This window comes from Gossypium raimondii, chromosome 10 (assembly GCF_025698545.1).
Source record: "Gossypium raimondii isolate GPD5lz chromosome 10, ASM2569854v1, whole genome shotgun sequence".
Lineage (NCBI taxonomy): Eukaryota > Viridiplantae > Streptophyta > Magnoliopsida > Malvales > Malvaceae > Gossypium > Gossypium raimondii.
The window spans coordinates 30,242,123-30,314,211 of record NC_068574.1 but is presented as its reverse complement, the minus strand read 5'-3'; the positions used below and the strand labels follow the sequence as shown (position 1 = coordinate 30,314,211).

General features: G+C 32.0%; 2 protein-coding genes and 1 long non-coding RNA gene across 4 annotated transcripts; 2 read left to right on the top strand and 1 right to left on the bottom strand.

Annotated features, from left to right (window-relative positions):
* Positions 1–13,730: 13,730 nt before the first annotated feature.
* LOC105778505 (purple acid phosphatase 23) lies at positions 13,731–16,878 on the bottom strand. 2 transcript variants are annotated; one of them, XM_012602223.2, is made up of 8 exons: positions 16,522–16,878; positions 16,242–16,433; positions 15,381–15,717; positions 15,072–15,289; positions 14,787–14,977; positions 14,399–14,680; positions 14,180–14,308; positions 13,731–14,095 (listed from the first exon to the last, which is right to left on the bottom strand). In XM_012602223.2, the coding sequence occupies exons 1-8, from the start codon at positions 16,772–16,774 to the stop codon at positions 14,057–14,059; spliced, it is 1,641 nt and encodes a 546-aa protein (XP_012457677.1). In that variant the 5' UTR covers positions 16,775–16,878; the 3' UTR covers positions 13,731–14,056. The 2 variants fall into 2 exon arrangements, with proteins under 2 accessions (XP_012457677.1, XP_012457675.1); XM_012602221.2 differs by having other exon boundaries at positions 13,731–14,067.
* Positions 16,879–61,305: 44,427 nt separating this feature from the next.
* Positions 61,306–62,098, top strand: LOC105776794 (uncharacterized). The gene is made up of 3 exons (XR_001128075.2): positions 61,306–61,387; positions 61,466–61,601; positions 61,716–62,098. It is a non-coding gene; the product is annotated as an uncharacterized LOC105776794 (long non-coding RNA).
* A 6,184-nt stretch (positions 62,099–68,282) lies between these two features.
* On the top strand, positions 68,283–71,856 carry LOC105776793 (3-ketoacyl-CoA thiolase 2, peroxisomal). Its single transcript, XM_012599706.2, has 14 exons — positions 68,283–68,478; positions 68,749–68,825; positions 68,946–69,030; positions 69,128–69,254; positions 69,347–69,445; positions 69,518–69,585; positions 69,692–69,799; positions 69,880–69,957; positions 70,070–70,202; positions 70,292–70,388; positions 70,590–70,713; positions 70,802–70,910; positions 71,179–71,262; positions 71,347–71,856. Exons 1-14 carry the CDS (start codon positions 68,383–68,385, stop codon positions 71,454–71,456), a joined length of 1,395 nt encoding a protein of 464 aa, XP_012455160.1. The 5' UTR covers positions 68,283–68,382; the 3' UTR covers positions 71,457–71,856.
* The last annotated feature ends 233 nt before the right edge of the window (positions 71,857–72,089 follow it).

Sequence of the window (72,089 nt, the reverse complement as noted above, 5' to 3'; positions counted from 1 at the left end):
TTGTATGATGCATTGAAATCTCCACACAATTACTTCATTGCCATCTATTTAGCTATCCATGCTTTCCGATATGATACTAGAATCGTGCTTGCATTTCAACAATCAGTACTGAAACTTTAATGGTCTACATATCCTTCACCATTGGCGTGATACATATACAAATAGTTTTGGAATCAAGTTTTCAATGATCTTTTGACATACAAGTTGAAATGCATCTGTAAGGCCCAAAAAATTTTTGTATCTCCCATATCTGTGACTTCTAGATAAATGCAGCTCTTACCCACCAATTGCAGCCTTCCGTCGACTGCCAACACTCCTCAATATATAATTTTAGTTTAGACATGGAGACTTTGTAGCCCACTGACACATTCATGATATACTGCTTAATGGAAAATACGCACTCTTCTTTACTTTCAAATTTTCTGGCCTACGAACAACTCCTAAGGATTGGAATCTACAGCCAACCTGTGAGCAGGTAGTATATCAGGATACTTCGAGAACTCGACTGCATGCATTGGGGTCTATGAGTGACAAGTGTGCCCCAAGATTATTGTGTATCACAATACGTCAAATCTGGTTCCCAACTAAAGACACGTTAACGTTTCCATCATCATTCACGTCTTCGTCGTCAATATCATTTGGGACCTTGTCCACATCAGAATCACTATCACTATCGACCTTGTGATCAGAATGATCACTACAATCATATCCATCATCACCAACCGCATCAGTCTCGGGTGCAGCATTAAAATCGATGTCGATCCTGTGTACAGTCGATTGACTATCAACGTACAATATCGAAACCATCATACATGGCTCTTAAGCCTCATGTTCTTCACCTAGTGGAGTGGGATCTTCAGTTGGGTTCACACTAGCTAACTCAGTAAATAACTAAATCGGTGCATTTTGGTCATTCCAATTCCCACAATAAAGAGCGACCATTGTCTCTATGTCTTCATCGTCGATAAGTTCCATCTCGGTGAATTTGATGTGATTTGTTGAAACTAAAACTTTTAGAAAAGTTTCGAGATCATTCTCCCACAACGTCTAATAATTTTTGCACTAATCATTTCCTTCATATCATCAAACAAGATATTTCAATTAAATCTCATTGCTATTTGTTGGCGACATTCAAATATACATCCAACTATTGTTGTCAAAATTACTCTGTTGAAATAAACGCATACGAAAAACTGATTATCCATCTTCAGTACTAAATCTATTAAAAAAGAAATAAAAATTCTTAATACAATTTCGAACAGCAAAAAAACATAATTCAATAAAAAATTTACTGAAAAAAGAACAACATTATATCAATATGCAAAACTTTTCATTCATAAGCTCAGACTTTTACAATTCTCATTTCGTACATGTACAACCATATTTACTCTCTCTTTTTCACATTCTCTAGTCTCTAACTTTTACTTTATCTTTGCATTTAACCACTTAAATTCATTTCTATGTTTTCTTCCATCTCTGATTCTGTATCTTCCTCCGGGAAATTCTCTATATTAAATTTTAAATTCTCTTGAAATTCATCTTCTACAATCCAATTTGGAAATTCCTCAAGATCTTCTTCCTCTTCAATCTTTATAACGGGCATTGAATTTATAAATTCTCTTGGTAATTTCCTAACAACTAATTTATCCATCCATGGCATGTCAAAAACATTTTGCTTCTAAGTCAACTTTCGCAAACCTACACTTCCTCTCTTTATTTTCCTTGCTCCATAAGAGATTAAAAACTTCACGAAGTATATATCTATATTCCAATAGGTTTGTGGTACGAATGTCTTCCAAAGTTGATCTAAAATCATTTGATGCTCCCGTTCTATTAATGTCCCTCTAAGGGTCAAGTATTGCAATTTATTCTTTCTAATTAGTTCATGATCATTCTATAACACTTCTTGTATTTTTTTGATTCACGGTAATAAGGTGTTGAACGATGTCTTCTTCTGGTTTCATTCTATAATCTTACAATTTTCTTATCATCTTATCAACTTTCTCCCTTTGTGCTGAAGTTGTTATCTCATCAGGAAATATCAAATTTATTGTCATTTCTACCAATATCTATGACAAAATTTTTTTTTCGAATTTCAGTATTTATCTATTTTTCTCTGTTGTCATCACTAACTAACAATTAATTTATAATAGTTACTAACAAAATAACTTTATAATAAATTAAAAATTATATTCATAACAAATCACAATAAACAAACTAAACAAATTACTAACAAAATAATTTATAATAATTCCTAATTCCTTCTATTTAAAAAAAAACACATACCTTATGCTTCATCTTCAAAAAGAAAACAAATTTCTCTTCTTCGTTCTTTTCTCTTTTTTCTTCTCTTTTCTTTCTTTCTTTCTTTCTTCTCCCTCTTTTTTTTCTATATTGTCGGTTTCCTCTTCTTTTCTTTTACCGTTTCTCTTCTTCTTCTCTACAAGGGGGACCATGGTTATAAGGTCCCTCAAATCTACTCACTCTAGTGCCGCCTTTCAGGGAGGGGTCACCAGTGCCCGCCTGTCAAGGAGGCATCATTGGTGCCACCTACCTATCTGGCAACACTCTTCGTATTTTATGTCGTATTTTAGTATTTTAAAACAGAGTTCATACCAAACCCATCAATTACGGTGTTGTCAATCAGTATGGCACAACCTATTAAAATATTGATTTTTTTTTAGAATAAAAACATTTTATTATCAGAAAAAAATAGGGTGGTGCCGCCTATGCACCACCTTCCACTCCACAAATGACCCATTTTCGTATATAATTGAGCATAAATACCATTTTCGATTTTAATTATTTATCTTATAAAATTGGTGTAAAAAAACCTTAACAAAAATATATATAATAAAGCGAATTGGTATAAATACTACTATTCTAGTAATAATATTATATCAATAATTGTTTATACAATATTAAATTTGAATTTTTTATAAAACTTGGGAAAATGATTGTATGAAACAGGTGATGTCACGTTATCAGATCCTTTTTCAATAGTTTAATGCCACATCAGCATTTTCATCTTGAAAAAATTAAATCCAAATTAAAATGCTAAAATTCAAGATGAAATTGCTAATATTACATTAAACTATTGAAAATGGATATAGATGATGTGGCATCACTATTTCATACAAGCATTTCTCATCCACGATATGCCACATCAAGAAAGAGAATAGATGTTAACTTTTCCATCCATTTCAAGATGATTTGATAAACATCACAAGATTAAAGACTAAAAGAAAAAAATTAAATAAAGGATAAATTTACTTTTTTGTCAAATTAGAAAATTAAATAAGTCATTATACCTTTCTAATATTACAAGGAATAAATTGCTTTGTTTATTTAATGAAAAATTAAATTGCTTTTGACTTATAGTACAACAATCTCATGGATATTTATTAAAAAATAATATTAATTGATAACTTATGAATTTCTTATTAAGTGGATGTTCATCATGATAAAGATAAAGTTGTGATGCACTTTAAATTCTAATAGTTATTAGAATTAGATCTCTACTTTTTTATATTTCTTATGCCTATAAATAGATACTCTAATGAAGCATTGTAATCATCCATTTGTATCAATAAAGTGCATTCTCTATTGCTTTCATATTTTCTTTGTTATTTATTCTCTCCATCTCTCTTTATTTTATAACATGTTATCAGCACCATTCTCAATTTTTTTTCTAAACCCACCTCGTTCTTATTTTTCATTTGATACCCCCAAAATTTTTTGAAACCTATACCTCAATTGCTTTCTATCATTTTCTAATCCCCGTTGAATTACTTTCATTATTTTTCTAACCTAGCATTCAAATTGGTTGCTTGACTACCCAAAATTAACGAAAAAAGAGGGGTTCAAACTTGTGCAGCAGTTTGCTTAAAGTTCTTGGGAGGAATTGAATTTAATTTCTCTATCGGCATTAGGTAATCCTAAATTTTATATCACAAATTATATTATGTTATTTCCTTTTTTTTCTTAAATACATTATTATAATTACATTTGACAAATAATATGATTACTATTATTTTACTAATATTTTTTTTTAGTTTTTTTTAGTGATTATAATGTCAAATCTTGCCAAACTTGAATTTCCCGCCCTAGACATCTCAAGCAAAAATTATTTGTCATGGGTGTTAAATGTTGAAATTCACCTAAATGCTAAAGGTCTAGGGAATACTATAGTAGCAAATAAAGAAGCATCTAATCAAGACAAGGCAAAAGCAATGACTTTCATCCATCATCTACATGAAGGATTAAAAGTGGAATATCTCATTATGAAAGACCCTCTTGAGTTGTGGAAAAAATTGAAAGAAAGATTTGACCATCACAAAACGGTGATCCTCCCTAAAGCTCGTTATGATTGGATGCACTTATGGTTGCAAGATTTTAAGACTGTAAGTGAATACAATTTAGAACTTTTCAAAATTAGTTCTCATCTGAAATTATGTGGTGAGAACATAACTGATAATGACTTGTTAGAGAAAATATTTTCAACCTTTCATGCTACTAATGTGCTTCTGTAGCAGCAATACTGTGAAAAGAGTTTTAAAAAATATTCCGAATTGATTTCATGCCTTTTAGTGACTGAACAAAATAATGAGTTGTTGATGAAAAACCATGGAATTCGTCCCACTGGTACTGCACCACTCCTTGAAGTTAATGCTGCAGTACACAATAAATATGGAAATAAAAAATATAAAGGTCGCGATCGTGGTCATGGTCGTGGACGTAGTGGGGGACATGGTCGAAGACGTACTAATAATCGCTATCATGGTGTTCAAAATAGTGTTATTTCTAACCACCAGAAAAAGAATAGCAATGATGGACAAGAAAGAGGTTGTCAATATAATCCTTCAAAGATTATTGAGAATTTATGTTACCGATGTGGTATAAGGGGGCATTGGGCACGAACCTGTCGTACGCCTAAAACATTTAGTTAAACTTTATCAAGCATCTATTAAAGGGAAGAAAAATAATATTGAGACAAATTTTATATCCAAAAATGATGAATGGAGGCAAAAGAGGACGGTGACGTAATTCATGACCTTAATGATATAACTTACCTTGATGTGACAGATTTCTTTGAGAATCATTAGAAAAGTTGGTGTTATTTTAGTATTTTATATTGTTTTTAAGTATGTTTCATTTTCTTGCATAAAGAATAAGTTGTTGTCATTATATTATTTTAAATATGTTCATTGTCTTGATTAAAAAAGTATGTTTATTTATTTACTTATTTTGCAAGTTATACGTATTCAATAAATATTTGCAACGTTTCTAATGGTATATTTTATTTATTTTTATGAAGAGTATGAATGATCAACAAAATTTTGTTGGATCTAAAATCAATGGAGACATATGTCTTGCTGATAGTGCTACAACACATACGATATTCTAAGAGAAAAAATATTTTCTCATTTAAGAATAAGTGATGCTCATATTAATACAATCTCGAGTAGTTCAAAACTTATTGAAGGCTCCGAAGAGAAATTATATTATTACCTAAAGGTACAAAATTTTTCATTGATGATGCTTTATTTTCCACTAAGTCTCAAAGAAATTTATTGAGTTTTAAATATATTCAGTATTAATAGATATCATATTGAGATTATAAATGAGAAAATATTGAATATCTATATATTACAAATTTTGAACGTGGAAAGAAATATGTTTTGGAAAGACTACCTTCTTTTTCATCAAGTTTATATTATACACATATTACTGCAATTGAGGCAGACGTTACTACAAACCAGAAGTTTGTAGAACCACATACTTTTACTATTTGGCATGACCAGTTAGGCCATCTCGGATCTATTATGATGCAAAAAATAATTGAGAATTCAAATAGGCACCCATTAAAGAACCAGAAGATTCTTGAATTCAAAGATTTCTCTTGTGATGCTTGTTCTCAAGGTAAACTGATTATTAGACCATCACCAACTAAAGTTGGGATTGAATCTCCCGCATTTCTAGAATGTATTCAGGGTGATATATGTGGCCTAATTCATCCACCATGTGGACCATTTAGATATTTTATGGTATTGATAGATGCATCTAGTAAATGGTCATATGTATGTTTATTATCAACTCGCAACCTAGAGTTTGTGAGACTACTTGCTCAAATAATTCGATTAAGAGCACAATTTCCAGATTATGCAATAAAAATTATCCGCCTTGATAATGCTGGTGAGTTTACATCTCAAGCTTTCAATCATTATTGCATGTCAATTGGGATAAAAGTTGAACATCTTATAGCTCATGTTTATAGACAAAATGGTTTAGCTAAATCGTTTATCAAATGCCTCCAACTAATAGCTAAGTCATTACTTATGAGAACAAAGCTCTCTATTACAGCTTGGGGATATGCTATTTTACATACAGCAGCACTTATGCGCATCAAGCCAACAAGTTATAATAAATACTCCCCAATGTAATTGGCTTTTGGTCAGGAAGACAAATATTTCCCATCTTAGAATTTTTGGATGTGCAGTATATGTTTCAATTGCTCCACCACAATGAACAAAGATGGGTCCTCAGAGGAGGTTGGGATATATGTTGGTTATGAATCTCCTTCTATAATTAAGTGTGTTGAACCATTAACTGAAGATTAATTTACTGCATGATTTGTTGATTGTCACTTTAATGAAACAATATTCCCAGCATTAAGGGGAGAGAAAATACAACTAGTAAAATAATTTACATGAAATGAATCATCATTATCTTAATTAGATCCTCATACAAGTCAACGTGAAAAAAAAGTTCAAAAGATCGTACATTTGCAAAATATCGTCAATCAATTGCCAGATTCATTTAATGACCTAAAGAGAATTACAAAATCTCACATACTAGCTGAAAATGCTACAATACGAATTGATATCCCAATAGGGCGAACTATTAGTGCAAAAGAAAGTAATTCATGCCTGAAACATGGAAGACCAGTTGGTTCTAAAGATAAAAATCCACATAAAAGGAAAGGAGCAAATACTTAGAGGAGGTTGGGAATATATGTTGGTTATGAATCTCCTTCTATAATTAAGTATGTTGAACCATTAACTGAAGATTTATTTACTGCTTGGTTTATTGTTTGCCACTTTAGTGAAACAATATTCCCAACATTAAGGGGAGAGAAAATATAACTAGTAAAAGAAATTACATGAAATGGATCATCATTATCTCAATTAGATCCTCATACAAGTCAATGTGAACAAGAAGTTCAAAGGATCTTACATTTGCAAAACATCGCCAATCAACTGCCAGATTCATTTAATGACCTAAAGAGAATTACAAAATCTCACATACCAGCTGAAAATGCTCCAATACGAATTGATATCCCAATAGGGCGAACTATTAGTGCAAAAGAAAGTAATCCATGCTTGAAACGTGGAAGACCGGTTGGTTCTAAAGATAAAAATCCTCGTAAAAAGAAAGGAGCAAATACTCAAGGTGATTATATTATAGAGACAAGTTGCCAAGAAGAGGCCAAAGATATAACTAATTATAATCATAAAACCCCAAAAGGGATTCAAGTACCTGAAAATGATGATAACGAAGAGATCTCGATAAGTTATGTTACTTGGAGGAAAAGATGGAACTGGAAAAATATAGTTGTCGACAACAATTTTGCATATAATGTTGCTATTGAAGTAGAAAAAGAAAATGATGATCCTGAGGCTAAATCTATTGATGAATGTAGAAATAGAAAAGATTGGCCAAAATGGAAAGATGCAATTCAAGCAGAATTGAATTCACTTTTTAAACGTGAAGTTTTTGGACCTGTAGTCCAAACGCCTAAAGGTGTAAAGTCGGTAGGATATAAATGGGTATTTGTGCAAAAATGAAATGATAATAATGAAGTCGTAAGATATAAAGCACGACTTGTAGCACAAGGATTTTCGCAACGACTCGACATTGATTATGAAGAGACATATTCTCCTGTGGTGGATACAATCACATTTAGATATCTTATTAGTTTGGTAGTACGTGAAAAACTTACATGCATCTAATGGATCTTGTTACAACCTATTTGTATGGCACACTTGATAGTGAAATTTATATGAAAATCCTTGAAGAATTTAAAATCCCAGAAGGATATAGTGTTTCTCGAGAAAATTGTTAAAAGAAGGTCACAAAAACGATCGAATTTGTCCATGTGTCTTTATAAAAAGTTTTGGATCAAATTTTGTGATAATTGTTATATGTTGATGATCTAAATATTATTGGAACTCTTGAAGAGCTCCAAATTACAGTAAATTGCTTAAAGAAAGAATTTGAGATGAAAGATTGATATAGAGGCGCGCGCGGACAAAGATCGAGTTGCCAAGTCACGGAAACTCCTACGAAAGCTCTAACGAACAGATCTGAAATCAAAACAAATAATGAGATTAAATCTGAAATTTCAAGATCCGAATAAGAACCCAAAATTAGCAAGATCTAATTAAGACTCAAACACTTATGAAAGGGGTTTCTTGAAGCCAAGAACTCGATTTAGCAATCAAGAAGAGAACCAATCACGAATCGAGAAAACAAACACAACAACAAATTGATCTTAAAAATTCAGCAAATCAATGGGATAAAATTAGGTTTTGGTTGGCAAGAAGAAAAGAAATAGAATCAAGAACCAAACGAAATTGAGAAGAAAGAAAAGATGCGAATCTACCAAGGAATTGATTCGCCAAGAATGCCTAATTTCCAAGAATCAATTGATCCCCAAATTGAAAGAGATCCAATCGGCCAAACCCTAGGAATTGGGGATTTTGGATTCAATGTGTCTTGCAAATAGGAGAACGACTTAAACGATGAGATCTTGAGTTTAATCACTACCGAAACACAAGCAAGAACAACAAAAAGATTAGATAATGAATCGGCACAAGTAGGAATAAAGAAATAAATCAAACAAAGAAGAAATAAAGAAAAGTCCTAAGAATCCTTGAATTCCCGAAAGAATTCACAAATCCCTTCAAACGGCTCTAATCTCCCCTCCAATGAATATCAATGGCAAGAAGAAGGTTGAAGATGGCTCCCACAATCCAAAGATTGTTAAAACAGCTTATAAAGAAAGCTCAAGATAGAATTCTTGGAGAAAAACCCCAAAGAAAAATCTGCACTCAAACAAATCTGGAATTTGATAAAAAATAATAATAATGAGATGTGTGTTACAAAGGGTGGCCGGCCAATGCTTATATAGGCCTCCAACAAATCCTAATCTAATTAGAAAACTTAAAATTTAAACCTAATTAAGAGAAATAATAGGGAAATTTCAGCTGGCCACTTAAATGGGCTGTTTTGGGCCGAAATTTAACATGTATCTTTCCTAGAGCCTACAAATTAAATTAACAATTCAAATGTTTACAAATTGGGCCCTTTGACATTTTTGGCCTGATTTTCAACTTAATATGCATAGATTTCTTGATTGGGCTGGAATTTGCTTATTGGGCCTCGCCTTCAAAAATTTGGGCTCATGATCCATCTCCTTCAGAAATTGGGTCGTTGACGCTCGTAACGGAGATCCAATGCATTTTGGCTACAAGATTTGGTTTCTTGGACCAAGATTTCCAAGATTTGAAATCTTGATTTTATTGATTCTTAAAATCTCTTCGAACAGCAAAATTGGGCCAAGATTCGGATTCTTGATTTTCTTGAAAACAAGAAAGTGAATCTTGATTTTCTTGTTCTCTCGTGTATGCATCTAAGGCCCTGCTAACAAACTCTTGAATGGTCCCATTTAGTTTAGACCGCATTTGTCGGGCCTTTGATCTCGTTATTGGGCCTTGTGGCAATTTGAGCCCATCACTTTTTTGAACTTGGGTTGGGCCTTTGTGACTCGTATCAAAGATCTTGGAAAAACATAGTTTTGTCTTGGCTTATAGATCGAGCATTTAAAAGATGAAATTCATGTTCATCAATCAACTTATATGGAAAAAATCAATTTCGTCCTTGCGAGGATGGTGATGAAGAGTTTCTTGGTCCTGAAGTACCATACTTAAGTGCCATGGCGGCATTGATGTATCTTGCAAACAACACAAGACCTGGTATAGCTTTCGCTGTAAACTTGTTAGTAAGATTTAGTTCTTTTCCAACACGTAGACATTGGAATGGAATTAAACATGTATTTCGATATCTCAGAGAGATATGGGGTTATTTTATTCAAATGATTCAAAATCCCTATTAGTCGGCTATGCTGATGCTGGATACTTATCGAATCCACATAAAGGTCGATCTCAAACAAGATATTTATTTACATGTGTGGGTACTGCCATATCATGGCATTCAACAAAGCAAACATTAGCTGTTGCTTTTTCAAATCATGCAGAAATAATTGCAATACATGAGGCAAGTCGAAAGTGTGTTTGGCTAAGGTTATTGACCCAACATATCCAGAAGATATGTAATTTGCCTTTACAGGAAAAGATGCCAACTATCTTATACGAAGATAATGTAGTATGTATAGCTCAATTGAAGGGTGTTGATATCAAAGGTGACACAACGAAACATATTTCACCAAAATTATTCTTCACCCATGATCTTGAGAAAAAAGGTGATATAAATGTTCATCAAATTCATTCTAGTGAGAATTTAACAGATCTTTTACTAAGGCATTGCCAACTTCAACATTTGAAAGACTACTACATAAGATTGGAATGCGTCGACTCAAAGATGTAATGTAATGTTGCCATCAGGGGGAGTCTAAAAACAAGTTGTACTCTTTTCCTTTAACCAAGGTTTTATCCCATTGGGTTTTCCTGGTAAAGGTTTTAAACGAGCCAGCTTGTAATAGAAGATTGTGTACTCTTTTTTCTTCATTAGGTTTTTTATCCCACAGGGTTTTTCCTAAAAGATTGCCTACCAATGGACATCTAAGGAGGAGTGTTATGAATATCTTATTAAGTGTATGTCCATCATAATAAAGATAAAGTTTTGATATACTTTAAATTCTAGCTGGCCTGATACAAATATTAAAACCCAAATATTAAAAAAAAAAAATATATATATATATATACATAATAAAAGTCCAATAACATCAGTCTAGATTACAAACCAAAATAAATTAAGCCCAAACCTGATTACAAAACTCAAATCATTTAACCTAAACTACCCAAACCATTAGCCCAATACAGCCCAAAACCGTTTCAAAGAAACCCTAGCAGTAATGGCTCCCAGCGCCGCAGCAGTAGTGCCTCTCTGCTCTCCCTCGCACGCGCGCGACGCCTTCACGTAGCTCCATACATTCCAGCTGGCCTCCATACCTGCAGCACACAGACAAAGAAACAGCAAAAAAAGACAAAACGAAATAACAGAAGAGAGGACTCTGTATTTTTTTCTTTTTTATTTATTTTTATTTTCTGCTATATAAGCCAAGACTCGAACCCTGTATTTTTTTACGGAGATTTGAAATAGAAAATTAAAACAATTTCAGAATACGAAAGGTGATTCAAACTTTTACTTTGTTTTTTTGTTGTTTTCGTTTTTTTAATCTCCATTTTTCTATTTTTCGTGTGATTGATCGTTCGACAAAAGATAAAAAAGAGAAAGAGATAGAAAGGGAGGAAAATACCTTGTGACAGGATCCTTGTTCTCTCCGTTGCAATCGGAGCTTGAGCGAGGATTCGGAGATCCATTTTTGAAGGATCGTTGTACAGAGCGGCGCAAAAAAACTTCTCTTTAGGTTTTTTTAAGAATGAAATGGTTGTTAATGCTCTAGGGTTCGGTCTATAAGCAGTGAAAGAAACGTCACCGTTTGATGCCAATCTAATGATTTCAAAACGGCGTCGTTTAGAGGTTCATATCCGCGTGGTGACCCGATACGAGGGAAGGATCTGCGCATTTTATTTCAATGGTCTATTTGCGCCACAGGTCCTTTTGTATTTTGTATTGCTTTAATTTAATTTTTATTATTATTTTAATTATACGCTATATTGGATTTCTGTTTCAATTGGATCCATGTTTGAACGGCACCGTTTCGAAGATTCTAATCCGTATGCCAAAGGGAATTTGCGCGTTAAATTGCTATAATAGTCCCTTTGATATTAATCGGTTCTCATTTTCGTTCGATTGCACATTTATTTCAAATTCACTCTAAGGTTTCTATTTTAATTCAAAATTTGTCTATTGTTTTGTCCCTTTATTATTAAATTAACTAGTTTATTATTATTTGTTACTATCATTATTTTTTTATATATCAATAAACTTAATCTTACTATGGTTTCTATTATTTTATTATACGTTATTATTTTATGTTTTGTATATTATTACTTAAATTTTACAAATATTTTATTTTAAACATTTTTTCATATATGTATATACGATTGACTTTAAGGATTCACACGACAGCATTCCATAATCCTTTCATATACGTATACATAATTTATATTGAAGTATTTTATTGTACATATGTATATGATATAATATTATAAATTTCAAATGGTAAATTTTACTTTTTTCATGACATAAATGCTTTATTTCTTTTAAATTTTCTATTTCATTTTACTTATTTTGTTTTGTTTTTCCTTCTTAAAACGAATAATTTTGTATACGTATTTTCTGATTCCAAAATTCTTTTCTCGTATTTTTGTATTTTTATGATTTTCACTTTATTTTTCTTTTAGATTAATAGTTTTTGAATGTTGATGTTGATATTTGTATAATATGATTAAAACTATTGTTGTTGTTCTTATTTTATTTATCTATTGCTTGCTTGCTACTTATTAATATGTGTTTGAATTACCATTTATCTTTTTCATTATATATTAATCATGCTATATTTGTTTTAAAAAATTGTATCTTATTAAAGCACTACAATCATTTTATTTCATAATTTCCAAAAAAAGCTTGGTGTTCATAGTTCTCGAGAGAATTGTGCCCTAACTTACTGGGCTTCAATTTTTCTCGACGAATTTAGATATCCAAGTATTTATTTTATTTAAACCATACAATTTTAAAATAAAGCATTTAAGATTTCAAGATGTTGGATCCTGACTTACTGGATATGACATTTTGTTATCTCGATTTTAAAATAAAGGCAATATTTGGTGTTTAGGAATTTTAAGAAATTGAACCCTAACTTACTGAGTTTTGATTTCTCGATTGACCCAAATAACCAAATATCCTTCTCAAAACATATGAATTTTTAAATTTTAAAAAGACGAATCTAACTTCGAAGATTGAATTGTTGCACTCTAACTCACTGAGTGTGACGGTTTATTTCTTTAAAGTGGTAGGTCTTATTATCCAATTCGATTATTTAGGTTTTCATTTCATGGGATCGTATTTTAAAATATTTTCAAGTTTCGACACTAAGACATTAAACAATCAATTCGGTATCAACTTTGGGCGTTACGAGGGTGTTAACCCTTCCTCGTGCGTAACCGACTCCAGAGCTTGTTTTCACAAAATTCGTAGACCCAAAATCATTTTTAAGGTGAGCCGATCACACCCCAATAAAGGATCGGTGGCCAATCCAATTTTCATTTTTAATAAGTCGATAACTAAATTGTTGTTTTTCAAAAAAATGGTTTCGACACTAATAGTTATTAGATTTAGATCTCTACTTCTTTTACGCTTTTTATGCCTATAAATAGAGACTCTAATGAAGCATTGTAATCATCATTTTTTATCAATAAAGTACATTCTCTATTACTTTCATATTTTCTTTGTTATTTATTCTCTCAATCTCTCTTTATTTTATAACAATAACATCATTTATATCATGAGTAAATTATTCTAGATTGTCACTAAAATATGAAACTTCAATTATCATGCATCTTTATAAAAAAACACAAACATATGGTAACATCCTCAACCTCCTTCCGAAACTCTTTTTTCTTTTATATTCCAAGTGTATAAAATAATTAGACTCACCAGCAATATTAATAGAGTGGTACGTGTCCTTAAAATATATTTATATGGTCTTAGAAGGGTAACATTGGCAAATCATTCCTCTGGTCTATGCTAATCACACAGCAATAGTTGATAGATAACGAAGGCAACCATGAAGAGTAATAGTACACATAAGCATTTAGCAGATACGGCTGCTCCTTTTACTTGTTCCGACTCATTGTTTCCCTGTCATGACCAAAAAGACAAAAAAGAACTTGGGGTTTGGGTTCAGAATTTTATACCATAACATTATTATATATGCATACTAGTGGGAGTAGATGTTGAAGTGGGAAATCACTTTTAAGGATGTTGATGGAGAGCATATGTCAGGCTGTCGCACTATATAGATTTGATCGCCAGGACTATCCTCCTTGTATGTATCCTGATTTCTGTGCCAACTCCACAATGCGTATGTCGAATTCAAAACCTGCATAAACAAAATATAACATTAGAAACTAGCTATTTAAGGCATTAATGCTGTAATAAGGAGAATATAAGACCATAGGCTTCAGCAGACCTCAAGGATTCCATGCCCGAAGCTGCTTTCTCTATATGCACTCCACTCTGGTTGTCTGTCCCAACAAAAGTTGCCTTTAGCCGGACCAGATGAGAAATTCAAGTGGCACACACCTCCAATCTCTGGCATATTGTCTCCTTGTGAAGGGCATTTTCCAGGTTCATCTGCATGATCAACATCTACTTTCTCGATGTTCCCGCCATCTCCGACTGTTATGTAGATAGGTCCACAAGCATCTAAAGTATAATTATACACTCTGTTCATCCTCTCATAAGCATGAACCTAACTCAAGATCAAAAAGATCATATGGATCAATACACGGATAACAAGTTTTGTTGTGTCTGTTCAATGCATTTTCAAATATGCATTGTATAAAAATCCAACGTACATGGCCGGAAAATACGATATCAACGCCATAATGATATAAAAGTTGTTCCATTTCCTGCCTCATACATTCAAATTCCTGATAATGTGAGGAGTAACTATTATACCATGGTGGATGCCAAGCTGCTACAAGCCATGGGGTTACTGTTCGATCTACTTTGCGTAAGTCTTCCTTTAGCCAAGCATATTGAGCTCCTAGAATTGAGATGATGAAGCAGTTGTTGTTCCATGTTATGTTTAGAGCAACAGAATTTGCAGCCAAACATGAAAGAAAGCATACCGTTCTCACCTGTACTATTGTAGTCAACATAAGCCCCGAGCATAATGAAATGTACCCCTCCAGCATCAAAAGAGTAATAAAGGTTACTGCTAGAGCCAGACTCCTTAGCTGGAACTGCAAACCTTGTCAAGTATGATTTGAAAGTGATCCCAGCTGCTTGAGGTTCGATTTCGTGGTTTCCCTCGATGACCATCATAGGAACTCTTGAGACCAGTGGCTCCATGTACCTGAACTCAAAATGAGCTTTTTGTTAATGGTGCAGTTGCTATATAAATCCTAGTCCAGGAGATGAACAAAGCAAGTTAAAAGACAGGTTACCTTCCCCATCCATCCCAACGAGGTTGATAAGTCTCCCTAATTGGTGCATCTGGGAAAGCACATGAAAAGCATGGAACACCTTTCCCACCAGTTGTAAGGTACTGATTAGCATAGGTCAAGTCTCCAACCATTAAGATCAATGAAGGGTCATTCTTTGACAGATGATCAATGGTTGTTGATGAATTTCTGGTTAGACCTAAATCTCCTATAACTGCTATTCTACGAGGATATGAATTTTGAGCAGGTAATGGTAAAGTTTCAAACACATGCTCTTCACTCATAGCTGGAAGTGAGCTATCTCCACACCTGTAGTAATATTTTGTCTCTGGTTCCAGGCCTGTAGTTCAAAATGTCTGCTTAATTCTTCATTTGCCATAATTTACTACATCAAGACGCTGACATTAATTATCTGATTGCATATTTTTAGCAATACCGATACTAATCAGCAGGGATTTAAACAACTTGGCGATTGCCCACTCAACAAATGTGGTTGAATTTTTATAAAAGATAGCACTATTTCCCTTCAAGTCTTGAGTTCCATTAAACACAGTAACCCCAACAAGAAACAGTAAAGAAAGGCTTAATACCATTTTTGGCCCCTGTACTATTTATGAAATTCTCACTTTGACCCTTTTACTATATTATAGGTCACTTTGCCTCTCGATTTTTACATTTGGCAGTGTGTCATTGGTTAGTTTAAATTTTTTTTTTAACATAAACTATTAAAGGAGCTAATTTGAGTGACGAAATGAAAATAGAAGAGAAAAAGTGGCCTAAAAATAATAAAAAGGGGGAAAGTAATTAGTATAGTAGAAGAGCCAAGAAACTATATATCAAATTAATGAGATAGTCATACTATACCATCAATTCTGACATGGTGAATGATGGCAGAGGTATAATTGAAGAGCCCCTCAAAGGGGTACAATTGGCTATAAACAGTTGCATTTCCTCTCTTTTTGCTACTATACTTGCCACTTTCTTTGCCATACCAAACCTCACTGGCAACTGATGTAGGATCAAGTGCAGTCACATTGGGACCAATCTGTGCATCCCCTAACCCAAACCAAACCAAACATATCAAAAGCCAAAACAATATCACACACAAAAAACAACAGGAAGAAGCAGAAAGAAAAAAAAGTACCAGTAACCCAGGACACCCACATTGAAGTTGGAGTGCATAAAGCAAGAGCAATTTGTTCAGGGAACATAGAGGTCACATTCTTCTTCAGCCTTGGATCATCCATGGGTATGTCATCGCTGCCTCGACGTAAAGACGGATCGAAATGGATAGTTATAGGATGAAATGGACCTTGTAAAGTAGTTGGTATGTGTTTTCCAGAGACGAGCAGGTTTGTTAGGAAGAAAATAAAGGAAAAAAGCGTGGGTTGGGTCATTGAGTTCCTCTGTTTCTTTAAATGCAGTAAGCAAGCAAGATTATGAAGATGGGTGAAGCAATGAAACAAAAAGGTTTGGTATTCATCAGGTTGTTGGTATATCCGGTTTGGAGAGATGGAATATGCCATTTGATTTCCTAAAGCAGTATACTATTTGATTATCATCCTAGGAAAAAATGTTGTCCCAGATGTAGAAGGGAATTTATATAATATATTAATTTGTCTCATAGTCATTCGGGTATAGATTAATAAAAGCAAATAAATCATTTTCATTTTCATCACCTACTAAAAAGCCCACATACAAAGAGTTGATCATTTTCGTAAATCATTATAATTAAAATCAATTGGAGCAATAATCAAAATATATTTTAGTAAATCTATAAATAGGATCTCAAAAGTTGTTAACACCTTCTCACCATATTAGAGCAAATAGTTAGAACCATTTGTCTTTTATTTATAAGTTATAATGGTTGTAGTGGATGGATTTTCCCCCATCTGGCACAACCCAGTCATTGGAGTACATTCTCCACCTTGTATTCAACAGTATTTTCTCTTTCCTTCTCGAAAAGAGAAAAAAACTCCTAACCCAAATTTTTTGTTATATGTTGTAGGATGAGTAAAGTGTTCCTAATTTTAAGTTTTTTTTTTATAGACTCATTGTACATATTTTAGAGTTATGTTAAATAAAATTTATATTTTTATATAAATTCATTTTGGTAAAGTTTTATCTTAATAAAATTTAAAGATTGAGTGGAAATAACCTTATTTAGGTCATGTTGCATATAAGTTCCATGCTACACATGCATACTTGATCAATGTCATTTCATTGTATTAATATATGTGATCAAAAATAGAATTAGTTATGATATATATAACAACGCCGCTTTACTTTTGTATTAACATAATTAATGGATGAAATTTTTCGAATATTTTTGAATATAATACTAAAATTTTAAGTCCATAATGGTATAGATGTATATGTGATTCAAGTAGGAGATTGTTGGGGAATATAGATGTCACATATATATAATAAGAATAATTATATGTTATTATTTACTATCATAAAAGACTAGTCCAAATTAAGAGTGATCTAATATGGTTAAGGCTTATTGAGCTTCAATTATTAAATAAATTATTGATGAGTGCATAATTTTCTAATCATTTGTGACGATTGTCTTTTGAATTATTCTATTTAAGTTGTTACTTATATTATTTATACTTATATTTTATTTATTATTGATTTAGGTGAATAATTAGAGAAAAATAAGCTTAAAGTTTATTTTTAGTAATTTTTTTCTTTGTGGATTGGACTTTCAATACAACACTACTTCATTATTTTAGTCATAACTTAAGCTATAGAACTCCATTTTGGGCCCATAGTATATCGATTCCAAGGGAACTGAAAGTTCTAGCTGAAGTTATTTCATGACACAAGTTTTAAAAAACATTAAAAAGATGTCCAAAAATGACCTGAAAGTTTGAGACGAAAATTGCGAAGATATTTATAAAGTTCTAGTTTATTTATAAAGGTATTTCTTTTTCTATTTTATTTGTTCTGCCGTCAATGGTAGTAGTATGCTGGTGGGATTCGAACTCTGGTGGCTGGATAAGTATAAAGTAATTAACCTTTTAGTTTGGTGGGATATCAGCATTAACCTTTTCGTTCCTAAAACCACTCCCCCACTACCGTAACCAATTCTGTTTGTGTTATTATCTTTATCATTTTATTATTTTTATTTCTTTTATTTTTAAAACACATTCTTTTTCTCTCCTGCTATTTTCGGCCTTTATTTTCTTTTTGCTTCTTTCTTTTTCCTTTCACCCTTGCTTTTTTTTCAATTCCAATCGATTGTTTTGCAATATGGCTAGTTGGTGTTAAGTAATTGCGACTGGTTTTGAGGATTTGTTGAGTTGCTTCGGCAAATACGAGCAAAGTGTAAGTATCGTTGTGTGATTTTTCTGGTTTTTAGAGCTTTAATCTTTCTTCGATTTAAGGTGGGGATTTTGTAAGTGTTTATCTTCGTTTTGGTTTGTGATAAGTGTCGAAACTATTTTTAAATTTGAAAAAAAAAGGGAAATCGACTTTGGAAATAAAAATAGGAGTCGCCACCGATCTTTTATTAAGGTGTGATCGGATCACCTAGAAAATAATTTTAGGTCTGCGAATTTTGAGAAAACAGGTTCGGGAGTCGGTTACACCCGAGGAAGGGTTAGCACCCTCGAAACACCCAAAAAATGGTACCGAATTGATCATTTTATGTCTTAGTGTTAAAACTTTGGAAAGCTTTTTAAAATACGATCCTTCCCCTTTCTTATTAATTTCATAAAAGATGCATGGATAAATCGATGCGAATACCAAAGACCTCCTTATCTTAGAGTAATAAAATGACACACCCAATACATTAGGGCACGACATTTTAAGTCCTTTAGAATAAGTTTGTCTTTTGATTTTCAAAATTTGCGTGGTGAGATTTAAAAGGATATTCAATTGCTTTAAGTCCGATGAAAAATTGAAACCCAATACGTTAGGGCACGATTTCTCAAAGTTCCGAGCATTGAATATTGCTCTCATTTTTTTTAAAACCTCATTTCGAGAAAACGACATATCGCATCCAATACATTAAGACACGACTTATCGAATTCCCAAAAGTGAGTTTTATATATCTTGATTAAAAAACTTTCGATTATTTAGGTTCAATGAGGAGAATTGGAACCCAATTCATTAGGGCTCAATTCTCTCGAAGATTATAAATGCTAGGCTTTTTAATATGAAATAGTATGATAAAGGTGCAAATTAAAAAAATGTAATGTAAAACGATAAATGATAATTCAACCTTAAACTAAGATGTAGCTAAATAAGCAATAAATAAATACAAATATCATAACAACAATAATTTTACTCACATTATACAACATCTAAATATATAATTATGTCTAATCTACCACAATGTGTCTTAATAAATGATGAAATTTATAACAATATATCAAATTGAAAAAATAAAAGTAGAATAAAAAATTTAAAATAATATTTAATGAATTTAAAACGTATTTAAATATAATAATTTGAAGGAATTTAGGTATTATTTCTAAAAATATATATTAAAAGCAAATTCGAAAATAGTATTAAGCTAAATATTAAAATAATATTAAAAATAATGAATATAAAGTCGATTTATTAAAAAACTTTTGAAATCAAAATTTATTATGTAAAGACCTTTTTATAATTGAAAACAATAATTAATGGATTTTAAATCATAGTTTAAATAAAATTAGAATGATAAAAAACAAAATAGAAGAAAACAGTAAACTCCAAGTACTAGTGCATAACGAATTTAAAATATAAAATACAAGTTAAAATAGTAATTTGTTATATTTTAAACTATAATAAATGTTGATACTATTAAAATTAAATATAGTATTAAGTTTTATAATATATGTAAGTATGGTTAATTTGCGTTTACAAATATTATTGAATTTAAAAAAACTAAATTTGTACCAAAATGAAATCCTTTTCAATCTTAAGAGACTGAATCAGCAATTTCACGCAAACAATAGAATAATAGCAATCAGGTGTAAAACGGTGTCGCTTAACCTTGGATCGACATGCAAACAAAATTAAATACGCAGTATAAATTTAAAAAAACAAAAGTAACCAAATTGAGACTAATCGAAACTAAGAAGGGCTTGGTGAATAAATAAACCAAACGATCCATGAAGCGCGGATCCTTCCCGGATTGGGTCACCGCTCAGGTCAGGTCTTCGAAACGACGCCAATTCAATGCCATTGTATTGGCTTTGAACGGCGACGTTTTGATTCCTGCGCTTTAAACTAAGATAACCCTAACACACCTATCATTTTAGTAAAAAGAAAAAACCTAATCTAAGGGAGACTCTGCGCCGTTCCGCGTACCAAAGGCAGGCGAATAGTCTCCGATTCTGACCTGCTCTTCGATGACGACGGAGGAGGCCGAAATCCTATCGCCAGGTACGCTTTCCTATTTTCTTTATCACTTTCTCGCCTAAAAATCTAACGATTGAATGTAGAAAAGAAAAAGAAAACAGAAATCAAAACAGGAGGAAAACTGGGGAAATAACCTTTTTCTCTAATTTTTGTATTCGTAATGAAAATCGAATGTGTGCGTAACCTTACAAAATTTGGAAAATGGCTTTATAGCCGAAGATAAAAAATGAATCCAAAATACAACCAATATCCTTTTTTCTTTTTTCTTTGTTGCCGTTTTCTGCTTGTTTTTTTGTTTGTCTGCTTGTGTGCAAGTACGGAGGAGTCTAGCTGGTGGTACGGAGGCCAACATGGCATGGAGGCACTGCATGCATAGGGAGTGGCTTGGCACGCGCGGAGGGTGGCCTCAGTGGCTGCGGCGCTGGCGAAAACCCTAGAAGCCTCTAGGGTGCTCCATTGATTTGGGCCGAGTTTTGGGCCTCGGAGATCTGGGTTTAGAAAGCTGGTTTTAGGGTCTTTTAAATTTGGGTAGTTTAGGTTAAAACAGTTTGGGTCATATTATAGTTGGGTCTTGGGCTAAACGGGTTAGTTATTATTGGGCTGGATGTAAATGGACCTTAAAAATGGACTTTTAATTTTTATTTGTTTTTTGTATTTATTATTTAATTTGGGCCGGGCAAATTTGGGTTATTACAATAAGCATAATTGTATTTTGATTAGGCAAAGGAGCCTAAAATCAACTTTCCCCAGCGGAGTAGGTCTCGATTAGACATAGTTTTCAGAGTGGTAAGCATTCATATCTATTTTAGGGACTATCATTTTGATAGTTGTATGTTATTTACAAAGAATATTTTGGTGTATAATTTGTATACTTATTGGTTAATTGTAGGATTTGTGGGTTTTCGTTAGAGGGTGTGTGAAAATCATACCAAAACTAATTTATAACTCGATTGTATTGTGAAACTGGGTTGTTTTTCAAAACTGCCTAGTGTCACACGACCATGTGTATTCTTGTAGGCCGTGTGAAGCACACGACAATGTGAGATTCTTACAGACCGTGTGGACCACACGATAAGGGCCCGATTAGGGGTTGTGTGAGGGACTTGGTATTTGGGTCCGAAGACATCGTAAGGGCCAAAAAATCATATGTCTTGGTACGTAAGCTTGTATGAGTAGCTTTAAAAGCATGGTAATTGGACCAAACTATAAATAAACTGTATGATATGTAATGATTAATATAAATTATGTATGTAAACATGCCATGTGACATATGTTATATGTAAATATGCTATCTGTTTATGAGTATGATATGTATATGTTTGGTTATATTTTGATGGAGGAAGTGTCGGTCGCAGATCTATCACCTTACATGAGATTCATGAACTCATGCCTATGAGCATCCACATAACTCGCCCCCACATACTTCCCCTATAAGGAAGTCTTAAAGAAGTCCCAGTTTAAACGATCCGGCTGAGTACCCTCCTCAACCGATAACCACCACTGATATGCCTTGTCGCGAAATAAGGAGACTGCACCCTTAAATTTCTGCTTAGGAGTAAATTCTTTTTGAAACACAATTTGGGAACCCAAAATTTTAAGGCTCGAGTTTTGCAACCTTCCTCTGATACCACTAAATGTAACACCCTAAACTCAGCCTAGACGCTATGGCCAACTTTTGAGATGTCACAAAGAGGGGTTTCAAAAACAAAGTCGACGCGATAAATCATTCCAGCTTTATAACTCATATTCACTTATATCTATTGTCAAAAGCGTTATCTAATTATTTAATTTTTCCAAAACGTGATTTACAACAGAAGTTATTGAAAACGTTATCTTTTTAAAAATTCCATTCATAATTTTGGAAAACCTTTGTTTTCCTAAAAACCATGGTTTTAGATATACGTCACAAATAAAATGTTAAAACGAAAATCCAAATCCCAAAATAAAATTAAACAGTCCTGAGAGTCCATAAATTACAAAACTCTCGAAAAATAATCCTTAATTGAATAAAATAAAAACCATGAGCTTATTTAGTTACGAACTCGTGATCACCGTGAGGCTCCGTCACACCGATCTGCCTAAGTCTGTGGATTACCTAAACAGAACAGACAATAAATGTGAGTTTTCGTAAACTCAGTGTGTAACCCAACAGAAATGGACATGCAATACATTCAGAAATCTCATATACAATCAGATAGAAATTTAGACTTATGTCCACTTCAGATACAGATAACATAATTAGATAAACAGTACATATATGTAGAATCCTACCCCTATCCTCTACACACTATCTCCCACCATCCCATCACATCATGTGGGGTTATAAACACCCACCCATCTCTACACACCATATAGTGTCGATGCGACACATTACAGATAATATGCAGTCAAGCAGTCAAAATATAGGCTAAGTGTCGTTGTACAAATCACTTCCTCTACATATGCAAAACCCACCCCAGTCACATATACAGATATAATGATACAGTAATCTCATGCATAACATTCTTATATACAGATGTCATATATATAATTAAGAGAATAATCAGACATGCATAACAGTGTCCTACTTAGAGCAGAATATCAGATCACTAAATTTTAAGGTTTGGTTGGCCATTATCGACCCTACGATAGGCCTATAGTCGATCGGAACGACCCATGTGACCCTAAGGAAAAATTTAGAATTATGGGCCCACATGACCGTGTGCATGCTCGTATGGGCTCACACGCCCAACTCGGCCTAACCCGTGTGGCCCATACGGCCACACTCACACCATCACACGACCATGTCTTGCGTATGATCATGTCCTCCTGAAAGACACGGGCGTGTCTCGCACACGGCCAACCACACGGACCCATGTGGCTTCGACAGAAAGGTTTTTCAGCTTTCACCGAAGCTCAATTTTCTACATTTTAGGAACACACCTAGTACAATTTTAGAGCACTTGCAATCCCGAGACCACCAAAACCTAACGATTCGGTTAAAAACAACACAAAAACATTTTATAGCACTAAGATCCCTAATTCATCGAAGTGCTCACCTTTGACGAAATATGCTTCTCAAACCAAATTTGTCGACGAAACGATCATTTCCAGTACCACTCCTACATAACCAGCCAAGCCCAAACATTAAACTTCATACTGATGAAAATTGCAATCTAATACCCACACAGGAAAACCTTAACGCACCACGAAAAAGAAAGGGTACTTACAAAAAACCTGATTGCAGCACATCAACTCCCTTACCACTCAAACCAGTAGGCTCATTCTGATATAGATTAGTAGATAGTTTTATACAAGCCCACTCAACAAGTGTAAGGCTTGGATCTAAAATAACAAAGTTTTTCCAAAAGTGGGAATTGAACCCAAGACCTCACACACACCCCCAGAACATGACACTACTGAAGTAGATACCTATTTGTGTTAGAATTTTACAGATACAGAAATAAATAAATCAGGGTGTTACAACTGGTTTCGATTAGACACAATTTTTGGAGCGGTAAGTATTGATCTCTGTTTTGGGGACTATTGTTTTGATAGTTGTATGTTATTTAGGAGGAATATTTTGGTGTATAATTTGTATATTTATTTGTTAATAGTAGGTTTTGTGGGTTCCCGTTAGAGTGTTTAATCAACTATGCAATCAGATGTATTAAGATCATCCCAAAACTCATCTGTAACTCAATTATATTGTGAAATTGGGTTATTTTTCAAAACTGCCCAGCGTCACACGGTTATGTGTGCAGGCCATGTGACTGACTGTGTGATGGACCATGTGCTAGGCCGTTTGTATTCTTGCCGACCGTGTGTTTGGGCCGTATGGAATTCTTATAGACCATGTGGTAGATCGCGTCGTGCCTTTTGGCCAATTTTTGGGCTCGATATTTTGGTCCGAACACATCATAAGGGCCGAAAACCGTAAGTCTTGGTACGTAAGCTTGTATGAGTAGCTTTAAAAGCATAGTAACTAGGCCAAACTATAAATAAACTATATGTTATGTAATGATTAATATAAATTATGTATGTAAACATGCCATGTGACATATGCTATATTTAAATATGTTGTCTGTTTATGAGTATGATATGTATATGTTTCGGTTGGGTTATATTAAGATGGATGAAGTATATATTGCAGTTCATACTACAAATACGATGGCTAGACCGTAATATTATATGCATGGTAGCTCAGCTGCAAATATATGTGAGTGGCACACCGCCACATATTGGTGTGATTGGATGGATGGACTCTTATGGTTCTATATGGTGTGATTGGTGGGATGGAGATGGTGTGTAACGGATGGGGGTAGGATATTATATGTTATGACTATGATTCGGTCTGATATGTTTGGCATGATTTGTTATGGATCGATAAGTTATGATTTATATGAATTTCTGATTCAATATGAAATATGTGAAAGATAAGCTATGTGATATTCTATTTAATGTAATCTGATATGTACTGAGAGTGTGGGCCAAATCACACATTAGGCTTAAAGCTCACGTTTTTGTTTGATTTTTTTCAGGTAACCCTCCGAATTAGGTTTGGATGGCGACTTGGAGCTCAGAATTTCACGTTTCTAAAACTAAGTATATTTTGTTGTTCTGTTTATTCAATTTGGACATTATAGGCGTTTTTGTTTGGGTTTGTTAATTTTGGACATTATAGGATTTGTTTAGAATGTTAGGATTGTAAGGGTTTTTGTCACGCTAAAGCTTTAACTGGTTAATGACTCTTAACTTAAGATAACAAAAATAAATTCTGATTCCTCAAACAATGAGTCTTAAGGTTTTTCTTGTAACACCCCTAACTTGTCTCTGTTGTCGAATTAGGGTTACGGTGAATTACTATACAACCGAAAACATTTGAACATTTTATCATTAATTCACTCACATCATAATCCATTCATACACATTCATATTTTCCCTAAATCGAATAGGGACACATGACCGTGTAACTTTCAAATAGGGACACATGGCCGTGTCTCAGCCCTTGTCCTCACACGTGTAACTCTCTGAGTAGGGTCACATGCCTGTGTGTCAGGCCGTGTCACACGCCCGTGTGCCAGGTCGTGTCACATGCTCATGTGCCAGGCCGTGTGCTGGGCCATGTCACTCTCTGACTTTAACCTTAAAAAATCCTCAGATGACACACGACTGTGTCGCCAGGCCGTGTGCCTCACACAATTAGGTCACACACCCATGTCTCAGGCCGTGTGAACCCAAAATTTACCTAAAATCAAACCATTTCATGCATAAACATTCAATCTATTTGTGCACACTCTAAAAAAGACCTAAACATCATCGAAACATACATCATAATGCTATTTAAAGATCCTAGCAACACAACATGCCATTCAACGGCACCACAATTATAACAACACAACATTTACCAAAACATGTGAACATTACCTAATTCCTTGCATAAAGACCTCATTCTGTTATGTGCCTAAAACACAACATAATTGACCATTTTCAAGTCAACATCTTGTACCAAAATGCCATACATATCAATTAGCAAAAAGTGACCAAAAGGACTTACCTAATCAAGCATTAGTCCATCAACCATACTTAAACATCAAGGCAAAAACAAACCATATTGTCATTTACATATTAATCAAAGCACCATTATAAACCACCTTATACATGTTCATATTGCATTTTCCAAACATAATAACCTAGTTCAAATATGAAATAAAATATGTCACAAGTAACCATTTTCAAACCATCATCAACAATCACTTTAAAGTAACCAAAATCTCATAACTTGGTAAGGTATCAAGGTGTACCAAACCAACATAGCTTACCAAAGCTTATACATACCAAAGCACCATTAACACATGCACCATGATACCACTACAAATCACCCTATAAATGTCATTATAAACCTTAGCCAAATTACTCAAAAACTACCGAATTGTCCACTGGATAGTGTGATAGATCTCCAACGAAACTTCCAATCAATCGTGCTTCCAATAATCTGTAAAATAAAGGAAAAATAACTACGTAAGCAATGAATGCTTAGTATAAACCTTTTCTTACCATTTCAATTATGAACCTTATAGAATAAGTATAAACCTTTTACCAATGCCATAAACCCAATAAAAGCCTATATAACACCATCAAACTCACAAGTTATTATACTTGTTCATGATACATAAGAAATCAACCATGTATAAACATAACATTTAATTCATCATTGTTACCAGACAGTCATGATTCATTCCATTTGCCTACTTATCGTTTCCAATACCATGAGTTTAATATAAGTCTATTCAAGCATCATCAAGCTCACGTGTTAGTAGATTCATTGACAATCATATAAACTCATTTATAACATAAATAGATTTCATAAGATACATTACACAAGCATAAACCTTTTCATATAGTTATGAACCTTTCCATTAATTCACTTACCGTTCCATTCCTTTTCTTACCCATTGAACCATCTAGAACTACATCAGATACTCAGGAAAGCTCACACAAAGTGTGCCTTTACATATAACTGTAACCTTTCCTTTACATCATTGCTCACACGAGCTGTGGGTCGGAATGTGAGCTACACGATGCTGCTCACACAAGCTGTGGAGAATCCATAAGAAATGTAGGACCTCAGCCATTGGCAAGACATTCAAGACCAACAACCGAGACATGAAATCCCTAATGACATGTCATTTGTATCATAAAAATTCTTAAGGTTTAATCGGGACTCAATATCCGTCAATTCATCATACTGTGGATACATTCACATATATATTGATTCACTTAGAATAAAACCAAAATAGTAAACATTTAATTTAATTAACATTATAATGATTACAGTTCATACGAACTTACATGACTGAATTGTAGCAATGACTAAGTATAGGGACTATTTGGTAATTTTCTCTTCCCTTTGATTTTTCACTCGTTCTTGATCTAAAATAATAATTTCAATCAATTCACTAATTCTAACAGAAAAGTCAATTCATTTATGCAATTAAGTTCTTTTTGACATTTTTACAAAATTGCCCCCAACATTTTACGTTTAAACAATTTAGTCCCTAAGCCCAAAACATGCAAATTAATCATTTTTATTAAATTTCATGTGTATCCAAATTGTTTGGAACCCTATTACAGCCCATACCTCATTTTCTTAATCAAATTTTTATGACCTTAATAACACTCCGTAAATATCTAATAAAATATTTACGACTCAGTTTATAGAAATGAGGTCCCGATACCTAATTTTCTAAAACCACTTGACTTTAGGGTCATACCACTTAAACCTAATTATTCATTCAAATAGTATAAAGTGCCTATTCAAAATTTATTTTAATACCATATTTGACTCGTAAATATTACGAGCTTACTCGTCGAATTTGTGGCCCCGAAATCACTGTTTTCGACACCACTAATAAACGGGCTGTTATAACTCTCCCCCATTTACGAAAGTTTCATCCTCGAAATTTCTCACCTTATAATAACTATTTAGATCAAGTTTTTCCTGCCCAACCTTAGATAATTAATACTATATCTTGAGTTATAGACATAACAATTACCTTAGAATAAACTTTGAAATTTCACGTTTAAGTCCTAAATACCAGTATATTTGTCTCAAGCCATTATACATTTTCGTGGCTGTCTAATGCAACCCAAATAAACAATGCCATGAACTTCATACAAGATGTTCTATCAAATCTCAGAATTGTTTAGTGTACCAATTCGAATATTTCTCTTAGCATATCAAAATTCTCTAAAGATTTAACGGTTTAACCCTAGAGTTCATAATACTCAAACAATCATAATTCAAGATCGTCTGAATAAAACATTACTATAAACAATAAATTCTTCTCTGATTGAGGCTGAAGTAGATACCTGACTTGACTGAACAAATTTGTTGCTTTCCTGTAATAGCTTCACCATTAGTAGTACAATTACCGAGAAATTCCTATTAAATCACCTATCGAAACATAACCAAAAAAAATCCAGATCATCAAGTTCCAAATACATTTGATAATTCATAATGTTTAGCTAAAATTCATAATTTTCATAACAGACTCTCAACTGATAAACATTCCATTTCATGAAAAGCTTCAAACAATATCATTTAAATACAAGTATGATAGCTGTTACTATCTAGACGATTTTAACCCATAATAACACTTCCCAATTATCTCTAATCTGGTGTTATTACACATGGGACCGTGCGATATGGGTTCACACATCACTATATAGGTGAACCTTTATCGTATAAACACGTGTTAAGTCTAGAGTGGGGTACATATTGGCATGCATTAAACCTACCTAAGATATCACATCAATGAACAATACTATATCATAGAAATATACAATCTTACCGTCTAAAGAAGATAGAAGAAAACACTCAACAAGAAGGTGGTAGGAGATGATGGGATGAGGACTGTACAATGCTTGAGAGGAAATCATCAAAGACTGCTAAACAAGATGCTGAACTAATGGAAAATAAGGTCAGTTTTTTATCTATTAATTTGGGTTTTAAACATTTTGATTATGTTTTCAATGTTTTGAAGAGAAAGATGTGAAATTTCTACTTGATGTTTATTTTGTTGTTCATGAATCTGCAGCTACTAGAACTTGAGAACCAGCTGAAAGAAGAGACCAAATTAAGGAACATAGCAGAGAAGAGGTTCAAGTTTTTGAAGAAGACGATTGGATCCCTCAAAAGAAACTGTCAAAGAAAGAAGTAGAGAAAAGTGGCGATCAAAGAAATTAGAAAAGAGAAATAAAAGAAAAAGAAAGTCAAAACTAAAAAATACTTACCATGTGGAATATTGAGAAAATTAGTTGCAAAAAAAGAAAAAATCCACTTCAAACAACCTATCAAAATTCAAATCGAATCAAAATATTTGATTTCAAAAGGTTGAGTAATTAAATTAAAAAATTAATAGTTAAGTGATTAAAATAAAATAAAATAAATAGTTTAGTAACCTTTTTTACTTTTCCCAACAACTATTTGAAATATTTATATTAATTATTTTTATTTTATGTATAGTTGTTTTAAAAGATATGCATTAAATATTTTTTGAAATTAAAATTAAAAATAAAATTCATTATTTATTATTTTATTATTTCAACACAAATACATTAAATAAATAGTGATTAAATGTTTACATTTTAATATTGTTATAGTTTAAATTTGAGTTAAAATTAAGTTTTTTGCCCTACATCCATCCTTAATAAATTAACTAAAAGGAAAAATGTAATATGGGAAATAACTAAAACATTATAGAGATATCGAATATTTTAAACTTACATAATAATACTAGAATGTTTTGCCTGCTTTTACTCCGCTTCAATTTTTTAATTATACTTATAATTATTTATTAAAATAATTAATATAGACTAAAATTTAAAATTTAGATAAGTAAAGGGATCATTACTAAAATTTTATCATTATTTTATATGGCAAAAAAGAAAGAAAAAGGCACATTTTTTATATAAATTATTAATGAAATTGAAAATTATATTTTAAATTTGAGCGTAATATAAAGAACAAAATTGAAGATTAACATTTTTAAAAATTGAAAAATGGAGATCGACTTTGAAAATAAAATGGGAGTCGCCACCGATCTTTTATTAAGGTGTGACCGGTTCACCATTAAAAATGATTTTGGTCTGCGAAATTTGAGAAAATATGTTTGGGAGTCGGTTACGTACGAGGAAGGGTTAGCACCCTCGTAACGCCCAAAATTGGTACCGAATTGATTGTTTAATGTCTTAGTGTCGAAACTTTGAAAAGATTTTAAAATACGATCCTATGAAATAAAAACCTAAATAATTGAATGGGATAATAAGACGTATCTATTTCAAATAAATAAATCGTCACACTCAGTGAGTTAGAGTGCAGCGGTTCAATTTTTGAAGTTAGATTAGTCTTCTTTAAATTTTAAAATTTCATATATTTTGAGAAGGATATTAGATTGTCTAGGTTAATCGAGAAATCAGAACCCAGTAAGTTAGGGCTCAATTCCTTAAAATTTCTAAACACCAAATATTGCCTTCATTTTGAAATCAAGATGACAAAATGTCACATCCAGTAAGTTAGGATCCAACATCTTGAAATCTCACATGCTTTATTTTGAAATTGTATGGTTTTAACAAAAAAAAAAAAACACTTAGCTATCTAAATTCATCGAGAAGAATTGAAGCTCAGTAAGTTAGGGCACAATTCTCTCGAGGATCGTGAACACCGAGTATTGTAATATCTAGGAAAAGGATTTCAAAATTTAAACAATATTAAACGCAATCTTTTGAGCGAATAAAGCGCAGTGGAATAATGTACAATACTAAGCGATGATTTGTAAACAAGAATGCATTCTAATGAACTACGAATAATTAGCAAATACAAATAAGTAATACAATACACCTAAGAGCAATAATCTCACATCCTATATTATATTAACATTCAAAGGCTAATGACTCTTAAGTCAATCAAAGCACCAAATAAATTAGCATTCATAAATTGTACAAGTTTTTTTAAAAAAAACCTAAGAAGTATTATAATTAAATTAAATTTAACATAAATAATATATACATATATGAAAATTTGAAATAATTGAAAATCATAGTTAAAAATAAATAAATACCAAATGAAATAATGGTATCCAAATAAATTTGAAAGTAAATATTATAATAGAAGAAGATAATATACATCCATTAATTTAAATAAGTAATATCTGTGGGGAAAAAAATCAAAATGGATAATAACATATAATAATATATAAAATAAAATAAAATAAGTGAAATATAACCAAGTAGGTTTTTAAAATGAAATAAATTACATATATGAAAGGAAAATGTTGGTTTAAAAACATATAAATACATTTAAAAGACAACTTTAAGATCAATAATTATAATAATAAGAAATCAATTATATGTATGTGAGATAAAATAATTTTAATAAAAGATATATATAGATAAAAATATTATACAGGAATGACTTTTAAGAAGTATAAATATATGAACATATTTAAAAGAAAGCTTAACATTAATAATTAATAAATCAATAATAAATAGACTAAACATAATTTAATATAAATAATATTACATAAAATGTTTAAAATGAAACAAAGAAAATATAAATATATATATATACACGAACATATCGAAATTACATAAAAAAATATAAAAATATGTTAAAATTAAATAATAATAATAATACATAGTAAATTTTAAATAATAATACATGTGAAATTCAGAATAATAATATAAGAAAAAAGTCATTAAATTAAATGTAAGGTTGAATGTATAAAATAAAATAATACACGTTTAAATAAAAAAATAAAAAAATAAAAACATTAAGATGAATTAATAAGGATTAAATTAGAAATTAAACAGAATTAAAGGGAAAATATCGAAAATAGAATAAAATAGCGGGTCAAAGCATGACGTGCGGATAACATGGGGACCAAATGGGAAATATTTCCCGTACCCCAAAACGCAGCGCCTTTGCGCGGACCAAATCGGAATGAACACAAAAATGCATGGCCAAATTTAGACGAAATATAAAGATTTATTTGAATGCATCATGAAAAGTGGGGGACTAAGTGCGTAAAAATGCCATCAGGCCCAGAACGCACGGATCCTTCCCTTGGGTCGGGTCATCGCGCGAGTCACAGGCCTTTAAACGGCGTCGTTTCAATGCACTATTTAAACTAAATTTCTGTTAAAAAAATATTTGCATCAACAAAAATAAAAAAAATAAAAAATGAAAAGACCTAAACTCTCTGCTAAGGTTTTAACCCTAGCTTTTGCGCCGCTCGGAGGCTCCGTCAGTCCTTAACCCACCGTCCTCGCTCGAACTCCGATCACAACGAAGTGAACGGGGACTTAATCGACGCCACTGCGAATGTGAATCTCACCCTTCCTTTCTCTTTTATTTACTATCATAAAAAATATCTCCGAAACGACGATATGAAAAAAAAAAAAACTCCAAAGAAATCACCTTTAGAAACTGTTTTTCTATTGCTTTTCAGAATTTTTTGATACAATATTTTTGTTTTTTTTTCTTTTTTTTACAGGTTTTTGAAAGGCTCTTTTATAGCCCCCAAAAGAAAAAACAAAAATGAAAAATAATACAAACTTATTTTTCTTTTCTTTTTCTCTGCTTTTCTCTTATTATTTTTTATGTGTCTGTTGCAGGTAAGGCCGTACGGAGGAACGTGGCGTGGAGGCGCGCGTGTGGGAGGCTACTGTTGTGGCGGCTGAGATCTCCTAAGGTTTCTGTGTGTTGCTTTGGTGTTGGCCCGTCGGGCTAGGGTTGGCTAATGGGCATTAGGCTTAGTGGGTAATTTGGGCTAGACATTGGGTTAAAATGATTTGGGCCACGTTGGGCCCATGTATTTAGACTGTGGACTTTTAAATTTTGGTTTGGTTTATTTTATATATATATTTTATTTATTTCTTATTTGGGCCGGATGAATTTAGGTTATTACACACATGTTTTTTATATAAATTATTAATGAAATTGAAAATTATATTTTAAATTTGAGAGTAATATAAAGAACAAAATTAAAGATTAACATTTTTATGAAATCTAAATAAAATAAAAATTTAACCGAAAAGGAAATAGAAAAAGCTTGGACAGGTGTGAAAAAGGAAGTCCTTATATAAATATAAAACTTTATCCTCATCAAAACACCGTTGCCGTGGATCTATTGCTTTATTTGCACGTATTTATGATTGACCATCAATTAGTTTGACTATGAGCTTATTTTTCGTTGACAATCGCATCAACGGTTATTATTCACTGTATAATGATAGAAACAAACAATGGAAGTAGCTAATTTCTGTTTCCAAGATCCTTAAGGATAGGTAAGAGAGTGTCATTTTAGTACCCTTTTTCCATGCCGGCACGCATCCCAAATCCCCTCCATTCCTATCTTGTCTTTAGCCACAGCATGCCACTCGCAATAGAGCGCGTGGATGCATCCTTGTCGTCCGACCATTGTTTTCCTTTTTCTCATAATTCCAATCCAATAGGATTAAGATGTTTGATTTTATATATGCCAAATAAAAGAATTTTTCTTATTAAAAATAAAAAGAAATTGAATATTTGGCATTTTGGAATATACTTTATTTTATGCAAAAATCTCATTATATGATTGTTTTATATCTCTACTATTATTTAAGTCTTTGTCCGAATTGATCTCACGAGTAATCGGGCATCAATACGATTAGAAAAATAGTAAAAATATCATTTTATAATTAAAATAAGTAATATTATTCTAGGGCACTTTAGTAGTTTTATTTAAAAATAAAAAAATACTGTTGTACTTAAGATGTGATTTAAACTCACACCAATTCATAAAACTTTAAATTTACCACTCAATCAAAGCTTTATTTTGAAATCTTATACATTTTAATTTTATCATACACACTTTATTACTTTCATCAATTGTATACATTAATAATATTGTTGATTGAAATTGTGTCACAAATTAACTCGACACCAACTTAAGATTGATGACAACACATGATAAGTAATTATATTCATTTGGTATTTAGTATTCTTAATATATATGTTTAAATTTCGTTTTTACTTACAATTTTATCTATTTTTATTTTAATATCGTATATATTTCACGTGTTATTATTAATTAATTTCAAACAATATATTTTATTATTTATTGTATGTTATTTTAAAACACAAATTTATATTCAAAATATGTAATTTTCACAGCATACACGTATGATAGAGCTTCTAGTATTAATAAATTAAAGAAATCCTTAGGACTGGAAGAAGAAAATCCTTAGGGCAAATAAAAAACAACATCAATAATTGGGATAAATATTAAATTTATATATGAACTTTGTTTTATGAACTTTAATTTGGTGTAATTATACACATGAAACTTGAGTTATATATGGTTCATATGCATATAAAACTTTGATTTTAATTCAATTATCTGATTTAAAGAAATGGATTTATACATTTCTTTCATCTTAATTAATATAATTATTTCTATATATAATATATTAATATAAATGACACTAATTCAATGATGTTATCAGTGGTTTAAGAAAATTGAATCAAATAAAATTTCATATATGATATTTAACATTAAATTAAAATTAATGTATAATTTTAATATTTATTCTTTAAAATAACGTTGCTTCGAGAGATGAGTTGTATGGTCCGGAACAACCACCGTCTTCTAGGTTCACATTTACGGAAGGGGTGACGACATGATTATGGCTATACCTAACTTTAATTGATGATGTTTGATTACAGAATAATAAATAGTAAAATTATACATGAATTTGAATATAAGTTGTAATGTTATACATCAATTTTAATTTGGTATATTTATATATATTAAATTTTAATTTTAGTTCAATTTTCACATCCCATTAATCTTATTATCTATGGAGTACAATTTTAAAATTAAAGTTTGATGTATAAAAATATACCAAATTAAAATTGATGTATAACATTATAGATTGTATCAAAATTTGTGTATAAATTTTTATATTTATCTTTTTTTAAATATTGTTAATTTTATTTCTTTTAAATAATACAATTTGAACATTTCATTACAAAATACAATTACATAGGTAATTTAAATATATCATGACATGACCTACGATGTAATCATAATTAAAATAATACATTAATCATAATCAACCGTTACAAACTATAATCGTATTGATAATCCAAATATATCATAATAAGACTCACACTAAGGTTGTAATTGAGCCGAGTCGAGTTTGAATACTGTCAAGCTCGAGCTCGACTCGAAAATCGAAGCTCGATACTCGATTTGAGCTCAATCGAATATTCATTTTTAAACCTGAGCTCGAGCTTGACTAAATAATTAAGCTTAAGGCCAATAATAAATTAAAGGGCAATAACATAGTTTAATAATATAAAAATATGAAAAGCTTGATAAGATTCACGAGTCATTCAAGTATTACTAAGTTCGAATTCGTATAGATAATTACTGAATTGAATTCGAATTTTTTCGAATCGAACTCAAGTAGCTTGCAAACACCAATGTCTCATTTACACCCCTACCCACACATGATATAATTGCAATTACAAATAATATAAATTGAATAAGTATAATCATAATCAATCAAGTGCGATGAAGTGAACTAATAATGATAACATATCTAGATAAGGCTCATATACAATGAAAAATTCACAATAATTTATATAAAATAAAATTCAAATATAAGATTTCAGATTTCTTAAAATCTCAAACTTTACTATTATTATTTTATGGTGGCAGATGTATGTTATTTTGAATTACTTCAAATTTTCGACTATAGGCCACAAACCCTTTTAAACTTTTTTCATCAAATTTATCTAAAATCAAATTCGAATAAACATAATCAATCACTCAAAATTTTCAATTATACTAGTATGGTTTTACCCATACTTCGTGTTAGGTTAATTATTATTTTTACTAAATTATAGAGTAAAAATTTAAAGGTTATGCTCAAAGTTATTTTACTTTTTATATATTTGAAATTTAATCTCTATACTTTTATTTTCACAAATTTAATCCCTATACTTTTCAAATTTTAAAATTTAAGTCTATTTGTTAACACCGTTAAAATCCTTATGTTAAATTTGTTGATGTGACATTTTAAAATTAAAAATAAAACTCTCTTGATATCCATATAACAAAAATTGCATTATAATGGACTTGAATTTAATAGAGAATTTTAACGATGTTAACAATTATTAAAAATTCACCTCAACATTTTAATCGAATAAAACATTTGGACTAACTAATGACACTATAAAAGTTGAGGTACCAAATTACGTCAAAATTAAAGTATAGAGATTAAATCTCAAATATAAGTGAAATATAGGGATCAAAATCAAATTTTAAACATTCTTATATAATCTTAAAAAGTAGATGGATTAGAACTGAAATTTAGCCATTATTTCTCATGTCAAAAGAAAAGTAAAAAGGACATGTGTCTAAATTATGTCAAAATTAAAGTATAGAAATTAAATCAAATTTGAGTAAAATTTAGGAATCAAAATTGAAATTTAACCATCCTTATATAGTTTTTTTTTAGATTTAAAAATTAAGAGACTAAAATTGAAATTTAGCCATTATTTTCTCATTTAAAATGGACAGCATCTTTGTGCCTTCCTTTTATATATAGTAATATAGATTTTGCTAGTTACCCGGTTATGATTCATACTTATAAAATATGGTGAAAAGAAAAATTGGTAAAAGTATCATGGGACTTTTTTTAGACTGTATTTTATTTTTATTAAAAATAGATAATTAATTTGTATATATTAGATCAAAAAGTAAATTAGTCATTCTATTAAAAATTCTATTCATTTCTACTATTAAAAACTCATTCATGTACATCAGAATGAGGTATACGTGGCGGGGTGGTTCAACCGTCAACTACACCAATTTTTAACAATAAAAACATATAAAATTTTTAACAAAAAAAAAAAACTAATTTGCTTGTTCATCTAACGTGTAAAGAGTAATTTGCCCATTTTTTGGAGTGACAGGACAAAATGTAATTTAATTACTAATACAAGCGCCTCCATAATACTTTTACTAAGCAAAACTTTACTGTTTTTAAATCATGCTTAAAAAAAGAATTGAACAAAAAATTTCTAAATCTTCACACTCATGATTTATAAGAAGAAAAGTGAGCTTTAGCTTAGTTAACACTGTTGTTATTGTAACAATAAAAATATATATATAAATTTGAGCATACTGAGAACATATATTATTCTCCAATTTAAGTGTGGCTTTGGATAAATGGTGCAGTGCAATGTGTTTAGTTTATTTTTTTATCTCACATTATAGTATATAATCTCACAATCACTGCTGTTTTTACACTAAACGTAAGTAAACACACCGCCCATCCAAACCCACCCTAAGACTTGGTATTATTATAGATAACAAGAATTATATATTTACCTGAATAAATTAAAATTTATCTTATCCACCAAGGTGAAATTTTCATATTAAGATTAATTATGAGTAGATGAATATATAATGTTCTAATCCATTAGTTAATGCTTATAGGGTTAATAGCGATTAGGTTGAACCAATTTATATTTTTTATTTAATTTTTAATTTAGAATTTTATTATATAAAAATAATAATTTATTTAAAATAGTGACAATAACTTGAAATTTTACATAAAAATATTTTTAAAAATATTCATATAAAGGTTATTGATTATTTTATTTATTTGAAAAAATATTTTTAAGAAATATTTATAAAAATATTTTGAAATTTTACTACGTAATGTCCAAAAAAATCAAACTTATTTTATAAAAATAAAGCTAAAACCCAATATTAATATGAAAAGTCAATAATCAAATTCAACCTAGTTTCATAGGCCGATTCAAAAATTCAAAAATTAATAGAAAAAATCGAAATCACCCTTATTTCCTCGGGTCTCATTTTCTTTATCTATTTTTTTACAAATCAAATTAAGGGTTTATATATATATATATATATATATATAATGATGATAAAAATTAAAATTTTTAAAGAGGTTCACCTCTCAGAACTTGCATGACATGTATGCTGGAAAAAATTCGATTTAAAAACGATTTTCTGCCACAGCGAAAAATTAAAATTTTGAAAACTAAGTTGGTTTATGATATTTATAGCAATAAACTTTTCCCAAAAAGTACCTGTGCTTTGTGTGAGACGGATCCTTAACGTTCCCGACTTTCAACCGAACGACCTTCTCCACTATTCTCGTACCATGAATCTCTTCTAGTGTGGGTTCGAACAATCACGAATCAAATATAGAACCATAAATAATTTTCTTACTTTCAGTAGGAAAGTAACTCTCTCTTAATAGAAACCAATAGAATTGTTATTCCTAGAAAATAGAATTTATACTTAAAAAATATATTCTTACTATTTTCGGGCCGAATAACAATATCCCACAGTTGTGTACTTTTAGCCTTACCAGTGTCATCTATTTATAGAGACAGATAGGAGAAACCTTATTGAATTAGTAGAATACAAACAATACTTATATGATAGAAAAACTAGCCCCCTAGTTCTACTAGGAGAGAGGGAGTAGTATTGGGCTTCGCATATATTAGGTCCAATTATATGTACTTCATGGACTTTTAACTTGACACTTTATAATTTAATCAAACTCAACACAAGTTTTTCTATTTCCCAAAATAAATATTATTTATTAAATTTAATTAATTAATTAAATTTTCAATTAAATAATTTTCTCAACTCAATTATAATTTTGTTAAAGTCAAGACAACTTTACTATAAAAGAATCTATGAAAAATATATTTAATTTTCATATTCAATAGATTCATGATGACCAATTAATTTAATTCCATTTTTGAACTTAAACTATTTGATTAAATATTAATTTAAATTTTTAATTAATTCTCGTGTCATTTACATACTTAGTAAGAAACCACATTTATTTATAAATGTAACACATTTCTTTAACTTTATCATTTCTATACATTTCTATTCATTTGATTCTATATGCAATTCATTTTTGGTTTGAACAAGTTAGCGGAGGGATCGTTTGGACATATGTAATTAGGGCTCAAATGATTTATAATTAATTTCCAACTTTTCACTTTTTAATTATAAACTCATCAAGTCACAAAGTAATTCTAGTATAGTATCGTGACTGAGCTCTCCCCAATTATATATCATTACGAAAGCTACTCGATCAATTCTCGTCCAATGACATTGTCATAAGTGTGTTACCCTTATAGGATATCCTTAATCTGTTTGGGATAAATTCGTTCTCCCAATATAATCTTATTTTATCTCATGGTAACCATTACATCTTCCTTCATGAAAACTCAATTACTATCAAATAGTAATTAGATCATTTATCACAAAGACAAACGACTCGTGGTCACATTTTAATTTTCATCTATTATGTAATGTCAATGTGAGGATATCATTTACATATGTCTTGGGTTATGAATTCTACTATTGTGAATGATGCTACATACTGTAGAAGTTGTATACCCAATGCACTAGCTTTCGGTTCCTTATCTATTTGAACTCAGGCTTTTATTTACATCAAAGTATACGAGTCACACATACATAGTCCATCATCCACTCTAGATTAAGGTATGTCACACTATGAATATCACAAGTGAATAAACCCATAAACGAATTCAAGATCTATTCTATTTGGGTCCTGTCTGAAATACTGTCAGTCTAGCTAGTCACATCTATGTCTCTATCTTCTAGAAGTCATCTGCTTCGATGCTCAGGACAAAACATATCCCCAATTGGACTTGATAGAAAACATATTAGTCTTTTAATTGGTTTACTTATTTTCGATTAGACTAATGACATGTTGTTGGATCTAGTCCCTGAGTGTAGTATATTCTTTTGTAAACTTGTAATTTTTTCGAACAGATTGATTAATAAAACAAATTTATTGATTACAATTAATATACTTTGTATTATTGTCCTCAAATGATTTTTTCACGTGAAGCAAAATGGAAGCAAATGTTGTTCATTGTTTGTATAATGTTTAACTAATACTAAGCGGTATTACGTGGTTGAATCGTAATACAAAAAGACACTTGTATTAGTAGACAAATCTAAACATGTCATTAGTCTAATTTGAAATTAGCAAACCAATTGAAAGACTAATATGTTGTCTATCAAGTCCAATTGGGGAGATGCTTTGTCTTAGACATTGGAGATGATGACTCCCAGAAGATAAAGACATAGATGTGACTGACTAAACTGATAGTACATCAGATAGGACCCAAACAAAATAGATCCTGAATTCGTTTATAGATATATTCACTTGTGACATTCATAGTGTGATATACCTAAATCCTGAGTGGATGACAGACTATGTATGCGCAGCTCATATACTTTGATGTAAGTAAAGCTTGAGTTTGAATAGATAAGGAATCAAAAGCTAGTGCGTTGGGTGCATAACTTATGTAGTATGCAGCATCATTCACTACAGTGGAATTCATAACCTATGAGATGGGTAAATGATATCCTCTTATTGGCGTTACATGGTTGATAAAAAGTAAACATGGATATGGATTGTTCATTTTTTTGATGAATGACTTGATCATTATTTGATAGTGATTGACTTTTCATGAAGGAAGATGTAATGGTTACCATTATATAAAATAGGATCACATTGGGAGAGCGAATATTATCCCAAAAAGATCAATGATATCTTATGAGGGTAATACATTTATGACAAGGTTATTGGACAAGTATTGAGTAGTTGCTTTCGTAATGGTATGTCGTTAGGGAGAGCTAAGTCACGATACTGTAGTGGAATTACTTCATGACCAAATGAGTTTTTAATTAATAGGTGAAATGCCGAAACTTAATTATAAATTATTTGAGACCTAATTACATATGTTTAATCAGTCCCTCCATTAGCTCGTTAAAACCAGAAATGAATTGTGTGTTTGAATCAAAATAAACAGAATGAATAGAAATAGAGAAATGGAAAACATTCAGAAATGATTATGGTTTTCTTTGAAATGGAGAAATTGAATCATTTAGAAATGAATGTGGTTTTCTCTAAAATGGAAATGAAAATGAGAATGATCCATTTGCAACTATATATGGATTACTCAGAAATGGTCGAAAGAATAAGTTTATGTTTTTGAGCAATTTTAAATCCCGAAAATGAAAATAAACCATTTGATCATAATGAACAAGTTGAGTTGTGAAATATTGAATATATTTTCTTGGAAATTTTACTAAGCATAAAATTGTCATAATTTTACTGGGGTAAATTTTGGATGAGAAAATTATTTAATTGGAAAATTAATGTTTATTTTGGAAAATAGAAAAAATAGGTATTGGGTTGGATTAATTTATAAATTTTTGGGTTAAAATTAAAAAAAAAACACATTTAATTGGGCCCAATACAATGAGAGGCTCGAATATCCATCATAATACATATGAGAGGAAACACAACCTATTAGCCCTTCTCACTCTCCTAGTTGGACTAAGAAGTTGTTTTTCCATTTGAAATAAACCTCTACAATTCAACAAGGGTTCTACCTTTTCTCCTTATAAATAAAGGAAATCGGTAGAGCTATTTACATAACTTGAAGATATTGTTACTTTTTCGAAAAATAGAGAAATTTTATTCTCAATTATTATATGTATATTTCCGGAATAACAATTTTGTCGGTTTCTATTTTGAAGAGAGAATTTTCGTTTTCACCCCAAAAGTAAACAATTTTTTTTCTAGTTTTGTGTTTTGATTCGACTGGTTTGTGTAACACCCCAAACTCGGCCTGGACGTTATGGCCGAATCTGGCGATGTCACATGGTTGTGTGTTTGAAAACCGTAACTTTGCTAAATACATTTTCCGTTTAGATTTCTTTCATTATTATTTATTAATTCTAATATCGTGTTAATTAATCATTCATAAGCTTCCAAAACATTTAATCTATGCGGAAGCTTTTTAAAACATATTGTGTAATCGTGAGTATTTTGTTAAAACATTTGGTTCTTTTGAAAACTCAAGTTTTCCTAAAACTAGTAGTTATAAATTGGAAATCTCAAATTTAAGAAAAATCCTTAGAGGCCATATTTACAATAAAATTCCCAAATAAAATTTAAAATCATAATTAAGTATGAAATAGAGACAAATAAAGTTGTGTAGCCACCACTGAGTCTTCCGCCGCACCGATCTGCCCAAACTTAAGGATTACCTGTACAGATAAATCAGTAGGGTGAGTTTACAAAAACTTAATGTGTAATCCCCACATAGAGCAAGCAGACAAAATGCAATCATAGTCTGGGCTTAAGCCCTTTCAGTACCAGATTCAGTTTCAGTTAGAGCCTTAGCCCAATTCAGTACAAAAACAGTCATGCATTAGGGCCTTGGCCCATTACGGTAACAATAATCAGTACAGTAACATAAATACTGTCACAAAATCCTACCCACTAGCCTCTACTCACCATCTCCGTCCAACCCTACACTCCATGTGGGGATATAATCAACCTACTCACCCCTACACTCCAAAAAGTACCGAATGTGACACTAAACAGTGGTTTGCAGCTGAGCTACCAGTAAATTAGGCCCGAGGCCTTTCAGTACACTTCCTCCGAACACTACCAACCCTCAACCCAATGCAATGCAATATACAAATATGACATGCTATATATAATATCATGCATGTAAACCGACATACAGTATCAAATCATTGGGACATCATCATGCTTAATCATATCAGTCATACAGTCATTTCAGTCAATTAGGGGTCTAGGTAAGCTTACCGACCCTTTAGTAAGTCCACAGTTGACTCGAGCGACCCGTGCAACCTTAGCAATTAAACAGTGAAAATGGGCCTACAAGCCCATGATGTTCGCCCGTGTGGCCCATATGACCCAAATTGGCCTTGGTTGTGTAGCTCACACGGCCCAATTCGGTCTGGCTTGTGTATCGCACACGGCCAGCCTCATCGATCGCACGCCCGTGTGGTGTCGACAGCCTCACTTTTTAGCTTTTCACTGATTTCTGTTTATAGTGTTGCGATTACACGCCTGTAACATTTTTGACGCAAAAGCAACTCCAAGCAATCCTGAACCTATAATTGACCTAAAAACTACTTAATTAATCACTTAATCGATGAATTAAAACCAACCTGAACGGGTTACTCAACTATTGAGCGATTGAAACTTACCCCCAATGCTTCAAATCAGTTTACTTAGGAGGTAGTACCAGAAGAGTCTCGATCCAAGCGAAAAGATGCTGCCCAAACAATAGAATAACCCCTAGTCAGAAACTTAACATTCTCAACTACTAACCACATAAAATCACTTATCGAAGTTGTCCACGATACGCCAAAATAAGGAACAAAAGTGCGATTGTAGTCGAAATGAAAGTAGAATCGAAAGAAAAATAGGAAGCGAAGGTAGGTTTCGACAAAAGAGAGAGGAAATCCCAAAGGAGAATCAATAGAGTTTTTAGAGAGAAATAACGTCAAAAAGATGAGTACTTACCAAACGATTGCAGTTAATCGAGGGACGACATGAGACCGAATGGAAAGAAGTTGAGGAGAAAAAGAATGAGAGAGCACAGGAATTTTGGCAGCAAGGAAAAACAATGGACAAGGAAAACGACAGCAAAAGGGAGAAGAGGAGAAGAGAAAACAAAAATTTAATTTTTGGGGAAAAGAAAAGGGAAAAAAATATGAACAGAATTATTTGATAAGAATCCCAGTAACCCCAAAATCCCTTAATTCCCTCCTCAATTCACTTCATCAAACTTCCACTGCCCAATTGGGATAATTTGAAACTCATCTATCCCTTATTTTTCTCCCCAAATCACTCCAACACATCTCAAAATCGTCCACCACTTCCTCTCAACTACCAAATTTAAATTCCACTCAAACACTTCAGCATTTCAGCTAAACCAAAAGACCCACACGACACAAGCAACAAAATAAATCCCATTTGCACAAATAGGGGTTCAAACTTCAAACCTCCTGCTCATTTGCTCTCCACTTAACCACCAGACCAGCAGGCCCATTCTGACATATTTTACCAACATTTAATTATAAGCCTATTGACTAGTTATAGGGCTTTGTTTAGAAAAATAAAAAAATTTTCCCAAGACAAGACTTGAATTTAAGACCTCACACACACACCCAGAGCACTTAACCACTGAAGCAGATACACTGTTGTGTCATAAATACACATAAAAAATATACAAACTTTGGGGCGTTACAGTTTGAGCCCACACTCAAAGTAATTCGTGGTATAAGAATAATAGAGAAGATCGTTTGTTTGAAAACTAAAAAAGTCAAGGATCCGCTTATCTGAAAATACAAATATGATTTTGATTCAAGGTTTATTGCTATAAATATCACAAACTGGGTCAATTTTCAAAAATTTTAATTTTTTGCTGTGCAAGAAAACTGTTTTCGAATCGGATTTTTTTCAACACATATCTAGATTCATTTACTAATATAAGATTTTTTTCTTTATTATGATCCAACCACATAATATCATTTAGTATTAGTTAAACATTAGGCAACTAGTGAGCTGATATTTGCTTCCATTTTGCTTTGCATGCAAAATTCATTGAGGACCATGTACAAAGGGTATTAATGTAATTCATAGACAAAATAAAAGTGTACATAAATAATTATGAAACCAATTTGTTCAAAAAATAAAAATTTACATAGACAAAAATATTACACTTAGTTCACCAGATCCAACAATGTAATGATTGATTCAAACTGCCTCCTCTCAAGGGGGTTAAGATCTAAATACTACAAGCATCACCTTTTTGAAACTATAAAGCCTAAGCCTTCCGGCTCCTGGGTTTGGAAAGGCATCCTCTTTAGAAGAGACATCTACAATCAAGGAAAATATATTCCACTTTTGAGTGGGAATAGTTGTTGGACTTCTACAGACCCAAATAAGCCTCACTTAGATTCAATTAAAACAAATGGCTCGACCTTTCAAGCCCAAATGTGCCTCAATCTTCATACAAAGGTTTGGAACTATAGAAGGACCTGAGAGATTCTTAGCTTTAGTCATGCCTCCGATCTCTTTAGTAGACCTCTTTTAATACAAGATGGTAGAGACAAAATTGTTTGAAAATACGACCATAATGATATCTTTTCTGTTAAAAATGCATACTCATTGATATGAAAATCAGAACCTTATACTCTGTGTAACACTCGGATTTCTAATAACCCAGAAATTTAAAATAATTAAAGGACTTAATTGAAAGAGACCATAAGTTGGTAGCCTCTATTGGATGAAATGGGAAAGCTAGCAACAAAATTGGACATGGTTAAGAACCAAATCTGGTTCGGATAGAAAGGAACCAACCGATTCCATTATGGGAGACACAATGATTGTGAATGCACGGTTTTCATGGGGTTGGTAATAGCGCAGGAAGGGCTATAAATAGCTGGAAATAGCTTTCCAGGGATGATTTTTCTTCCTCGACTATGTTTCATTTTCTTTTCTTCACCTTCTTTGATAGCTTGAAGAAAGAATAGCCATGGAAGGTTCTGTATGGAGTAGACTTGTAACAACTTATTTTTAGTGGTGTCAAAAACAGTGATTTCGATACCATGATTCCAACGAGTGAGTAAATATTTTAAATATTTATTTAATTTCTATAGAGTTATTTTAAGATTATATTAAATTTTTGTTATAAAATTTTGAGGTTTAAATAGTTAATTAGGTAAAAAGACTAAATTGAAAAAGGTGCAAAAGTTAAATTCTATTAGTTAAAAGGACTAAATGGCTATGAAAAGAAAAACTAATGAACTTAGATGGTAATTATACCATAATTAAGTTAGTGGATGATGTTGGATTAGTTTTGGCGTAAATTAATTATTTTTAAAATGTTATGATAGTAATTAAATTAATGGAAATATTAAAAGAAAAGAAGGAAAGAAACAAAATGAGTCATTTTCAACCTTTATTTTCTTATTTTCAAACCTAAACATCAAAGAAAAAGAGGAGCTAGGTTCAGCCAAGTTGATTCTTGATGCATAGTATGTGCTTTTGATTCTATTTTTAATGATTTTTATGTTTTGGAGCTTGTTTTAGCTTAAACTGCTTAGCCTGGGGGTTAATTTGTAAAACTGTCTAAGGTTGAAAGACTTACCATGAATGAAATTGATGTGTTTGTGAAGTTGATTGATAGAATATTAAGGTTGATTGTTGAATAAGCTTATTTTGCTAAGTGATTTTCAGTGAATTTAGGGTTTAGGGACTTATTTATGAAAATAGTAAAATTTCATGGTAACATTATGAAATGATATTTTAAATGGGCAGGTATGGGTCCTAAGAAGTTCTTTTAGCATGTATGGAAGGTTAAAATAGTATTTTTATAAATTTTGAGCTTAATGACTCAATTGTGAAAAAGTTAAAATAAGAGGGGTAATTTTATAATTTTATGATAATATGAATTATAGATTGAACTGAATACTTGGGGTTAATTGAAATACTTGATTGAATGAAATTATTTATTTAGATCAAGATAAACAACAACCAGACTTAAATCGGGTAAAGGCAAAAGCTTTGGATTAATCTCCAACTCTACTTTTGCGACTATAGTTATCGAGGTAAGTTTGTATGAATTGTAATATTATTAATGATAGTTGATTGATTATCTATTATATTGGTTATAAATTGACTTGAATATATAAATAGATTGACGTTTTGAGAAATTGACGGATAAATAATCCAGTTTGAACCTTAAAAATTCTTAGGATATGAATGACATGTCATTTGAGATTTCATGTTTCAATTGCTGGTCTTGAATGTCCTACCGATGGCTGAGGTCCAGCATTTGTTGCAGATTCTCCACAACTCATTTGAACAACATCATATAGCTAACATTTCGACCCACAACTCGTGTAAGCAGACCCATTTCACAAATCGTGTGAGCAGACTCATTTCATAGCTCGTGTGAGCACTATTGAAAAGGAAAAGTTACGGTTATATGGAAAGGCACACTATGTGTGAGCATTTTCGAGTTACCAATGTAATTCTAGATGCTTCAACGGGTAAGTAAAGGTAATTGGCAAGGCATGTGTTCAAATGGATAATTGCTCATAAACTTATGAGAGGTAAATTTGGATGAATGCAAATCAATTGAAGGGAACTAAATGATTATGTGATGAATGTTATGTTCATGAAGATTCATTTGTGAAATGGTTGATTTTCTATATTCATTATACATGAGCCTACTAATTTGTGAGTTTGGTGATGCTTATAGGATTGTATTAAGCTTATGAGTATGGTAAAGATGTTATTCACATTTTATAAATTGAGCTTAAGAATGGTAAGTTATGTTTGAGTTTATAATAGCATACTAAGCACTAGTTGCTTACATAGTTATTTTCCTTTGTTTCGTTAATTATCAGAAGCTTGATCGATTAGAAGCTTGTCGAAGTACTATCACACTAACCAACAATCACTTCGGTGGTTTTTGAGTCATTTTGGTCAAGGATATAAATGGCATGTATAGGACTTTATATTATGGTAGTTCTTGAATGTGTTAATGATTAATTTGGTATGAATATGCTTTTGAAGTATATATCTTGTTTGATGGACTTTTAGTGCCTTGGCAAATTTATGTTCTTTGGTCACTTTTAAGTACTTGGTAATATATGGTCTTTTTGGTATGTTTATGATAAAAATTGAATGGTTTATAATTGAGGTCATTAGGTAGCTAAATTGAATATGCTTTGTGCTTGAGATGTGGCATTATAGCCTTGTTTTGATTGAAGTTATTTTGGTATAAATCTGGTGCCTTTGAGTGGCATATTGGTTAGGTGAAACAGGTTTATTAAATTGATATGTTTATATGTGTTTGAAAGGTGTTTAGGTCTTTTGAATGTACGCACAAATGGAGTGGTTGATTGAGCAAGTTTCGGTCTTAAAATGGCTTGTTTTTATGGTTAAATTATGGAGCACACGACCTACGACATAACCGTGTGTCACAAGTTAGAGAGTTACACGGTTTGGCACATGACTTACGACACGGCCATATGGCCTAACTCAGTGAGTTACACAGTTTAAGACACAGGTTGGGACACGACAGTGTGTCCATTTGTTTAAGTATCACACGGTCTGGGCTATGTCACACGATTGTGTGACCCCCTATTTTCAAAATTTAAACTTTTTCCCAAATTTTTTGATTTATTTTAATTTAGTCTCGAATTGTTTCCAAACTATTTTTCGGGTCTCAGAGGCCCAATTTAAGGCTCAAATGTATATGTTTAATAGGTTTGTAATGAGTTTTATTTAATTAATATTAAATGACATTATTGTTATGATTTGTACGGTAATGCTCGGTAATCCTAATCTGACGATGGAAACGGGTTAGGGGTGTTATATTTAGTGGTATCAGAGCTATAGTTTAGTCGATTCTCAAACTGAACATAACTAGTAAAGAGTATAGAATACATGCTATTACATAACCTGTGATAGTGTGGTATCTCCTGACTCAAATTGAATTATGTTTTCATATAGATAAAAGATGTCATCCAATCGAGTTGATTCTGATGAGGTTGAAAGTAATCCCTAAGCCTCCATTCAATGAGCAACTAGTAGTAGGTCTGTAGATAAGGGCCGGGGAAGTGAGGTAAAAGAAGCCTTCTTCCATATGATGTCTGAATGGTTCTCTGAGTTTGTTAGAACAAACCCTATGGCTCAATGACCTCCTCCCCCTCTCATACCCTAACCTATCCTCTCTATTCCTTAAGGTCCAAATCAAGTACATGTAAGCAAGCCTCCAGTTGATCAAATATGTAAGTATGGGGCAGCAGAATTTTGTGGAACAGCTGAAGACGACCTTGAAAAAGCTAAATTTTGGTTAGAAAACATTGTTAGAGTTTTTGATGAACTGTCTTGTTATCCAGTTGATTGTTTAAAATGTGGGTATCTCTGCTAAAAGGCTCAACATATCAGTGGTGGAATACTTTGATTACTGTGGTACCAAAGGATCATATGACTTGGGATTTCTTTCAAACAGAATTTGGTGTGGATTTTCGAACCATTGATAAGTCAAGATAGCGAATTAGGTGTAGATTTTCAAATAACTCAATATACATCATTGCCTTTGAAAACTATTTTGTTTATCTTAGTTACAACGGAAAATATACCATACTATCCTAATTATTAACTTAGCCAAATAACATGCATAGTTCAATTTCTATTTATATATAAATCCAAAAATCCATCCTAAGAATGAAAAACATTCATGCATGAAAATCCCCAAAATGAAAATAGTCTCAAACCATAATTTTAAATAATTTTACAGTCCAAAAACCAAATAATAATAGGAAAGAAAACTAAATAAATAAAATCATAATGGTGTTTCGAGTCCTCGTACATCCGCATGTCAATTCTAATTCTAAGTTTGTTTATTACTTGAGAAGTTGAAGTAATAGGGTGAGCTTAACAAGCTCAATGTGAGTCTAAACAATCAAGCATATTATATACATTCAAACATTTTCTCATTGAACCAAATAACACAATCAATATTCATAATAACATTCTTATGTAACATGATCATGACATAATGTACATATGAATTCCTACCCAAACCATCCGTAACACACCACGAGTTCCCCAGAACCTGTCTGCCGAACTCCAACGTATGCGAGCAAAACTCGATGTGGTAGAAACCACCATATAACATAAATGTGGAAAATCTATCGTAAGACATATAATGAGATAAAATCGTCAATCCCCTCGGTACTCTAGGTGCAGTGCATTGGCTATGTATAAATTTAGACTTAATATGCCACCAAAACTCCATGGAACTCCTCCATCAATCACATAATCCCACCCTATGCACATGCAATATGTCACACTATCTCACACATAGCCATAAATCAATATTTTTCACATTGAGCTGGAATTCTCAATAGGTGCCCCCAATTATCACATACTTTGAGAATATGGAATCAATAATCCAACTTTCAAACTACCATAAAGACGGTATTATTCCCAAAACACAATTTCATGTACTTTCATTTTTTTTGTGCATGTACAACAATCTTTCGAACATATCACAGCAATTCACTTGTACAAGTACATCATGCATAAGCCTTATTTTCATCCATAAAAATCCCATATATACCACCAATCATACATTAAATTAACCAAACATTCATGACAATGTCAATCATTCAATCAAACTAGCAACAATGCTACCATGCCAAATTGTTAGGGCTCGTAATGTACTTGATTCGACCACTTACAAATTTAATTTCTTAGCTATGAAGCCAAGCCCAATTAACAAGCTAAAACATCAATTTAATCATAATATTTTTTAATTATCAAACAGGTTATTGAGTTTAGGTTCTACACCTTATTTAAGCTCTTTTGCAGCACACTAGCGAATCTTGTAGTTTTTTTAATAATCTCTAAAATGGATCTAAATTAATTAAATTAAAAGAAAAGAATAAATAACTCAATAATTACACCTCTTATACAACCCCTAAACACCAACTTTTGGTCTTAATTCGATTGCTACAATTACCAGTATTTTCTGATTCCAAACTAGTTAGATTTCTTACATTGGTTTGAGGTGAATAGTACGCGCGAACGTCTTTCAACTTTATTGATGATTTGGAGCAATTGGGTCAGAACCTAACATATTTAAATGCTGGAAAATCAGTGTTAATCTTAATTAAAACCTTCATTTAATTAATCCATAACCGTTTTCCAAGATCTATGTCGAAACAAACTAGTTTATGATTACCCACACTTACGCTTCTCGAATTGTCAGATCCGATTTGCCGATTGGTCAAGAATTATTTTTCCTAATTAAAAGATGTTTCAAGGCTGATTAGAAGGGGTTCAAGAACCTAAAATCATAGGGTGAAAATATGGGAAAGAGTTAAAGAAGAAAAGCCCCCTTTCTTGCCCATAGGCACATGCACCACCACCTACGATGGCCAATTTTGGGGTTGATTTAAAACCACTTTAGGAATTGATTAAAAAGCTATAAAAATATCCATTAAATCCTTAAAAATCCCCCAAATTCATGATCTAGAAAGTGAGGTTTTTATTTGACAAGATTTTAACAAGAAAACGAGATAGAAAGAAATCTTACACAAGCTAGATGTTGCAAGCGACAATGACACTTCTTGGCCTAGTTAGGAATCAATCTTGGAGACTCAAGATTTCAGATTTGGGGTTGATTTAATTAGATAAAAATGGCAGCAATGTGATGGAGAAGATGATTCAAAATCTTGTGGCAAAAAGAAAAGAAAAAATATGATAAAACTATGTGTTATGGGCGACGACAACAATGGAGAAAGAAAGAAAAATTAAAGATCAATGAAAAGAGGAGAGGGGAGGAATGACTAGGATGAGGTAAAAAATAGAATAAAGGCTAATTATTTTGTGTAAAATTAACATTTATACCTAGGGTTACAAGGGTATGTACAACACACACACTAAAAACAAGAGATTTGGTAAAAAAAATTAATTATTTTGCAAGGGAAGGTATTTGAACTTGGGACCTCAAATTAAATTTCATGCTTTCACATTTAACAACTAACCACTTAACTAACTCCTTATTTTTTTATATAATTCTAAATTCTCATTAAGTTAAATTTTGGGATGTTACAAAATTAGTTTGTAGAAAACTTTGGTGTTGGGAGTAGCAAGGGAAGCTACACCTCAGTAATGTAATCATATGAGAAAAAGAAAGATAAGAAGAAAAGAAGTGAAAATTAAATTGGAGATGAATCAAGCAAAAGGCTTAGATGAGTATGAACTTCCCCACCACGTCCTGGTTATTTATAGCCACGAGAGAGCGTGGGAAGTTATGGAAATTTAATGAGTGATAAGAAACCGTTCAAACCCACCAATAATGATAGGACACTTGTTAGTATCAAGAGAAGGAAGCGTCTTTTGGCAATCCCAAGATGAGAATGGATGCCGACTGTTACCTCATAAAGTGTAACCACCCAATAATGAAAAACCAATCATAGGACTGTTTAGTAACAACCCTCTTTGTGTAAGTCATAAAGCCTTTGTTACCATTAGAGTAAGAATTCAAGGTTAAAGTACTTGCTCTGATACTTTGCTAATATAGTAGTAAAAGATAAGTTATGGGAAAGCTTAGCTATCCTATGAAAACAAAGAATTAACCCATCAGATGGGTAAGGTTAGCATGTGAACGAGCCTAGAGGTTTCGAAATATTATGCCAAGAATAAAACAAGAATTAATTTAATCAATGCTCATCTTTGAGCATCTGCCAAAATAAAGGATGGAAGAAAGGATTGTGGATCAGTGTAGCATAATAGAAGGATCAAAAGTCGCCAACGGGTTGGTAACCAAAATTCTCCAAAGTTAAGGATCTGCAAGATCGGCGAAGTTAGAGAATAATCAAATTTAGGATTTACTGAAGCATCCGCCAATGATAAGGTCGAAGAGTTAGTAGACAGGCAACGCTCACCATGGAATGCCCACCAAGTTATGATAGTAAGGAGATGCTATGGGACAGAAAACCTTGCAACAGAGTACCTAAATGTTCGTCAGAGAGCCGATACTCCTATTTTGCTAGGTATTAAGAATTCGCAAATTGGACGAAGCTTAAAGGAAATGAGAATGTACAAAAAGGATCAAGTTAGGAGAATTGGTAAGGATAATGGATGAGGGTTATACGAACCTTACGAGGGAAGAATAATGGAGAGTTATCTAAGTCCACATATAAGGTTAGCGTGAAGGGAAATTTTGAGGACAAAATTTACTTTTAGTAGGGAGGAGTTGTTGGAAAAATCTTGGTTTGAAAACGGTTTCTTGCACAGTGAAAAATTAAAATTTTGAAAACCGACTAAGTTTGTAAGATTTATAGCAATAAACCTTAACCAGATTCATACCTGTGTTTTTGGCTTAGCGGACGTTCGTTATTCCCATCTTTTAACCAAACGATCTTCTCTGCTATTCTCGTACCACGAACTGCTTTGAGTGTGGGCTAGAACCAATTGAATCGAAACACAAAACTAGAAAAACTCTCTCATTTTAGGGTGAAAACGAAAATTCTCTTTTATTAATAGAAACCGATAGAATTGATATTTCAAAAAAATATATGTAATAGTTGAAAATAAATTCACTTTGTTTTTCGATAGAATAACAATCTCTAAAAATTGTCTTAATAGCTCTACCGGTGTCATCTATTAATAAGAAGAGAAGGTAAAACCCTTGTTGAGTTGTAGTGGTTTATTTCAAATAGAAAAAAAAAATATCCTCCTTAGAATAGGACTAGGGTGGATGACACACCCTAGTATTCTTACTAGGGTTGCCGCCCCTTCATGTCCAGAGGGGTTTTTGGGTCTCTCTCACATCGGGTCCAATTACGAGTATTTCTTTGGCCTTTTTGACTCGATACTTTGTAATGTGATCCAACCCAATTTAGTTTTTATATTTCCCAAAATAAACTTTAATGTTTATATATAAAACAATTTTCTCATCCTTATTTTACTCTAAGAAAATTGTGACGATTTTGCCCTTGGTAAAATTTTAAAGATTTTTCCCTTGGTAAAATTTCGAGAAAATATGTTCAATATATCACAACTTAACATGTTCACTATGACCGAATGATTTATTTTCATTTTCGGTCTTCAAAATAGTCCAAAAACATGAACTCATTATTCTGATCATTTTTGAAGTAATCCATGTAGGATTGCCAATAGATAATTTCCATTTCCATTTTTAGAAACTTACATTCATTTCTAAATTACTCCATTTCGGAGAAAACCATAATCATTTCTGAATGTTTCACATTTCTCTTTTCCTATTCATTCTGTTCATTTCTCTATCTTCTAGGAGTAATCCGCTTTAAAGCTTAAGACAAAGTATCTCCCTAATTAGACTTGATAGATCGCATATTAGCCTTTCAATCAATTTACTCATTTTATTAGACTAAGGACATGTTTAGTTTCATCTATTAATACAAGTTGTCTTTCTATATTACGATTTGACAATGTAATACCATTTAGTATTAGTTAAACATTAGATAATAGGTGAGTTAATATTTGCTTCCATTTTTGTTTGCGTGGAAAAACATCGAGACAATATAAAAAGGGTATTAATGTAATTAATGAATTTTATTAATAAATCAATTTATTCAAAAAATACAAGTATACAAAAAAACTATACTACAGTTAGGGCACCAGATCCAAAAGTTTTTCAGTTGCCTTAATGAAGTGGATGGGTCATATTTCACATTCCTATGCTCTCTACATGTTTCTCAAAACTCCTAGCTATTAGAGCCTAGGTAACAGGTTTATAAGGTTATCCTCTAATGTGACTTTGACTACATCCACTATTCTGTCTACTGCTACCTCCCTTATGATATGATACTTTCTATTAATTTGCTTCGTCCTCTAGTGGTTTCTGGTTTCCTTGGTGTTAGCTATTATCGTACTATTATCATAATACAATGTGATAACTTTTTCCATATCAGAAACAACTTCAAAATCCATAAGGAATTTTCAAAGCCATATTTCTTCTTTTGTTGTCTTAGAAGCGGGAACATATATGGCTTACATAGTGGAGTTAGCAATACAACTTTGCTTGACACTTCTCCACACTATGGACTCGCTGCTTGGGACAAAGACACAGCCCGATATTGATTTTCTTGAATCTCAACATGTTTGGAAGTCAAAATCAATATAGTCGATAGGACTAAGATCTCCTCCGAAATTCACAAGCATATAACCCCTCGTTCTCTGTAAATACTTGAGTATATGCTTAACTACTTGCCAATGTCTTAGACTAGGATTCACCTAATATTTACTCCCCAACCCTACCGTGAAACAAATATTTGGACGTGTACATAACATACATGAGACTTATTACTGTTGAACCATAAGGAACCCTTCTTATGCATTCTCTTTCTTTTGCTATCGTAGGATAATTCTCCAAAGAAATATGAAAGCCCGATATAAAAGGTTGAGTTTCCTTCTTTCAATCTACCATTGAATAATGTTCCAATATATTGTCTATGTATGAACCTCGTGATAATTGTTGGAAAAACGGGTTTGGAAAATACAACGAAAAATAAATTTAGGGAAAAACCAGAGTTTTAAATTTTTTCCAAAATAAGATCTTGGTTGTGATATCTAAAGTAATAAACACTTAATCAAAATTGTACCTTTTCAATTTGTCTAGGATGAGCACTTCGATCGAGTAGTCTTCCCTGTTATCCTCAAGCTCACGTCTGCCGAGTGTAGGTTCGCTTCGAATAAAAAAATTCATAAAATTTAATATTGGGGTAATTTTGTAATTTTTCTAAACTTTTGGGTCAAGTTGTAAATCAGAAAAATATCTCTAGAAATTTTCTGGAATAATCTCTTCAGAGAACTTTCTCTCTACAACTTTCTCTTGAATTCAAGTGTGTGCAAATAATGACTCAAGGCTTTCTTTATATAGAGAGAGTTTAGAAACTTAAACTATGACTAAACCTAATCAATTTAATATTAAATCTTATTAAAATAATAGAATGTTTATCTACAAGATAAACATTAAATTTAATTTAATATTAAGATAATCATTTTAATATTTAAGTAATAAAATTCTATTAAGATACGTATTAAATTAAATTTAATACTAAACTATTAAAATAATATTATTTTTGGAATAATTAATCTGAAATCAAATTATCTGGTAGAGTCCCAGTAAGAGTGTAACTCTTCCACTGCTCAACCACTGATGACCAACTACCGTATGTCACCGTGATGCTGCTATTGCAGCCACTGACACTGTTGTGTCTAGGGATGCAAGTGCGACACCCTTACGGCACCCCGAGCTGATCCAGTTACTGTCGATTCAATCCGAGTCAATGACGACTCAACTGGTTCGGTCTAGCCACCGGTTGGACCTTTGGACTGATTTCACATACTAGGCCCAGTTCGACCAGTTTTTGAGTCTTAGTCTCAGTTTTGGGCTCCCAAGCCCAATGTACGATCTCATGTCTAATTTTCAAGTTGAATTACCCAATGAGCCAGTTGTCTGACTTGAAAATTAACTTCCAAAAATATCATATTAATTTTAATTTAATTTTACTTGATAAAAATTAATTTTTTTCAAAAATCATTTAGATTTTCCAAATTAAATTTTCAAGAAAATTCTTTAGTCAAGTTCTCTAGTTGATTAATTCTCACGACCACCTAATTTAATTCCACATAGAATAAATCGACTCAATTTAATTATTCCTAAAGTCGTAAAATTTTCTTAATATTCTAATATAGTCCAATCGAGCTTTTGTTGAGCTAGTAGAGGGACCAATCAAACATATGCAATTAGGCTCTAGTGATTGCAATTATGTCCAAAAGCATCGTTCCAATAATTCACAATTACTTAATCATGGAGTCAGCCCATAAGAAGTACCATAATTGAAAACTCCTTACTGTATACTATTTACGAAAACAATTCATCCAACTCATTTGTCCAATAACCTCGTCATGTGTGTGTTACCCTCATATGATATCCTTGATTTCTTTGAGTTAAATCCATTCACTCAATACAATCTTATTTTATCTCATTGTCACTATTGTGTCTTCTTAATGATTAATATGACCACTGTCAACAAATGACTGTGATAAATTGCTTGTTCAAGAATAAGCAACCCGTGGCCACGTTCCATATTTATTAATTCACAATTCCAATGAGAGGATATCATTAACTCTTTAATTGAACTATGAATTCTACTGTTGCTAGTAAAACCATGTCATACACAAGTCATGTGCCCAACATACTGGCTGTGGGCTCGATCATCTTTAGAGCATAAGCCTCCATTTATATCAAAGCACATGAGTTGCATACGCATAGTCAGTGACTAACTCAGGATTTAGGTAAATCACACCATGAACGTCACAAGTGAATTAATTCACAAACGAATTCAAAATTAATTCATCTTGGGTCCAGTCCAATGTATCATTCTAGCAATGAATACATCTATGTCTCTACTCGTGGAGTCAACTACTCCGATAGCCAAGACTAACTATCTCCTCAATTGGAATTGTAGACGACATAATAATCCTTCTCAGTATTTGAATCAAATGCTCACTTTGATTCTTTTACGAGATTACAGACATATTTAGATTATCTACTGAAGTAAGTTGTTTTTCTCCCAATATAAACATTCTTTAAAATGCCACTTATCTTTAGTTTGAACTTTAGAAAATTAATGAGCTAATATTTGCTTATCACAATTTCACTATGCATGCAAAATATAAAAGACATAAATATAAAATACATAATAGTGAAATGTGAAATTAAATTTATTTATTTATTCATCATTCAAATAAATAGAAAACAATTACATGTTTACTACAATATGGGCACATTTCCTAACAATAATACTATCACTTTATTATTTCGATCCCTTAGGATTTAAATACATAGGACAAAGTTAGCTTCTCTGAAGTCATTCATGCTAAACTATTGAGTTAACCACAGTTTAATCGATGAAAATGTCCCTACATCATTTCCAATGAGTAGAATGTCATCGACATATAGAACAAGAAAGACCACCTTTCCATCCCCAATACATTTATAAACAAAAGGTTCATCTATGTTTTTCTCAATTTCAAAAGTTACGATCACTTGATCAAATCTTTGATTCTATGAGTGAGATGCTTACTTAAGTCCATATATAGATATAAGTAGTTTGTAAACTTTATGCTCGTTTCCTTTAGCTATATGTTTGGTGGGTTGCATAATGTATGCTCTCTTCAAGATAGTCATTCAATAACACTGTCATGATATCCATTTGCCAGATCTCGTTACTGAAAGTCGCCGTAGTGGATAACAATATGCACATCGACTTAAGCATGTCAATAGGAGAGAATTTTTTTTATAATTGATACATTCTTTCGAAGTATATCATTTTGCTACAAGTCTAGCCTTATAAGTTTTCACTTTTCCATCCGCATTTCTTTTCTTCTCGTAGACCCACTTACACCCTATGAATTTTTTCTCTTTCGGTAAGTCTACAAGTTCCCACATTGAGTTGGATTTCATAGAATCCATTTCAACTTTCATAGCTATTTCTCAGAGCTTGGAATCAACACTCTACATCACTTCATCAAATGTGAGTGAGTCATCATCTTCTTGTTTGACAGGCTCAGTGATTAAAACATTTACGCCAGACTAGAATAACTCAAGCCTAAGAGAGACCTTCCCACTGCGACGAAGCTCCCTATGTTGCTGATTATTTATAGGTCTTCTATTAGGAGTTGGTTTCGGAACCGTTACTGTAGGGTTTTGTGTATTTCTTGAAATTTCCTCAAGAAATTTTTTACTTCAAGGTTTAAGATTGTTCATGTAACTTTCCTCAAGGAAGGTAGCATGAGCTGACACTATAATTCTTCGCTCTTTCAAGTTATAAAATAAACTACCTTTTATTCCTTTAGGATATCCTACAAACATGCACAACTTTATCTGTGAATCCAATTTCCTTGCATCTTTATCCAATATATGGGTTGGACACCCCCAAATCCTAAAATGTTTTAGGTTTGGCTTCTTTCCATTCTAAAATTTGTATGAATTTTTTGGTGCAGCCTTAGTTGACAATCATTCAAAATGTAACAAGTTGTTTGTAAAGTGTATCCCTAAAAGGAGACTGACAACTGCTATTAACTTTACATCGATCGAACCATGTCTAGTAAAGTTTGATTCCTTTTCTCTACCATACTTAGTTCATCATCCACTCAAGATTGAACTTAAGCTTTTACTTGCATTAAAGTATACGAGTCACACATACATAATCCATCATCCACTCAAGACTAAGGTTGGTTTTCTAATGTTACGAAATAAAAAATTATCTCTAATTCAAATTTGGTTTAATAGTTTTTAAGAAATTATTTTCAAATTATTTTTTCAAAAATGAAAAACAAAATTTTTAGTTGCACCAGGTCAAGTGTAGTACCCTAACCAAAAAGGTGTGGTGCCTAAGAGCTAGTGAGCAAAATGACTTAGGGGTACCGGTCCTTTTTGGAAAATGGTGTGGTACCTAAAAGTCAGTAAGCAATTTGAGGTAGAGGTACCGCCTCAAAAGAATTGCACCCCAAACTAGTTCCTCAAAGAATCTTGTTTCCTAGGTACTGCATCCCCAAAGAGGTACCACACCCCTCCCATCTAAGGTGTGATACTCTTGGCTCCAACGATCACTTTTTGACCAAAGGAACCAGACCCTTATGACTCGGGTATCGATACCTAAAGGCCTACAGAAGCAATTAATGATGCAATTAAAGACTCCAATGGCTTCAATTTATTTCTAACATCTTCAACAGATTATTAGCCCATGAAAGAGTATAAATGGAGCATAAGAACACTCAAAATAAGTCAAGAAGCAAGTGCATAAAGATCAAGAGCCAAAATTCCAGTCATTTCTCATTATTATTCTTATTTTCTCTTGTACACACTTGTGGGTTTAGTTGTGATTCATTCTTTCAAGTGTTGTGTTATTGTGTGAGAATGTTTTATTTTTACATATCATCCTTCTAAAGGTGATAATTATTTCCAAATTTTATTTCGTATTTTTGAGAGGATTTACTTAAGGTTTTGGGTAGAAAACCTTAAGGGGAAGCGATCTTATCTTGCATTGTGAAAAGAGAGAGATTGTAAAGGTTAAACATTATCCTTAACAGGTTGAAATCTAGTGAATTTAGAAAATCCTTAGTTCTGGTAAGCTAAGGTAGTGGAGGTAGGCAATGGGGCAAATCATTATAAATTCTTGAGTGTTTATTGTTTGCTATCTTTGCTTAATTTTTTTTAACACCAATTCACCCCCTCATGGTGATTATTAATCCTAACATATAGATATCACATTAGAAAAAAATGTCATACTCGAATATCAAATAATATAATAAACCTAATTATAATTTAGTTAAAATCCAACTAGATTTATAATTGCAATTGCTTTATCAAAAATAATTTCATGGTTAAAATATGGCATAAGTCCTTGTATTCTTCAAAATTTTGAAATTTAGTCTTTGTACTTTTATTCCAAGAATTTAGTCTCTCTACTTTTCAAATTTTAAAATTCAAGTCCAACTGTTAACACTTGTTGAATTTTTTAATTATATTTGTTGGTGTGACATTTTGAAATAAAAAAAATACTTATTTGGTAGCCATGTAACTAAAAAAGCGTTGTAATAAACCTAAGTTTAACAAAAAAAATTAAATAATGTTAGCAATTGAACTTGAATTTTGAAATTTGAAAAGTAGAGAGATTAAATTCCTAGAATAAAAGTACAAAGACTAAATTTCAAATTTTGAAGAATACATGAATTTAAGACCTATTTTAACTTAATTGTATCTTTCCACAAACAAAATAATACATTTAAAAACTAAAATCGCTAATGATTCGATATTATTAGCAAAGATCTAACCTTAGTTTTTTGAGTATTCAAGTCTCATTGTTGCTATGTATATGTTTTAGTTTAGGAATTAATTTTTGTTAGGATTATTTCGATTATTAATTTGCCTATAATTTATATTATTTGATTTTAATTTATAATCACTCCAACACATATTTGTAATGAACGCTGCATTATATCTTAATTATGGATTAAATCACTATTTGGGGTTTGAATTTTTTTATCGAAGTTAAGCTTTGAACTTGACAACTATTCTCTCATTGGGGCCTAAATTAGGTAATTGCTTGTCTAAGTTAGTCTCTGAACTTGACAATTGTTTCCACATTTGACTTGAACTATAACACCACGTTTGGTTGGCATGAATAACTAAACGGTTCCTGGCTGATTCAGTGATAAACAAACATTCATTAGTTTGGTTCACTGAATCCTTCATCCAACGAAATCCCATTCATCCCCCATTCCATCTTCTCCCGTAATAGCCATTCCCCACCAGAACCAAAGAATAGCAATACAAAGCCTCTACCAAATAAAGAAAAAAAACATAACCTCCCATTCTTGCCTTTCACCACTTTCCCTCAGCAAACACCTTAAGCCACCACACCTCCATCCCTGTCTCCTCATTCCCGTTCGATTATTCTCATCCCACAATAGAGTTTTTGATTTTGAGCTTTGAATCAGTTATAGAGTTTTTGAGCAAGAAAAAAAAAGGAAACAGAGATAAGGGGAGATGAGGAAATCGTTCAAGGATTCTCCAAGGCTCTTGAAGCTAATATTCATTTTGCCAATACCCTGTAATTTCTTCTTTCTTTTTCTCTTCCTTGATTATTTGTAGATAAACAACATGATTTTCTTTTTTTTTCTTTTTTTAGATAGCAAGGGATTTCAATTTTAGATTGGGATTGCATCTACAAAGACTACAATATTTTTCTATTCGCTAATTGCTCTATCAGTGCATCAATGATTTCCCTTTGGATTTTCTCTTTATTTGGGGTTTCTTTTGTTTTGGTAAGTTTAAATTTTCATTTCATTTTTTTTTTGTTTTGGGTTTGAAGTTAAATTTTAACAATAATGAAGTTCATTACTCTACTGCTTGAATTTACTTGTTTGCATATTTGTTAGAATGAGAACCGGATCCAAAGGTCAAATGTGTTCTGGTTGAGGGAAGCTCATCGTGTGCATTTTGTGTAGGTACTTGAAGAAATATTAAGCCTTCTTCTTTAGTTGGGAAAAGATACTTGTAAATATTATTTCGTGTTTGTAATGAAAAATGTGTATAGATATCATTGTAGGCTATGTTTCGTTTTCCTAGTGTTAAGGGAGTTTTGGGGGCTAACCATTCATGGGTATCACAGAATGGATATTAAATGTGTTGTTGTTAAAATCCAAAAGGACAAAAACACTCCTCTTGTGCCAAAGGTTTTTGTTTTTACCTTCCATCTGTAAATGCATACTAACTAAACTGCAAACTTGTTATGCTTAGTTGTTTTTCTCTGTTATAAATATCACAAACATTTGCAATTTGCTAAAATTAAGCCAACACACAAGACGTCTATTATGTTTTTCCAAACTTGGAATAAACTCTTGATGTGACTATGATACAATTAACCTTCCAGAAACCTTTATGATTGCTCATATCAGTGACAACAAAGAACTATCCTTCTCCTTTTTCTGTTAGTATTTTTGTTTTACTCTAAATCAAGTTACAAGAGTTGTAAAAATGGTTTGTGATACGAAGCTAAAAGTTATATGAGAAGTAGCGGGTGGAAGTTGGAGGGTGGTAGGATTATTTTTAGGTTTTATTGGTCAATTGGCTCCTAAACTATACCTCAATTCCCTGATTGATCCTCGGAGTTATTTTTTGTTAGAAGTAGCACTTAAATTATCAAATTTTTCCCATTTTACCCCCCAAAACAATACCAGATAATAAAAAACGTAACATATAAATGTCATACACTTTTTGGGTAAAATGAGATAAAATTGATAGTTTAGTTAACACTTACTAAAAAAGGCTTTAAAGACCAATCTGGTGATTGGGGTATAGTTCAGGGGCCAATGTACTAATAAAGATTTAATTTTAAGCTTATAATTGCTTTAAGAACTTTTTGTTGATGCAGAATTCCTAAAGATAAACTTAATACTGCATATATGCACAAATAGTTCTTTTTCTCTCTTCAACTCACTTTGCATAGATAATTTTTCTTTTGAATGAAATATTTCCCAGTGTAGGAAATTAATTGTTGTCGACACTGTAGAAATTTTAAAACTAATGAGTGCAGGTGCGTGTTTGAATTGGATGATAAGTTGATTGGTAGATGTCATCTATTTACATTGTTTTTAGTGGTTTTTTTTTGTAATTTATTGGTTATTTTTTTCCATTAAAGGTTTTAGGATCAGTGTTGTTTCTGACATAATCTGATATTCGATAAGATGTTACATACTTTTTTTCTTATATGTGTAATGCAAGACTTATATTCTATGTACGTAAACTATTATAACTTCCTTTACTTCAAATGTAAACTTATATTTTGGGGTTGGTCACTTCGACTAAAATGTGTGATCTTATGTTCTTATATATTTGAACTATTCTTTGTTCAATACCTTCTTCCATGTTGAACTATTCTTGTAATCAAATTATTGAACCACAAACAAGAATTACTTATGATAACTAGAACCATTGTAAGAACTTAAAACAAACGAGAATTATTTACGCAGTTTATGTAACAGCTCGTTTTCAGTACAATCGAAACAGTGGTTTCGGGACCACAAATCTGAGTCCGTAAGACAAAAATATTTTAATATTATTTCACGATCTGTATTATGATATAAATATTGTATGAAAAATTTCGTTAAGAAAAATTTTACCGATTACATGTTTAATTGTTAAAAGGACCAAATTGCATGAAATGCAAAAGTTGAGTTCTAGTAGCTATAAGTATCAAATAGCTATGGAATTCAAAATTGGAGGTCTTTATATGGCAAATAGACCATTAAGAGGAGTTAGTAGATAAATATGATGATTCATCCATGGAAAATTAAATAAAGAAAAGGACTAAATTGGAAAGATGAAATAATAAAAGATGATATTTTAATTAAATAAGAAATATTATCATTTTATATCATCTTTACCAATTAAAAGACATGGAAACCCTAGTTTTTGGGTGTTGATTTCAAGAAAGTTGTTTTGGCTCAATTAGGTATGAATTCTTGTCTCGTTTTTAATGATTTTTATGTTTCCTAGATCATAATAGCTTAATCTAGCTATCTTGGAGATTAATTTGTAAAGTTATCAAAGTACTAGGGTTGTTGCATGGATGAATATGCATGAATTATGAAGTTTATGGTAGAAAATGAAAGGTTGTTGATAGATAAACAACTTTTGTAAAGTAATTTTTTATGAAATTGTGATTTAGGGACTAAATTGTAAAGATGTAAAATTCATGGAAAAATTCTAAATTTTTTGAAATATATGGGCTGCTATTATGACACGTAAAAATTGGCTAGGCTTGGAATAAGGATTAAATTGCATGAATTCCATTTTTCTGAGCCTAGGGATGAAATCGTAATTAAATAAAAGTATAAGGGAAAAATGATAATTTTGCCTAAGATGTGAATTGAATTGAATTGAATATGAATTGTATTAAATTGAGTTAAATTTACTCATATAGATCCAGATAGACAAGATACAGAATTAGATCGAGGAAAAGAGAAAGTGTCGGATTAGTAGACAACAGAGCAATGAACACTTGTCAAGGTAAGTTCGTGTAACTAAATTATGCATATTTATATGTTTGAATTAAATATTGTATATGTGAATTATGTAATTGCTATTTATATGAAATTGATTACATATCCAACAAAGCCCGATAAATGTTAAGTCCCGTTTCAATAAATGAAATTTGATGGATACATGATTTCTCGTATTGGTTGTAGTCTTGCATATGTTGCAAACACACCACAGCTCGAAAGAGCGTCCCGTTATTAGCCCTCTCGAGCTTCCCGTTATATGGTTCTTGTGAGCTTCCCGTTAATAGCTCTTCGGAGCATCCCAATCGGTTGTGATCCTGCATGTGTTGTGGACACACCGCAGCTCTTATGAGCGTCTAGATATATGGCTCTTCGTGAGCTTCCCGATTAAAGGCTCTTTGTGAGCTTCCTGATTAATGGCTCTCTAGAGCTTCCCGATATGGCTCGCTTGAACTTCTCGATATATGGCTATTCGGAGCTTCCCATTAATAGCTCTTCGGAGTTACCCGTTATTGGCTCTTATGAGCTTCTCGTTATATAGCCCGGATAAGCTTCCCGTTACATGGCTCACATGAGCTTCCTGTTATATGGCTTGAGAGAGAGCTTCCTGTTTATGTGCTTGTATGAGCATTCCTGAATATGAATTGACGGATTACAGTTTTGTACACTTCGAGTGTACTACATGTGTATTCATTGATATTTCAAATAAATTCAACAGGCAAAGTTCCGATATTGGATAATCTGAACTTGAGATGAATTATTATGGAAATGTACATGTTATATGGATATATGATATGGAGAACATATGTATAAGAAAAATTTTACATGATGAGCTCATGCATGTTTCTTGATATTCACATGAAGTACATGACTAACATGTTTCTTGAGGATATATGTGTTTAGGCTAATTGCCAAATTTCTTTGGATGAATTTTGTGTGCTTACCTTAAATATAAATTAATGGTAAGTTAATTTCCCATTATATGAACTTACTAAGCATTAAATGCTTACTCTATTTTATTTCCTCTGTTTTATAGTACTCGGAGGCTCATAAATGTTGGAAGTTGGTCGGAGCCACATCACACTATCCCTCAGACTTTTCGGTATAGATATAGTAAACTAATTTTGGTTATAATGGCATGTATAAGCTAAATATGACCAATGATGACAATGTAAATGTTTGGTTGTAACTAGCCATTGGAATGACTTCTGAATGACATATTATGATGTGTTTATATATGGTCTTAATGTGTTTGATGAGTCTTTGAATTGGTTAAATGATGGAAATTATATAGGCTCATTATTAATTGATTTGAGTTAGTATAATTGGTAAGATATGCATGTATGTGAATTGGTTCAATTAGGGGAAATTCAATACTTAGATATATGGGATGTTATAATATGTACTAAACTTGGTTTTAGCTTGATTTGAATGATTGATATTGCTTTGTGAATGTGTTAAAGTGCTGATGTAGGTGGAAGACAATTTGGGTGAGAAAAGTGACATTGGAAATGGCTTATTTTCATCCACACGGGCAGAGACACGGGCGTGTGTCTCAGCCGTGTGTGACACATGGGCAGAGACACGGGCGTGTGTCTCAGCTGTGTGTCAGCACATGGGCGTGTGTCCCCTGTATCATTAAAATTTAAAACAGAATGCTCAATATTTTTCACACGGCTTGGCACACGGGCGTGTAGCTTGGCTATGTGATCCTTGCACCTACACACGGCCTAGCACAAGGGCATGTGACTTAGCCGTGTGACCTAAGTTAGAGAGTTACACGGGCATGAACACGGGCTGTGACACGGGCTGTGACACGGTCGTGTTTTCGAATGCCCACATGGGCGTGTGTCCCCTGCATCTTGGAAAATTTTGAAATTTTGCGAAAAATTCTCTAAGTACCCAGTTTAGTCCGACTTGTTTTTAATGCATGTTTTGGGTCTCGAAGGCTCATATAAGGGACTTCATGAATAATTTTTGACATGAATGTTAAATAATATGAAATGTCTATATTTGATCTGTATATTCCGGTAATGCTCCACAACCCTATTCCGGCGATGGATATGGGTTAAGGGTGTTACAGTTTAGACTTAATTTATGTTTGCGGAGTCTTAACTAGAACCATTGTAAGAAATTAAAATAAAGTAGGTTATATATTATTTTTTTAATATTATATATTATGATTTTTATTAAATCATATTTTAATAATAATTATATTAAGAATGTTATTAAATTATATACTATTTTTCTTAAATTGTATTTAATAATAATTGTATTTAAATATAATTAAATTATTTATTATTTATTATTTAATTATATTTAATAATAATCATATTAAAATTTAATAACAATAACAATAATCATCTACCTAAAAAATTATGCTAAGGTTACTTTGGTCATTTAAGTCTATTTTCTTATACTATTACAATATCTATTCCATTCAACCAAACATAAGAATACTATTACAACTCTATTCAATTCTATTAAACCAAATAATTAAATTACTGACAGCTCTATTTCATTACATTTCTATTCTATTACAGTCTTATTCCATTCACCCCAACCAAATGTAGTGTAAAGTTTTCAAAGACTAATTTAAAAAAAAAAATTCAAACCACCGAAAACAATTGCCAGATACCTAACTTAAATAAAAAAAATGACTAAATGGTGCAAAAAGCCCTAAAACTTTTTCAAAAAAAGCTATTAAGCCCCAGCTTTTTTTTACACACATTTAGGTACTTAAACTTTCAAAATACATAAAAAAAAGCCCTCAAACCTTAAAAAAAGAACAATTAAGCGTCTACTTTTTTTTTGCACTCAATTGGATACTTGAGTTTTTAAAATGAATCAAAAAGAACCTCAAACTTTTTCAAAAAAGTAATTAAGCCCCTGCTTTTTATTAAAAATTATAAAAAATTAAAATCAATAAAACCTATAAATTTTATTAAATTTTATTAAAAAATTCAAATATTAAAAATTTATTAAAAATTAGAAAAATATAAAATCGTAAAAAAATAAAAAAATTGTAAAATTTTATGAAAATTGTAAAAGTTATAAATTATATAGAAATATAAAAAATTATAGAATTTTATAAAGTCGTAAGAAAATTATACAAAATGTAAAGAAATATAAATTTAAGTAAAAAATTATAAAATTATTGTACCAAAAGAAATATTTTATAATTTTTCTATAACTTTAGTGGTTTTTATTTTTATTTATCATTTTCACCACATATCACGTGTGTTAAATCACGTGATGACTTTAATTGAAAAAACTAGGAGTCATTAATTTTTTATGATTTTTATAGAATTTTAGTTTTTTTATTTTTACGATATTTATAAAAATTCTAATTTTTATATTTTATTAAAATTTAATAAATTTTCTAAAATTTATTACTTATTATTTTTATAATTTTTTTCTAATTTTAATAAGAGCAATGGCTTAATTTCTTTTTAAAAATTTTGAGAGTCTTTTAATGCATTTTAAAATTTAAAATACTCAATTGAGTGAGAAAAAGTAGGAGCTTAATTACTTTTTTTTAAAGAAATTTGAAGGTATTTTTTATATATTTTAAAAGTTTAAATGCTTAATTGAGTAAAAGAAAAGAAGGGACTTGAATTTTTTTTTTTTTTTTAAGTTTGAGTGTTTTTTACTCCTTAAACCTAAGGAAAATTCAAATCTAAATTTAAGGAAAATGATTTAATACTATAATTATTACGAAACACGGTGAAACGAATTTTAGGTTGCAGGATTGAAGTGTGAAGTACACGCGCTTGAAAGGAGAAGGGAATAGCGAAGGTGAGGCCGAAAAGGCTTACATATCATCGTCATCCAAAATCAGAACTCATAACCCTCCAATTGCTTTTACTGTAATAATTAAATAAATAAAATTAAATCTTTATCTTAATTAGACTTCTTTGTGTCCCTTATAAATGTCTTTTGCCAACTTCCCTTGTCCAAGCCTCTTCTTTTCCCATTATTTTTCCTGCATTTTCTCCCTCGCCAAACAGAAATCTTAGTTCATTTCTAGACGCAGGGAACGATGGAGAAAGCGATCAACCGACAGCAAGTTTTGCTTCAACACCTTAATCCTTCAGCTTCTTCTTTTTTGTCGCACCAAAACAACTCTGCCCTCTCTGTAAGATCTGTTTACTATTCTCACCTAAATCTTAGTGTAACTTTGACACAATGACTCAGAATTTTATTCCTTAATTTAAATCTCGATTTCAAATTTTAATAATTTTATTTTTCTATTTTGGGAAAAAAGAAGAGGAATCATCTTTGATAACGTTTAGAACTGCGTTAATATTTAATTTATGGATTTAATTTTGATTATTTGATTATTTCTGTCAAATGATCTCCTTTTGTTTCTCTAATGAATTAAAAAAACTTGACAAAAATTCCTCAGGCATCGGCTTGTTTAGCTGGAGATAGCGCTGCTTATCGAAGAACTAATGTTTTTGGAGATGATGTGGTGATAGTAGCGTAAGTAACTCTTTTTGAATTAACTAATTAATAATCATTACATTTTTGTTGTAAATAATTGAGAGATTATTTGGAACTTTTTTTGTTTTAATTATGGAATTTATTATTTTTATTTTACAGAGCATATAGGACCGCGCTTTGCAAATCCAAGCGAGGGGGTTTCAAGGATACTTATCCTGATGATTTACTTGCACCTGTTTTAAGGGTTTGTCTTGAAAGAAATTTTGTTTAGGTTTTTCTTTTTGTGGTCGGTTTTTATTTTTTCCAGTAATTTATTATTATGTTGTTACGTTTGAGTTTAGGCAGTGATAGAGAAAACAAATTTGAATCCTAGTGAAGTTGGGGATATTGTTGTGGGAACGGTCTTGGCACCAGGATCTCAACGAGCTAGCGAATGTCGGATGGCTGCATTCTATGCTGGCTTCCCTGGTATACATATATATCATTGATTGTGTTCTTATGGTTCTGTATTTTGTTATTGTCATGTTGGTTGATTGTAAGCACTTCTTATGGTGATGCAGAAACTGTGCCTGTTAGAACTGTGAACAGGCAATGCTCATCCGGGCTTCAGGCAGTTGCTGATGTAGCCGCAGCGATAAAAGCAGGGTTTTATGAAATTGGTTAGAAACCTATGCTGCTAATGATATTTCTTTATCACATTGTATTTTTACTAATAACTACTTGTATTGTAGGCATTGGAGCTGGGTTGGAATCTATGACCACTAATCCAATGGCATGGGAAGGTTCAGTTAACCCAAGGGTACTCACTCTCCTTGTGTGCTTTTATTTGTTTATCATTCTTCCAATAGCCGAAAAACATAAAAGGGAACTTTAGGTCTGATATGATCTTTTGCTGATTTTGGCAGGTGAAGCAAATGGAGCAAGCTCAGAATTGTCTCCTTCCTATGGGTATTACGTCAGAGAACGTTGCTCATCGCTTTGGTGTGACAAGGCAGGAGCAGGATCAGGCTGCGGTAAGTTAGATTATTCTCCTGCAGTCTGGTATTGCAAATGATCTATTACATGTTTGATTTTCTTAAATTCTGTTTGCCAGGTTGAATCTCACAGGAAAGCAGCTGCTGCTACAGCTTCTGGTAAATTCAAAGATGAAATAGTCCCTGTGGCCACCAAGGTAGCTACTATCTCCTTTCAACTTACAGATATTTTCTCTGTTTGATATGTTTTCACAGGAAGCTTTGTGTGTATATTCATGTTTTGATTGTAATATTTCATGTATGATGAAGATTGTTGATCCAAAGACTGGTGATGAGAAACCTGTCACAATCTCTGTTGATGATGGGATCCGAGCTAACACATCAGTGTCAGATCTGGGAAAATTGAAACCTGTATTCAAGAAAAATGGGACCACTACTGCTGGTATTGAAAAATGCTCCGAATTCTTTCTTGAAGGTTATGCTGCCATGTTGGTTTTAGCGTATTTTACTTATATGCTGTTTGTATTGTAGGAAATTCTAGTCAAGTGAGTGATGGTGCTGGAGCTGTTCTGCTTATGAAAAGAAGTGTTGCAATGCGCAAAGGACTGCCAATTCTTGGTGTTTTCAGGTCTGCAATTGCTTGGTTTCACATCCTTCACTTACATTTATGAAGCATATCTTTTGGGGGTTGTAGTTTTTCCGTTATAGCAGCAACTCAGTTTTTAATAAGAGCTGAAGCTTTATGTATCAGCTCAGCCCCTCATTCTACAAACTAATCATAAACATCGAAGTTTCTATTAATGTACGAAAGTGCTTGTTGATCTTCCAGGACTTTTGCTGCTGTTGGTGTGGATCCTGCTATCATGGGTGTTGGCCCAGCCGTGGCAATTCCAGCAGCAGTTAAATCTGCTGGTCTGGAACTTGATGATGTTGATCTTTTTGAGATAAATGAGGTACAATTTTGAACATGAATTAGCTTTGACCTATGTAATTAGAGAGAATTATAGTACACTAAGTCTCTAATTTTATTATCTATTGCAGGCATTTGCATCCCAGTTCGTATATTGTCAAAAGAAGTTGGAGCTTGATCCACAAAAGATTAATGTAAATGGAGGCGCAATGGCAATTGGACATCCATTGGGTGTAACAGGTATTTCTTGCAACAGTTCATGCAATTTTGTTGTTTTTCCTGTGTGATTACTGTAATTATCTTTTGGAGTTGCTGATGGTAATTTATGCTCAAGATGATCTACTTGTTGATGCTCTACTACATGACATCCATGAGAGTCAGAATTATACTAGTAACTACAATGCCTAAGAGGGTTTCCGTATAATATACATATATTGTGTATGAATTGACATAGAATTAAAGGATGTTGTCAATGTGACACTAGTATACATCTGTGCTTTTGTTGAAGGTGCTCGTTGTGTTGCTACGCTTCTGCATGAAATGAAGCGCCGTGGCAAAGACTGCCGATTCGGAGTGGTCTCGATGTGCATAGGTACTATCTATCTCCCTCCCTCTCTCCCTTTCTGTTATATACTGGCTAGAGTTGCTGACCATCAGTTTCACAACTGAAATGCAGGCACAGGAATGGGGGCGGCAGCGGTCTTCGAAAGGGGTGATTGTGTTGATGAGCTGTGCAATGCCCGAAAAGTTGAAACTAACAGCCTCTTATCTAAGGATGCCCGATAGGATACCCTAGTATGTTTTCTTGTTAAAAATATCCTAAATCGGGTTGGAAAATTTAATAAAGCAATGCAATAAGTCACAGATCATGTTACCCCAGAAAAGAGTAGTATTCATACGTTCTGGCTATTATCTTTCATAAAATTATCTCAGCTATATAATAAGTGTCAAAACTTCTGTGTTTCTTCAGCCCCATAATGGAAGTAGATTTTGTTAGCAGTGCAACTGATGTTGATCTCGAAATGATTCGTTTTCATAAGCGGAGGGTTATTTTTTTTGTAACCACAATTGTGTAGCTGTTATGCCTAGCAAAACCTCAAGAAGATTATTACCATTTTATATGTCAAAATGAGTTGTTTGAACTTTTTAACTTTATAGAGATGATATGTCTTAATCGCTTTAATTATTTTTATTGACTTAAGTATTTATCAAGTTACTGCCATTCAGCTTACAGATATTATAAACTTTTACTGGTATTAGCTTTCATTATTTTACAAGAATGAGTTTTAAGTGTCAGGTCTCTCTCTCATCCTTCAGCCTGACACATATCACAGGCTTTGGGATTGGGATTCTATAAGATACTGTTGACTTCGAAAGTATCAAATTTTTTTTTCGGAAATAGTGCATCACAAGTATGAA

Excerpts from the sequence above, each read along its gene's own strand:
- LOC105778505 (XM_012602221.2), bottom strand. The coding sequence starts at position 16,774 with ATGACCCAACCCACGCTTTTTTCCTTTATTTTCTTCCTAACAAACCTG. Across the intron at positions 15,718-16,241 it reads TCACCATGTCAGAATTGATG|GCCTGGAACCAGAGACAAAA; the intron begins GTATAGTATGAC and ends TTTGAACTACAG. Across the intron at positions 14,978-15,071 it reads TGTTGACTACAATAGTACAG|GAGCTCAATATGCTTGGCTA; the intron begins GTGAGAACGGTA and ends TCTCAATTCTAG.
- LOC105776793 (XM_012599706.2), top strand. The coding sequence starts at position 68,383 with ATGGAGAAAGCGATCAACCGACAGCAAGTTTTGCTTCAACACCTTAAT. Across the intron at positions 70,203-70,291 it reads AAATGGGACCACTACTGCTG|GAAATTCTAGTCAAGTGAGT; the intron begins GTATTGAAAAAT and ends TTTGTATTGTAG. Across the intron at positions 70,714-70,801 it reads ATCTTTTTGAGATAAATGAG|GCATTTGCATCCCAGTTCGT; the intron begins GTACAATTTTGA and ends TATCTATTGCAG.